The 72,089-nt window shown below is 36.9% G+C and overlaps 2 protein-coding genes across 4 annotated transcripts; one reads left to right on the forward strand and one right to left on the reverse strand.

The window, feature by feature from the left end:
• The first annotated feature begins 785 nt into the window (after nucleotides 1-785).
• lactbl1b (lactamase, beta-like 1b) lies at nucleotides 786-33,149 on the forward strand. 3 transcript variants are annotated; one of them, XM_088616959.1, is made up of 8 exons: nucleotides 786-933; nucleotides 8,856-8,935; nucleotides 15,694-15,841; nucleotides 17,136-17,242; nucleotides 19,368-19,525; nucleotides 23,743-23,990; nucleotides 26,456-26,561; nucleotides 27,947-33,149. In XM_088616959.1, exons 2-8 carry the CDS (start codon nucleotides 8,876-8,878, stop codon nucleotides 28,923-28,925), a joined length of 1,806 nt encoding a protein of 601 aa, XP_088473085.1. In that variant the 5' UTR covers nucleotides 786-933; nucleotides 8,856-8,875; the 3' UTR covers nucleotides 28,926-33,149. The 3 variants fall into 3 exon arrangements, with proteins under 3 accessions (XP_088473085.1, XP_088473084.1, XP_088473086.1); XM_088616958.1 differs by lacking the exons at nucleotides 786-933; nucleotides 8,856-8,935 and adding exons at nucleotides 12,079-12,555; nucleotides 14,603-14,852; XM_088616960.1 differs by lacking the exons at nucleotides 786-933; nucleotides 8,856-8,935 and adding an exon at nucleotides 12,083-12,555.
• Nucleotides 33,150-33,342: 193 nt separating this feature from the next.
• Nucleotides 33,343-51,384, reverse strand: nmur3 (neuromedin U receptor 3). The gene is made up of 3 exons (XM_088616961.1): nucleotides 50,896-51,384; nucleotides 36,639-37,727; nucleotides 33,343-35,994 (listed from the first exon to the last, which is right to left on the reverse strand). The coding sequence occupies exons 2-3, from the start codon at nucleotides 37,513-37,515 to the stop codon at nucleotides 35,603-35,605; spliced, it is 1,269 nt and encodes a 422-aa protein (XP_088473087.1). The 5' UTR covers nucleotides 37,516-37,727; nucleotides 50,896-51,384; the 3' UTR covers nucleotides 33,343-35,602.
• Nucleotides 51,385-72,089: the final 20,705 nt, after the last annotated feature.

The raw sequence follows: 72,089 nt of genomic DNA on the forward strand, positions 1-72,089 counted from the left end.
AGAGCACAAACTGAGCACATGCGTGGATACCACCAAGAGTTGGGAGTAGTTTTGTCATGTACACCTCTCATAGATATTAAATGGCGTAAAGGTGGAATCTTTTCTCTCGTAAAACAGTAGTAAATAATATGAAATTTGGGAAGTTACCCTTTGAGCCCCAGAAGGCTTAACCAGTAAACGTGCTTCAGTGAGTGCAAGATGAGCTCTATGATCCTGTACCATTAGTTATCTGTGTGAACGATTCTTTAAGCAGAAATGCACAATTGTTTAGGCTTATTCAGGCTTGAATCTTTCGGCATTCAATGAAACAGCAACCACTGCAACCTCCTGAGAAGCTGCAGGCTTATAGTGACATGATGAAGCACATACTGTACTGTACCTCTCCTCTAATTTGTATTGAACCCCCTGCACTATGGTACAAAGCTTCTTGAATGTCAAAATTTACAAGATTAATAGTCCAATTGGAAGAAAGAATGGTGGAGAAGAGCTACACATTCTCATTCTCCCTGTATGGGTACAAGGGTTGTTACTGTGACACAAAGACACAATTACCGATCCCAAATCCAGTAGGTACAGTATAATAAAAGTAATATTACTCAAAAAATCAAAGCTTTTAGTTAGCTTATGGTATTTCACCATTGTTTATCAAAATCACCTGAGTCAAATTTCAGCACCTCACAGCTTTCTTTATGGTTTTCTGCATTTAAAACTAAGCCCCGAGAGGTAGATCTAGCAGATTCGCCTGCATTTGTCATTATTTTTCTGCCTAGACAGATGTCACCGATGGTTCCAGAAGATAATCCTGTATTTTGGGCTTGGTACAAGTGGGATTGAACTGCTTGTACAATATTAACATCTGTCAGGCAACCACAGTCAAAACTGTACAGGGAAAGACAAAGCAGAGGATACTCCATAGCTCAGAAAGAACAGTTGGTAAGTAATGATGAGTCAAAGAAAACTTGAGTCTTTGTACTTAGCATTGTGGATAGTGGTACTGGGTGTTCTGATTTTAAGTGGTGTCACCTGGGGTTTTGAAAAATGTCCTTGATTTTGAGAAAGTGTATGTTCTGTGGCATCAGCTGGTAGATATCAGGAGTTTAGATTCAGGTTTGCTCCATTAACAGAGCCATAGAGATTCTTCCTTGCATTTTGTAGATTTTTTGATTGAGTGTTTTGCATTGCAAATGGTGTTAAAATAGGGGGAAAAATCACAATACTCACCTGATTTTATACTTCAAGAGTGTTTTAAATATCAAAACATTTTTCTCAAAGCTAATGTGGTAAATGTAAAATACTGCATGTATAAGTGAGAAGAATTCAAAATGTTTTCATGCTTTGATAATACCTGTATTAAGTGTATAGCATCAATCAATGATTCACTGTACATCACAGACTTTTAATTAATGTGAAATTAGGGACTGCATTATGCAGAGCTACAGTATTTGCACAAGAGGGACAAACAGTACTCCAGTCTACTGCAGGCAATAACATTTTGGGTATTTTATGCATTATACAACAATATTGCTTGAACATTTTAATTATTTTTTAGGATTTAATTTTAATGATTTGCAAATTCTCATAAATCCTTTTAACATGAAGATGAATCTTATAACCACAGGAAATCAAATGCCATTATTAGATGACATTACCTGAAATCATTACCGCAATCTACAGTACTGTATATAGCTTAAATATAGCATGTAATTCATATTGCAAAGGCTCATTATACTCTATATTTTAGAACAACTGCATATTAAGACATAGGTGCATTATTGTTTCTATATTAATAGAACAATTTGAAGAAAATATTGTTATATACAGTAAAACTGATGAGACACATGATGGTATAGTGTACTGTTTGATACGTTTTCGAGAAATGTAAATTACTAAAGCGAATAGTAAAACTAGTATTTTACATCTAACTCCAGACAAATGTTCCTCATTTTGATTTCCTCAATAGTGCATATTCAGGTAATACAGATAATACATGCTGAAATTGCACTATTACCTGTTTACAGGATTTGCTGATGTGGATGAGAGATGAGAAAACATTCAATATTATATTAAAATAATATGTATTCTGAAACCTAAAATATTATACCATGTACTGTATTATACTTTCCATGTTGCTTATTTATTTAATGTATTATCAATTTAACAGTGGATCAGATGAGATCCAAATCCAATCAAATTACAACACCAACCCTAACCCTAACCCTACAACCATTGGATAATCATTACACAATCTAAGTCTCTGATTTCACTGAGAAGACTAAATGAAAGATTATTGTCTAAAATCTGATCTGCAATAAATAAGGACATGCTAATGGACATGCAGGGCATTACCAGTGTTATTTAAACAATTTATGCACTACAATTTTACATCTTTATGTAATGTAGAGTAGAAATTTCCTCTTTGGTTGTACATGTTTTACATTTTGTTGTTGGTGCTGGTGGAGGTGTTGCTGTACAAGATGATTTTTATTATGTTTAGTATGCAAAACTGATATTACTATACGTTTGCCCCGCCCTTCCACAGAGGGGTGTGGTCATGCCCATCCTCGCTGTTCTCCAGTGGGGTGTGTCTCAATTTCAAACTTTGTAGAGGCTATGTATTCGCTCAGCCTTGATTGCCATGGAGATTGTGAAGCACGGCACCTGGCTTAAGTGAAAGATTTCACTAAAGCCAGGCACTCCGATTGCTGAGAGGGGACTAAAATGTGGATCCGACCCAAGCAGATGGTCCAGGGCTGCCTGGGAAATTGGCTCTGTCCTCTCAACCACTTCCCTGGAGGACTTCCTGCCAGGAGGCCTCACCAACAGTGTAGACCTTACTTGGTCTTTTGGAGGAAGCTGGAAAAGTGACACAGTGAGATGAACAAGTAATAGGTTTATTCCATGCTGAAAAAAGAATAAAGAAAACACAACATTTTGGCTGTGACTTTGTTTTCTTTCTTCTCTTTTCAGCATGAAATAAACCTATTACTCGTTCCTTTGCAGCCTACGCATTCTGACGCAGCTACCCACCTGAACTGCAACAGTGAGATGAAGTCGCCGGATTGCCAAGGAGAGGCTGAATAGGGTTTAAATGCCCTGCATCAACTGTCTCCACGGTGATCAAGGCAGAGCGAAGGTGATGCCACATGCCACCGAAACTGCGACACGCCCTGCTGGAGAACAATGGGAGTAGGCATGACCACACCCTTCTGTGGAGGGGCTGGGTAACAACTGTTACGCTCATGAATCTATTTTTCATGAAAGCAAAAAGCTGATGAAAAATGGTATCATGAAAAGTCTGCATCTCAGCACCCCATGCACCAAATAATGTTTGGGAGGAAAGGAAATCCTGGACCCACGTCCTCTACCCAATCCTGCTGGAGTGTTTAATGTTTCTTATCTACTGTACGTCTAGTATCCTAACATTGGGCTGAACTACTGAACTATTATTCAAGAGCCATATAGTATGAATGACAGGATGCATTGTTAACTATTATCAGTGTAGGGATTCTGGTGTGAACGTGCAATGACATTTTTGAAGAGTCGGAAATACATGATGCGCCAGTACTGTATCTTTCTGCATACTAGAATTCTTTAATACACTTTCTCCGATGTCCATGCTGTAAGTCTAGCTTTGTCGATTATTGTGAATACAGGTATTTGTTTATCTATAAGATTATTGGTAGAAAGACCTTTAAAGCTAACCCACACGCCACCCATTGACGATTCAAAACAACAAATTTAGCGAGCCATTTCTCCAGTTTCTTCTGATGTGCCATTACTTCAGAGAGTACACAGAGAACGCTGCAGATCCTCGAGTCAAAAAAAGAACAAAGCCACAGTATATTCAGCATTAACCACATCAAATGAGGCAAATACAACTTAACAGTATAAGACATAATTACCACTAATTATGGACTTACATACAGATTTCATAATATTGCTTTAAATTAAAATAATAAAATAAAATTCAATTGCTTCTAAAATAATAGGCCCTAGCTGATTTGCTCTCTAAATAATTACAGTAATCAGAAATAACTCATGCAGGTAAAGTGCTTACAAATGTAAATGGAAGGCATAACATGTCATTAACTTCACGAACATTAGTTCATGAACTATTTGTTTTTAATGAGATTCCCCCACTGAACACAGGGCTGTAGATCACCCTCCTTTGTTAATTCTTCTCAGGCCATGAGCAGACGGAGGACAGGGTCCTGGAGGGATTCACCTACTGTGTCTTGCAAGAGCATTCAGACCTTTGCACAGCTTTCACATGTTGTTGCCTTAAAAATTACAATCATGACACTCTGAGGGAGCAATTCACATTTATTACTGGCCCCTGTGAGGCCAATGGCAACTTCGAAAGAGTTCAATGCCTGTGATGGGAGAAAAAGTCTATGGGTTATCAATAAATAGTCCAGACTCTCTGCACTAAGGGCCTATATAGAAATGAAAAACCCATCCCCGACTCTACATGGGGTTTGCAACAACGTGATACTGCAAACATGTGGCATGACCCTCACAGCTGAGGGAAAATGGGGGGAGACAAGTACAGTCACATCTTAGAGAAAAAGCTGCTCCAGTCTGCTAAAGACAAAAAAAATCACCTTTCATCTCTTTTCAAATGACCAAAAGCCCAAGGCCAATGTTAGACAGGAGTGGCTTGAAAATAAGAATGTGAAAGTCCTTGACTGACCCAGTAAAGTGCTGACATTAATTAAGTCCATAAGTAATCGCCAAGCAAATTGTGACAACTTGAACATAGCCAAAAAGACTTGTCTGTAATTACCAAAGGTACTTCTATTAGCTATTGTTTTTACTGGTCTTAATACAACATACTGTTTTTCAGTTGTTCTCTTTAGTTTTTATCTGACATTAACTGTAATGTATGTTACTCATATATGTCTTCAAACTGTGCATTCAGGTTTTGAATGAAGTATTAAGTTTAAAATAATGTGTATACATTAATGGGGAACCATAAGAATGGTCTGAATACTTTTGCAAGGGTACTATGTAGCCAACATCACATTGATCTATATGTAAGAAGACAAATGTAATCACTATACGTTATTTTCATTGGCTTTTTACTCTTGTTTAAAAAATCTTAACACTCTCCATTCTTGCATAGCCTCAATACAAAGTGGTAGGCATCATTCAGAATCACGTAAACAGTCAGCTCTAATGATTATGCTATTGTGACCTTTTCCTGTAATTTCAGTTGTATTAGCCTTGCTTGTGTAAGGAACACACAATGAAGACAACAAATGCAAGAAATGCCAACAGTTTCTTTTGTTAGGTCTTTGGTATGTACTGTAGCTCTGAGGTGAAGAATATTTCTGCCAAGAGTCAAACACACAGCCTCCATTTCATTTACCTGAAAATTTCAACTGTAATAAAAAAAAACACTTGGCCCACTGGCCTTTGAATGAGTAATGAATATCCCCCACAGTTATGCAGTTTTAATTAATTCCTTGTTTCCGATAGAATATGGAAATGTCCAAATGTCAAACAGAAAGAAAAAGGCTCACAAAATTAATGCAGCAAAATATGCGTATTGACGTATTGAAGTATAAAATGGGAAAACACAATGTGGTGGAATCCTGATTCCATCTGCTCTGGTACTACAGTGTATAGTATCAACAATCTTAATACATAGATAATACATTAATACGTTTCATAATTGAAAAGGGCTTTTTAGGGTTACAAAAACACTGTAATAAAAGGAATTATAATCTTGTACAGTAAATATGCAGCCTTTAAAATAAGGTTTGTTTATGGTAATTCGGGAAACAATCTTTTCTGCAACTTGTTCTTTGTTTCCTAATTCTTCCAGCCAAGCAGGCAATACGTGAATAAAAATATGTAATGCGAAAGGAGCCCCCTGATGTTTTCCTTTAATATTTAAATAATTGTCTTGCTTGACTGTACATTTCTCCTGTCCTTATAGAGCACAAAATAATTGCTGATTCAAATCAGAATGGACTTCTCTGAACACATCTGGCCTTGGGTTGACTGATCACTCGTCTTCTTTTTTTTTTTTCATTTTCAGGTTTTGTTCATCTCCACTGCTCTTATGATTACCCTTTTATTTATTGAGCAGTGAGTGCACTCAGCTCAACAGGAACTCTTTAAAAGTAGATTGAACTGGGTAATCAGGCCCCTATTCCAGCAATCCATTCTGTTTATTGAGCGTTTCCAGCCAAGAAAGTCACCAGAAAAAATAAAATTCTAGTAGTATAACCTTGAAGACAATGGACAGGCTTTTCACGAATGTATTTTTTTCTTAGCAAGGAAAACCCAACACTCAATCAAAAGTAAGTCGTCTATCTGATTGTGGCACCGAAGATACTGAGTTGAATAGACTTTAGAAAGTAAACAACAGAGCCTGTCGATCGAATAATCAAGTCAAATATTTCAGATTGTTTAGACCAGTCTTTCACTGGTAAACAGTTCTAAAGGCTGACAGTCCCAAATGTCAAGCAGAAGTTACTCCTTTGAAACTGTTCACATCCAAGTAATTGGCACAAGTCTCTTGTATTATTTATTAGTCTCAGAACATTTTACATCAGTCCATTGACACAACCTGTATAAACAAAGAGAAAATGGCAAAGACAAAAAGCACAATTCGATATAAAACCTTTATGAAAATATTGCATAATGTAACAATTTGCCACTGCTACAAAATACAATGCATGATCTTTAAGATAATATTCCACAGGTTTTGTGTTACTTAATATCTCCTGTCATAGAAAATGGTAATACTGTACGTGCTGTTCTTGTATCTGTGAAGAAGTATATCATATTTTTCTATTACCTTATTTACAGTATATCAATTTATACATTATACAGTATATCCAAAAACTATCGACCTAAAATGAACATATTCTAATAGTGCATTGCAAGGTTTAAACTTTACATCTCTTGAGTAAGATTTCCCTTTGGATTTACCCTAGTTTATAATTTGTTATATTTAATTATTTTGTATCATTTTTTTGTTTAAAATTGTTAATAATTTATTTATTGCTTCCCTTGCATTATCACACAGTAGAACATACAGTAAAGATCCAAATCCCTCTTGTGCATAGATTCAGAGAACTCAAAATTACTTAATGCAATAAGTATATTGTTTACGCTGTGGATAACATTTTATGCAGAAAATATCAATTTCACGTGCCTGATGTCTGTCTAATCCATGATTTTTGAAAATTCTTTGGCACTGATTCTGTTTTCCATTCCCCTATTCCTACCATTCTAAGTGACGAAAGAAATAGCCTTGCGGCATTTTTATTAAGTAAAAACCTACAGTATTTGGAAAATGTTCATAGAGATGATGGGTTATTTTTAGATTTTAATAACTTGTGTTTTAGGGCTATTGGTTAAGGCAAGATAAAAGTTTAATTGAATGTGTCCTTGCAACTAGAAATATGTATTTTAGAAAAAAGATACAAGGGCTTAACTGACTAAGCACTCTGTATTTGGTTTTCAATTTGTTTATTTGTTTCACCCACCAAGGTGATTACCAAGTGACTCCATAGCTCGAGATAATAGGAATGAAAGGACAGACTGCATTAAAGGTTTATAACGGCATCAAGTTGGCATAGACTTATAAATGTCACAATATTGAATTAGATAAAGGAGACTGGGAAAACAAATCCTAAGCCACCACTGTGGTCTATATAACCCTTAGTATGAATGTGACTTGATTACTGAAAAGCAGCTTTTATCACTAAAGAAATTTAAGTTACATAATGAATGTACTGTACCTTCAAAATCTATGTATAGCTATCAATCATATGTTTTAAGAGTTCAGATAACACTGATTTATTCAACCCAACACTGAGAATAATCCCTTAGAGAGAGCCCAATACCTTTGTCTCCAATTTCAGCTTTTTTACATTCTGCTTACTGACTGATTACTGTTACGTTCTGAGTGGGCCTTTTGGAACCATCTCCTTCTGCATCTAGGCAATATTGCCATATATGGACAAAAAGAGGCTTTACAATGAAAATAACAGATTACTACATGACAAACAGGTAACGACTGATAGACCATAAATAAAACCGATAGTCGTCATTCTTTTATTGCTTAATTACACCGTCTGTTAAGTGTAACTAAACTCTGCTTAGGCAAAGCTTGGACAGTAAAGCCTTGTTCCTGGTTGTCTCTTGACATTTATTTTAGATACAAAAGACAAACAATAGTTAAAAAAGACAGCTGTGGGAAAAGCAACCTCTTCTGTTGATATAAACTACCACAAGACTCACAGTACCATACAAAGTACAGTAGGGTCTTGACTCTCGACATTTGTGCGTGTTTGTTGGCAGAGAACCGTTGCAAATAGCCAGAATAACATACAGTATAACTAAGTCCACCCCTATACAGATGTATATTGTGCAATGTGGTACAGTATATAGTATGCATGGTGAATAGAAAATAAATAGCCCCCCTTATACAATAATTTAATTACTAATGTAATTAAGTACCAAACCACCAACACAGAACTGGGAACGTTCGTTACAATACAAAAATGAGACCATGCTGAGCTGCGGATGCTGGGTAGTGGGAACTTGGGCAGGAGGCAGGGAGAGGCCCACTCACTAGCTGGGTTCGTCTCAAGCTGTTGCACACTAATTTGAACACTGATCTTAAAAACCTGCAGGTCCGTTTGGTTCCTCTCTGCTCTTGTTCCTTCCAAGACCCCAGTCAGCCAGACCGAACTGCGAATAAGCCAGTTTGAAATGTTAAATTCACCGAGCTCAATATTTCCTAATCTATGACAACAACTGTTGGCTTGGATTGGATTGATGACAACAAATGTCAAGTGTCACTAAAAACAAACATTTTGTCTTATTGTTAGGGGGCCTACCTACTGTTTTCATGGGGGCGTTTGGAAGCAAAGTGGTCAAACAGACATCACTCGATGGTGTACAACATCAGGTAAAAATGCAATGTTCCATCTGATCGCTGACAATTTCTTTTTTATTGGAAAATGCTTTTGATGGCTTGTGTACTGAACAGCAAACCGTTGCTCTTTCCTTACAGAACGATAAAAATACACCAGAAAGAGATAGTCACATCTGTTACATGCAGACACAATATTTACAGAGTATTTAACTGAAAACCAATAAAGCCATTTAGAAAATAAAGGCTAATGTCTTCAACAGTTTCCAGTTAGGTGTTTTTACTTAAGAGTTTATGGGGTTTTTGTCCCTAAAAAGGTTTTGTAATAACAACCATCAGAAGATTGCAAAATTCTGGAAGTGCATTGCTGCCATCAAGGGTAAAAAAAATCACGTGTTTCTCATAATTACTTACTATTAAGTAATTAACAAATTAATAGGTACATACTTGCATACTGTATGTGATAATCACATGATACACATTTGTCATACAATACTTCTCATACAATATACATACAACGGGTCTGTCTGCAGTACTAGACATCTTCACGAACACTTAGAACATTCCAGCTGAGCTCCTGGTGGCTTGTACAGGGAGGTGCTATCACTGCACAATGTGATAGACTGTTCATACACTCAGGTGATCATTTGTATGTTGTAATTTCACAATTATTTACCATTGCTTAATAACTCTCATAATAAAGACAATTTTCTAGGAATTAAGAGATTACCAAGCAATATGTTTTTTCCTCATGCCAGTAATGTGCTTCCATAGAAAATGGTAGGAAAAAAAAAACAGAGACAGAATAAAAGGACATGGAATAAAAGTTACATTCCATAAAGTTACTTTCAAAGGATATTTTAAATAAAAATGTGAATTGATGCTTTTTTAAATCAAACACTTTTCTAAATAACTACACAATGAATTAAACATTTATAAATTAAAAGTTCAATGGGTCATTGCCTCATTCACATGTCCTATTACAGTGCTACAGTATGTCATAGTGTTGATTATGTTGCAGAATTCCTGTTTATCTTTTAGATTTTTTTATTAAATTGACCACAAAATCAGAAGTAAAAAGCATGTGTCCAGCTGTTACATAATGAAGATTAAGACTCTGCTCAGTTTTGCTTTTAAGTTGCTTTATGACAGTAACCAGGAGCTTTTAAATGGGCTCCTGTTTAATATCATGTCCTTTAAGTGTAACCTTTAAGGTTATGATTTTGTTGCCCTGACTTTTTGTCATTTTTTTTAATATACCAAATGTTGACCCTACGTATGCTGTGTTTACAGAAAGCGGAAGTTAAGTTGATGATAATATCAGTCACAACATTGACCTTTTAGAAAGATGGTGGTTTCAATATGTATTCCTTTTATCTAATACGTATTTTATTGAAGTCACTGAGAGCTCAGGTGGAACAGAGGCTGGAGCCCCTTGATCTGTGATGGTTCAGGTTTAAGTGCTTTAAGGAATCATGATGCAGTCAAAGAGCTACTGTACATCTACGTAAATGAAATACTGTAGCACAGGCACATTTGCCGTGGATAAAATTGATTCATAGTACAAGGACAGACAATCAGATTTAGAAGAAAATCAAACAGAATATGTGAAATAAGTGTGAATAAGGGAAACCCGGGAAAGACTTTCCTGTTTAAAGACATAAAAGGTGTGCAGTTGTTACTGTACATTTTTTTTCTTTTTGACTTAATGCTTTCAAGCAAATTGTTGTTGGCCTCCAGAGTAATCGTATCACAGGTTATTTATAGAGGTAATACCACCACCCTCGGCCCGTTTGTATTGCCTTTAACTCTCAATTATAATCCCAGTCTAAGCCCCAGCTCTGCGGCACTGGTCTTTGTGGTGTCCAGCATGAGACACACACTGATAAAGAAAAGGCAGGGAACTGGCAGGAGTTGTCTTTCTGTGTCAACAACCATAGGAACATGCAAAAAATGACACCAGGCTCACACACCTATAACTAAATCTGTCAATGTGATCAAAGTTGCACGGTCAAATCTTAATTAAAATGGTGTTCTGTTTTCTAAACTGCTTTTATGTGCTGTGCATTGTCCTTGTGATCAAGCTCAGCACAATCTGACTGCTGTTCTGACAGTCTGTAGAAGACAGACCTAGACCGTGGTGTGAATGAGGTAGTGCGCAGGAAAGGCAATACTCTTAACTTCTTATAGGAAATGACTGGATGGTATCCTCAAATCCATTAGCTGCTAGCTACCTGATGAGATAGATTACCTGATTGGCCTCCTTTTTATAAACCTTATGCGTTTTTAAAAATAAATTTTAAATGATTTAATCCTCAGTAGGTACCTTGGCTACATACAACAATATTAGCATTAAAACGTCAAATATGCAACACAGTTTGTTTTGCTTGTGGGGTAGTGTGTGTGGGGGGGAGAGGTGATTTTATTGCAGTTTGTCTGATTACCTGATACGTTTTAAATAACTTGATAAGTTTTTAGTGCACATAACAAATTAGGGGAACAATTTACTCTGGAGATAATGCACAAAATAGTTAAATTTAAAAATGTTGTTAATGTGACCATGTGGGTACTGTACTTACAGTATATATTCCATTTACAAAATTTCGATCTTTCTACTATATAAAAATGATTGCTTGTTAGAGCAAATCTTTGATCACTGCTTTCTTGCAACAGGTGTTATGTGTGATATTTTAAAAGAGGTCTAAAGCTGGTGCTATTTATCAGCAGGCAAAAAGTCTGATAATCTCTGTTGTACTGTGGGATGACGATATGCCATGGTACGTGCTAAGCTATTTACTATGGTGTTAAACTATTCAACTAATGTTATTTTGGACTATGATACTGCACCCATTTAGCCACGTACTGTCTTTATGACAGTACTGAGAGAGACCTTTATTGTGGTATGTGTGCAGAAACTGTTTTTGTAGTCCTTGTACAGTAAAAATGCAGGGCTGTGCAAAAGGACTGATCATTCACACTTGATTATAACTGCCTTGAGTGTGCTCCTGTAAAAGTAAATGATTAAATGATTTACAGGTATTTGTTTATTGAAAATTACAATAATTGTAGAATTAAATGTGTGAAATTGCTTTACCAATTCAATTAGGCGGGGTGAATTTAACCAGGACATCTGGGTTAACTCCTTTAATGATCAAATAGTCAGCATCTGTTTAATGTTTCTTGTAAGGTAAGGTAACTCCAGCTGCCTGTTACTATGCTGGAATAACTGAGGTGAGATTTTCAAATGTCTCACAGAACTGCCATGTTTTCATTTTGGTAGAGTAGGTCCTGGTGGAAGAAATGGTCTAAAATGAATTCATTTAGAAGGATTAGAGATTAGTTTTCCCTGCTCTGTCGGGCTTTAGTGAAGTAAATCCTTAGATTATGACGTTGGGGGCAACAGTGAGGAGAGCGAGGAAATTGAACTGTTGGTAGAGGGGTTATCGGTAGGATTATACCACAATCAGTGAAGGAATGGAGACCGTAAACTATGTCCAAGCTGTGCTGAGCATACACCAGCACCTAGTGCTGTCAGACCCCCTCCCTTACAGCAAAAACTCAGTTTTTTGGATTTTGGGATTTTAATTTGGATGCATTACATTGGACCTAACTTGAGTTCATTTGGAAGTTTTTTTTTTTCAGAAAACTAGTATTTGGTAAGTGACCTTTATTAAAAGTAGAATTTTCTAGTTCTCTTTGAATTATGAAGCTTGGACTGAACTGAACCAGCAGAGAGGCATTTTTTTCCTCAACTTGAAAAAAAAGGGGTAATGACTCTTCCTCCAGTCTCCAGTTTGACAATTGAAGTGCCAATTTTTAAACATAAATAGAGTATGTGTCTAAACGTTTTATTTTATTAACAATATTTTGTACAGCTCATTATCTGCACTTAAAAAACTTCTCAGTTCACTTTTTTCTATTTTAGCTGAAAATTACTCATTCAAAGTATGGAATTTCACTGTGTCTTTGGAATCATTTCATTCAATGATGCTTTCTACATCTAGATTATATTTCCTTAATATAAAATGGACAATCAATGCTCTTTATCATCATTACAATATGTTCCTTCTTCACTGTGTAGCCAACAAAGTCTATGATGATTTCCATTTCTTAAATAATTAAGCAAGATTATTTTTCATAGTCAGTATAATTCTGAGGTTGCTGGTTCATAATATCTGTTTTAAATTATTTTTGAGTTATTTTAGACTGATAATACACTATCACACTATAATTGCTTGTAAAGTCTACATTAGTAGAAATTAGTGTGTTAATGTAATATTCTTTACAGTAGAATTCTTTGGAGCGGTTAACAGAATTTTTTAACATTATTCTGACATGCACTAAACTAAATATTTTACAATAATCTCTCCACATATAAAACTAGACATATAAATATAACTTAAATGTAAACTTCAATTATGAATGTCAAAAAGGTTAAAAAAGTCACACAATCCTTAAAAGAAATAAGCTAGTCACTTCTGACTAATTGTTTTGAATAATATATTTACATTGTATAAAGCATTTCAATATTCAATGATATAAGGATAAGGCTTCAACTCTTTTCTTTCCCATTATTCCACTGTAGATTACTTCTCCAATAGCTGATGTCACAGCTGCTATCTCTGAAAAGGGAAACATTTCTACGAGTGTCTGAACTTAGAATTGTCTGCCTGACAGCTTACAAGGAGTAAAATGTGCTTTGCGGATACATTTTGTCCATATTTCGACTTCTAAAAGAACTGTGTTGATTGTTCAGAGAAAGGCAAAAGAAAATAAGATAGGAAGAACAGACTCATACAGTATCGGTTTTTATTTCTGAATGTTTGCTAGAGCGATATCTCACCCAGATTGAAAGTCTAACATAAAGTCTAACATAACCTTAAAAAGTTGACACAGTTCTTTAAGACTCTATCCAAAAACACCAGGAAGATATCCAGAATATTGTTGGTATAACTATATACTGTTGGTATATACAATGCTACTGTATATCAGTGCCTTTTTTGCTGTGTTTTTCCTGTGTAATTATATTTAAATTGTATGTTCCTACCAGAAGGAAGTTTAATGTTATGCAACAACACCTTAGATACACTGACTATTAATGCAGACAATCCAACATCTTAAAACATTTAAAAAAGCCTCTCATACAGTGCATTGTAATATGATTTAATGAGATATAATGTGCAGTGTACTACACACTAACTATACTGCACGTCACTTTGATGGCCCTATTAATCTTCAAAATGAACAGTTGCAGGATATTGGGTATTGCAAGAGCACAAAAAAATCATTATTCCAGTTCATCTTTATAAAAACAAACAAAAAGGTGGAACTCACTATAATCACCTGGTTCCCGGTCACATGACTTTTTACCTGTGTTACTTAACTTGTGCTACTCAAAATCTCAACCATTTGAGATTGTCCACTGGCTGAAGTGGTGAAGATTCTTTGGCCAAACAAAGGTCGAGCTTTATCATCCTGGGTTCAACCTGGGTCATATTTCTAACTGACTGTGACAGAGGCTAAAAGTCTGGCACACAACCTGACACTGTTAATCAAGTAACTTCAAAATAATTTTTCAGCATTTCAAAGAACAGTTATTCTTCGACATGTAGTGTGCATCTGACAACTACACTTGACATATACTCTGTATATATATTACATTTTTTGTTTTCATATATCTATGTCTTGCATTTTGTTGCAAAGGAACAAGTAAAGGTTTATTCCATGCTGAAAAGAGAAGAAAAGTGTTACGATGCATAGTTCAGGACCCTATGCAGACGGTATTATCCGGAAGTGGAAAAGGACAACGGGGAGGAGATGACGAGGATCAGGGCAGGTTGACGAACAGGGGGGCGTGACGACAGTGAACTGGTGCTTGGAGGGCGTGGCCATGGCAAACAAGTCCAAGGGAGTCCAAGGGGAAATCCGGGGCGAAGTCCAAGGTCCAAATCCGGTAGATACATCCACAACATAAACTAGACACAGTTCAAAAACCGGATCCGGTACAGGGACAGGGAAATAAAAACAGGATGACGAGGCCAGGCGCTCTGAGCCCCAGACTCAGCAGGGTCAGGATGCCAATAGGAGGCCTATGACCTCAAGCCGCGGGAGTAGGGCGACTTGGTGGTAGGCGGGCCTCCAGGCATCCGTCTTCCAATGCAGAGCCGGGAGTAGCGAGAGTGCCCGGCTTAAATACTGGGGCAGGTTTGAGGGCGGGTGATTCCAGAAAGAACAAACCACAAATGAGATTCTGAAGAAATGAGAAAGCTGAAAATTTTGACCATTGTTACAACATAGTTCTGACAAAACAAGTTACAAAGGCCCAAAAACAGAAACTTTGAATCAGTTTATATGCTGATTTGGTTATTGGAGTTTCTGTTATTTACCCTTTTGTTCTATTTCTTCCTTTTGCCCCAAAGTGTGTTCCTGGTAGCTATTTTGCTACCTAAAATTTCAATTTTTCCTGTCTGCAAAACATGCAAATGTTGAAGTTTCCTGAACAAACCCGTGCTTGATTTTCTGCTGGACAGACCTAAATAATAAGAAAAATAAACAAGTGTATTTTGCGTAGTGATACAGAATCACCCTGTCATTCAGTAAGTCACACAAAGAGCTCTTTTGGGAAGGATTAGCTTATAATTTCAATTCATCACTAAGTTTTGAATTGCAAGCAATTTATGCAAAAAAATGGTATGCATTAAGGCCAATGAAATGATTCCCCATGTGAGTACAGAACATTCTGAAGTTGTTCAGACTCTCCTGCTCATGGACAACATTTTTTGTTGGTTTCCTAGCATGCTGGTGAGGGGGTTCAAGGATACACCAAAGGCATCAGGATGGAAGTGAAATGGACTCAGCTGGGAATGGTCTTTTTTCTGCTGCTATCTATAGTCATGACAGGTTGCTTCTTGTGGCAATACCAGCTGCCGAAGGTAGAACCAGGTAAGTTATTCCTTCTGTGAGCTGCATTTTGAACCTGCATTTACACTCTTCCTAGGGCCATTTCTAGTTGATATTTTTTAATGGATTTAACAATTTCGGGCTTCTTTGAAGTCCTCAGTTGTCAAAAGCTCAGGACTGAAATCAGTGAGGATGAACCAGTACTAAAAGGAGACTATTTTCTTATTCCTCCTTGTGATGGTCTTGATGGCAGACAGTTTAGCTCATTTTTCTTTGTACCTAGGAGTTTTAAAATACTTTGGGCTTCTATCTAAACAGGTGTACAGTTATGAAGCAATAAAATACATTTTCATCTAGTGCAACAAACAAATTGGGCATGCTTGCTCTAGATTTCTCTATCGGCAGCAGTTGACATTTTTGGGGAGCCGACATTAGCTTAAAGTGACTTATTTCTATTATCGGCTCTGCAGAGGTCTTTTCATGCCATTAAAACCAGGAGCTACCTTCCACATTTAGCACTGTGAGCTTCTTATCTGTTCTTAATTACTCATTTACATGTGATCTCTGGAGATTACGTGAAGCTTGAAGTAGTGGGAGAAGGTTTTTAAGTCTGAACAGATGATGGAGTTGGGGGGGAACTCTTGAGTCATGGAAGCAAAGAGTGAAAAAGATAAAAATTTGCATCTTCGTGCCAGAACATTGTTATAGCAATCAGGCACGGAGAGGTGTTTGAAAGTACAAACACTATATTTAATTATAGGGTCTGTAAAAATAGTATACAGTTGCACTGAGCACTGAATCACACTAATAGTAATGGGACATGGGAATTTAATAAAAAATGTTCTTATTGAATAGGAATTATTACCTGGAATGCAAGACTTATTTCTTATTCACCTTCTTTCCATGCATATTGACTTAGATAATATTTTTGTTAAATTGTAGTGTGTAGATTCTTAGTGGCTCACTGCTGTTGGTCTATTTATTCACCACATATAGCAACAAAAAAAAAAAGCCTTTTGCTCAAGGGGAAACAATCAGAGCTGAGGCAGTGTAATGATTGGGTACACATTAAGTGAATTTGTTTTGCTGGTCGAATTGAGAGAAGAGGCCTTTAAATAGAAAAACCTGTAAAAGTACATACTGTGCCAGTGGATTTGCCGCATTGTCTTTAATGATTTTCATAGTTAAATCAAAGCTTCATTCATGCCCAACAGGAAACTTGTTAAGTCCCTGCATCTATCGGACTGTTTACCTTGGCACAGACCACATCTTGTGAATTCTGTTTGATGCACTGCGTCATCAAGGAACTTCTGTCTTCTTCCCCTGCCTTGTGTAGATGCTGTAATGGATGGCAATGAAAAATCGGAACATATGTGTCCCCGGTTTCCAGAACCTATTCCTCTTGAGCACCCCATCCCCTCTCTGAAGGAGGCATTAGAGAAGGTAAGCTCACTAAGCAAAGGTTTTTGGACTTTCCAATGTAACCACAAGGTTTTAAGATGATTGCACCATGTTCACGAAATTCTATCACTTAGGTTGTCTTCATCGGCTTTCTAACAAGAGCTCTTTTTGATGACATTTTGTTTATGAGCTCCATTGTGGCTGTGGCAGAACCTATCCTGGAGTTGCACAAATAAGCCAAATAGTACCACAAGAGCTCGAATTTCCTTCTTCTCTTAATCAATCCATACAATCAATACAATCTTGCCATGACCCTTGCCAAGAAAAAAAAAACTTTCTGATAGAAGTAATAAAGTGGTTTGGGTATAACTATAAAGATGATTAAAAAAGTAGTTTGAAACATTTTGTGAAGTGGATTCCAGAGCTCTTCATCTTGTGATAAATATATTGTTCCTCCTAAGAGTAAGAGATACTGTACACTACTGGTCATTATGGTCAAATGCCCAGCCATCTGTGGAAATGTTCGGGATTCTGTTTCTCAAACCAATGCCTATATTAAATCTATGCCATCTGTTTCTAGTGAGTAAGAGTGAGTAAAAGTGAAATCCTACAGGGAATTCACTGGTAGTTGTGTCTAATACTGTTTGTGAAACCAATAAAAAATCATGCTACAAGTGCAGGCTGAGCTCTGTGATTCAGATATCACGAGCTCGAGGCTGGGTCATGTCACTAGCTGACTGTGACTGGAAGCTCCAACAGTGGCACACAACTGGTTAAGTGCTGCTGGAATAAGTCAGCCATAGCCAATGAAACAGTGAAACCCTATGACTTCTCCTCCAATGGGAGCTAAGCCTCCTCTACATGATGGCAGACCTTTAACAAACCAAAAAATGAATGGTTCAATGGGTTCGGTGGTTGAATTGGTTTAATGGTTCAATGAGTAGGTACAGTAGGCTGGAGTCTGCATTTCCTTTGTGGCTGCAGGGATTGGTGCTGTGAGCAGAGACAAAGGCACAATTAGCGGTTCCAAATTAGGTATGATAATAATACTAAATGATGTCCAAAATTATTTAAAAAACCTGACTGAGAAACCTCTTTCTCCACCTCAATATCAAAACAATATTGCTAAGCACGGGCATTATTTCAAAGGTATTAAACTGGATCATTTAGCCCCACAGAAGCTGCTTAACCAAAAAGTGAGTATTCCAAGATTGATTCAGCTCCACAGAATCCCAGCAATGTTGAGTTTTATACCACTAAAAGGTGGTGCCCACTGTAAAAGGTACTCTCTGTCCAAGCAATTGAGAAACATGGTGTTACAATCGTGGAATATAAACAGAGATATTGGATCCTAAAAATACAGAGGGCAAAACAGTAAGGCCAGGAGCCGAATTCCAATAAGCCAGGTATCCAAAAAGAGCCAAGTGTACGGTATAAGTCAAAGACAATATCCATAAACCGAAGTCAAAAGCCAGGCAGAGTTCGAGAGACCAGGTATCCAATCCAATTTAATTCAATTAGATGTGAATTTGCTCGACTTTATTGTGGTTGGAACCAGTATATCCACAAACCGTAGTCAAAAGGCCAGACAGAGTCCAAGGAACCAGGTATCCGATAAAGAGAGCCAAGTGTATGGAGTCCGAGACGAAATCCACAAACCATAGTCAAAAAGAGCTCAAGAAGCCAGGTATCAAAAAGCCAAGAGTAACAAAACCAGAGATGAAATCAGTAAGCTGAGGTCGAAGGGAAGAGAGTCCAAAAAAGCCAGAAAGAGTAATAGTGATGAAGCGCAGGGAGAAAGCAGCTCAACAGGAGAAAATGTCCAATACTGAGCAGTTTGTGTTCTGACAGGGTGTCCTAAAGCAGGGAAGTGCTGGGGGTTGTGACAGAACAGGTAAGCTGGTTGGTTAGGTGCTTCAGCGGGGGGCCTACGCCTTGTTAAAGGGACAGAGTGAGATACATGGGTTGTTACGCATGGCCAGCCACTTCCAGGCTGTGACCTCCCCTGATAGAGATTTTCAGCCCATGAGACATTGATGGAGATGCATTTATTTTTCTTGTACATTACATGTCAAAAGCTGGATAAATCAAAGGGAAATGCTGTGTTTGCAGTCCAATACTGTGAAAACCTGCCTCACGATATTCACAGCAAGCTTTCTCCTAACAGGTGGACATGCTTCTTCGGCACAGTATTCACTCCACCAGTCTTCCGTCTCTATCTGCCATAGTCATTTTCAATGACACTGTACTGTGGACTGGAAACTTTGGCAAGAAGAACGGCTCTGACCCCTTCTCTCCCCCACCAAATGAATATACCATCTACAGGTATGAAGTCGTCTTACTGACAAATGCAAAGATTTTCTGTCCTCACTATGATCACTTCACTTTTCACTGTGCACTGTTCCCTTACAAGACAGACTTATTTAGACTTCATCATAGATAGCACAGTGGGTAAGGAAAGGATAAATCAATTTCCTACCTAAAAACAGAATCAATGATGGATTTCAGGTCCATTTATTCTATTAAAGTATTTTTCAGCAAATGCAAACTGATGATTTTACCAAAATTATGTAAAACAACATGTGTTTAAAGAGTCGACCCCACGTTTTGTTGCTCACATTTCTGCAATGCCTTTTATTGTCAGAACAAAGGAAAAGTTACAAAGCAGACGGGATTCTTAGGCAGACATCTTTTGACATCTGACAAAATAGACGATATTCAAGTATCTGTCAAACCAAGTGACATGGTATATGATATGCATGATGAGCTAGGTTCACTCACTTGCATGTCAGTATAATTAGTACAGGGAGAGAAGGATTAATTCTGTAGTCTGCATATGTATCTGATATTTATAAATCCAATTAGTGATGCATATTCATTCAAGAAACAATCGCAAATTATCTTATTTTATTCAAAGTGTTAAAGGAGGAATTGATGTACTGAATTCATTTTAATTATCCTGAGCAGCTAGAAGAGAATGAGACAATTTTAAGACAATAGTAATGAAATGCAGCAGGTGATCTTAACACTTCTCAATAACACACACTAAGACTTTTTCCTGTTGATTAGATACTAGCTTAGGCAATCTCAGACAATTACTGTAGATGTGATTTTGCTTGACTTTATTGTGGTTTGAACCAGTATGAATGAAGTTAGTAAAAGGAACTAACAGTTAAGATCTCTGTAGGGGACAGCAATTTTTAAAAAGTAACGCTGATGTAAAATCACAAGCTACTTGTATGAGAAAAAGTACTTGAGTGAAAATTGTAAAAAAAAACAATCAGTTACCGTGTTCTGTTTAGTGTATGTATAAGTCTTGCATAATGTAATACATTGCTTCCTTAAAAGAATCTTTCCTCAACATCTTAACTTAAATATTCCCTTACATAATAATTTGTAACTATTTTCCCAACACAGGATAAGTGTGACATTGCAGAACTGATTAAGGATGTGTGATTTGCCGATTTAAATTGTGTTCAATTGGCAATTGAGTTCTGTTTCTTCTTGAGAAAAAAGAATTATCTGAAGCTTTTGAAATAACAATTCCACTTTATAACCCACAGCTTCACTTGTATTGATGTGATCTAAATTTTCAGCTTTTCTCTATATTTTTTTCCTTTTGAACATAGAAAAACTGAACATCACACAGTAAAATCACATTTACAGCATCCAATTTAATAGCATAATAATGATAACAGTTCAAATTGTGTTAAAAGGATGTATGCTTTGGAACCAAAAAAGATATATACATGAAATACACTTTACATTTCTGGTACACATAATGTATTTTTATTTTATTGAAAGAGGATGACCATAGCACATACAGTAGGAGCACTGGTTTCATTATTTTAAGAGAGCTAAGAAAAGTGCTTTCCTTAGATGTAGAGCTATACTGTATATATATTTAATTTTAGTAAAATGGCATGCTAGCCACAGTCTCAGACTGGAAACCTTTTGTGAAAAGTTATATCCAGGTTACAGTTAGACTTCTTTAATCTTTAATCTTTAATGCTGAATCTGATAATGAGATTCTGAGCTGCAGAAAAAACAACAACTGTTCCTTTCTGAATTTTATTATTATTGTGCCGGTGGGGCATATCTGATTTTTTTATTATTCAGAAATGTTAATATTTTAAAATCCCCAATTTTTATGTTCTTTAAACAGGGCTTTTGTCTCTGGAAAATGAATCTCCCTGTTGATTATTCTTAAAAGAATGTTGCTTTAAATGGTAATAAACTCCAACCTTCAGTGTAATTTTAACCTTCTTTAACCTTAATGAGTTCTCAGTAGCTGGTTTAACTTGGAAGAGATTACAACTGCCTAATAAATTAAACAATCATTCATTTATGAATTTATTTCTATTCTGAAGTTCCATATAAGTCTGTTCAAGCTATGTTATGCATAACATTAGATGTTTCCATTTAGCATTTTAAATTTAATTTATTTAAGTCCTTCCCATGCTAATGTAGATGCACTGTGGCTGTTGCCAAAACAAGTAGGAATAAATTTTGGTGTCCTTTTACATAAACTGTAATATAAATCACAGTCATGTATCACTGAGTTTATATAATTGGATTTGTTCCAGTTATAGACCAGGAACTATGCTTTAAGTCTTTTAATGAGATGGGCAATCTGAATACATTTAAAAATTTCCAATGACCACATAAAGATGCAGATTAATGTGCAGGCATATTTGCAACTGTGCATGGAGGTTTTTTAATTAACAATTCCTTCATAATGCCAAAGCAGATTTACTGTTTTTTGTTAGACAATGACTAAGGATCTTCAAATTAGCAAACCAAATGTTGTAAATTATTGGAAGTTGCCAAGATGCGAACCTCCTTTGTAAACTTGCTTCAGTTTTCATACTCAGTCCTCGAGCTCATACTGATACTCAGGAAGAAGGTTAGGTTCTTATCTTGCCTACTTGCGCTCTCCAACATATGTAAACAACTTGCCTTCTGGACTTTCCTTTGTGGATTTCTCTTGCATGCCTCCCGTCACACAATTGTCACCCTTGCCGCAGCTCCCTGGCTCATTCCTCGAGAAAGTGAGGGAAGGTTCCTTCTGTCTCATTATTATGGTCAGGCTGCCTCAGCTAGGCGAGTTATGCCATATAAACTCGAACACATTCGTCCCACAATCACATTTATTAGGATCTAAAATAACTAAGAACTTGTACTTTTCACATTCATGCTTTTGATAATTGTTCAATGTATAAGAAGGTGTATGGGGGGAAGCTTCGTCAGTCTGGAGGACAAGGAGTTTCCCTCTTGACTGAGTACAACATGAGTGATGTCATCTGATTATAACAAACTAAAAGCCGTTGGTACCACACCAGTGCTCAAGGTCTCGTTTATTATGTTAAGGACAAGGCAGAAAGTAGAGAAAAATAATTGAAATCAAGCAGAGGGAATGGGATCTAATAGACAAGTAATGGATTTCATACATGATATCCATTTGGGAATCGTTTTAAGGGGAACAATCTCTTAAGAACATTCTTAACAAGGGACCACTTCTCTTTGTAAATGGGGAATACTGTTGTACCATGGGAAATGATTCGATTAACAATGGGAATGATATTCCCCCTCAGCTCAAGTACTTTTGATTATGAGAAATAGCATTTTGCTATCTGTAGTCAAAGTTTCTTGTTCAAAAATGTTTGTCAGGATATTGTTATTATAGATAAAACTGAAGATTTACAGATATTGCTATAACTGGGGCTACTAATCTTTACTTGCAGGCTGCAAAGTATCTATGGATGTATTTTTTCTGTTACTATATTTTTCAGGTATACCAGACAGGGACATGTCATTGAATGTCAATATTTACACAACTGTTATTTTTGGCAGCTGAATTTTCAACATGCCATTTCACTTTCTCACAATTAGAGTAAACAGCATCACTCATTGCCAGATATAATTTTTAATGAAGGCGTAGTAGCCTTTTTCCAGGGACACCACGAGGTAAAGGAGTTTGAAGAAATGGAGCAGATCAGGCGCCATTAGCTTAACACATAAGCATGTTGTGTGTCAGCCACCTTACATGTAAGCCACTGATTAGTCAACCTCTGACTCATACACAACACTTAATAACCTTTAATGGAAGACCTGGAAATTCACTGATTTGCTGAAACATCTGCTCTTTTGCCTTCAGGCACGCTATTTTTCTAATTAAATGTGGGGGAACTTATGAATAAGCCAGTCATGATTTATTTTTAAGCCTATTATTGTGTTCATTTTATGGCACTGGGAGTGAGCTGTATGTATGAAATATCACATAACTGAGACTTGTCCTTGTCAAAAAGGCAAAAGTGTGAAGTCCTTGTTGACAGACTATTTAAGTGGTAAATGTTCCCTTCAGGGGAAGTACAGTTCATTAGGAATAGCAGCACACAGGAATTAAGCATATTGAAAGTTTTGGAATTGTTTTGTGGGTAAAGAGACTTCTTCACAAAGGAATTCTGCAGATGAGTGGAGGTCTCTTTCATGTTAATGAATTTGTCTCTGTGACTCACATATCTGTGTTGTGTGTGCTACAGGGTCGCCAGTCTCTCAAAGATTTTCCCTACGCTGATGCTCTACCGTCTCTGGGAGGAAGGCAAAGTGGGCTCCCTGGATGACCCTCTGGAAAAATACGTGGAGAATTTTACTATTAAGAACCCCCTGGGGAAATCCCGAGACTCAGAGCTTAAGTATATCACTGATGGGCTGATTTTTCTGGACAGTGGTGAAGTGCAGATCAGAACCTCCTCAGTTACGCTACGCAGGATGGCAAGCCAGCTCTCCGGTAATTACCAGGGAATGTTCCCTCAAGTGGGCAGTACAGTGGTACTGTGGTTAGCATTGCTGCCTCATGCTGTTGGGGCCATGGGTTCGATTTCGGACCTGGGGTGCTATCTGCGTGAAGTTTAAAGTATATGTTCTCCTTCACATTCGCATGGTGTCACGAAGCGTTCTTTCCGGACCCTAAACACTGGGAAAAAAAGCATGCAGGATACGGGAATAAAAACAGGGGGGCGTGTCCAAGGAGTGCTGGTGGTCGGGGGAGATGTGACCGAGGCAAACAATCCAGGGATGAGTCCAAATCCAAAGAGAATTCCATAAACAGGGCAAAAGTCCAAGGCCAGACAATCCATCCGAGACAGACGATTAAAAACCAGAACCGAGTCGGGACTGGCAGAGGGCACGGGAACGGGAACAAGAAACAGAAACTAAAACCATAACGGAGCCAGGCACATCCAGGTCCCGGGCTCGCATGATGCGGGAACCAATGCAGAGCCCGGATTGGCGTCAGCATCTGGCTTTTAAGGGGGAACAGAAAAGGGGCTGGAACAGGGAGCAGGTGCGGGTAATGAATAACAAACAAGGAAGGGCTGGAGCGCCCTTAAGAGAAGGGGTTTGCAATGGTGACACATGGGTTTTCTCCCACATTCAAAAGACATACAGTACTGGTACAGTAGGTTAAAATGGACAAATTCAAGCGATGACTTAGTTTTTGATTCTAACTCATATTAGTTATTTCAAAACTCAAAAGGTAAGAAAGAGGACATTGAAAAATCTGACTTTAGGCATGACAGTGCATGATGAAGAAGGTTTCATAAAAACTACATCCTCATACTCAATCACAACTATGAATAAATTATACAGTTTGAATGCTGGCCTTTGTCGTTCTACTTTACTATGTGTTCTGTTGCAATATGTGCACAATTACAAAAAACTTAATATAATTTTAAGTCCTGTAGTTCTGAACATTATTTTTGTTGAATTCAGTAGTTTCCTAAGGTATTTTAAACAGCATCTAGACTTCAAGAAATAAAATCATTAATTGTAACAAATTTGAGCAACTCCAGTTAAATTCTAGCTCTGTTAAAATATTACAGTTTATAAAAAGGAAGCCTTTTTATAAAAAAAGCATATTGAGGTAATTTCCTTATTTCTGGACTTTTCCATTAATCACATCTGTTTCTTAATTAATCACAGCATTACTTTGACACATTATTTACGCAGTTAACAAGGTAACACGTAATACAGGAATAGAATTTATCTCTGCAGATGGGAACTATAAAGAAACATCCTAAAAGTCTCTCTAAATACAGTATACAAAAAACAAATCGTAAATAAAATAGTTTCTAAAATGTTTTCACTTCACTGTATCTGACACAAATATTGACATAAATATTGCTCTTAAAACCAAAATTCTAAAGTTTATTTCAATATATAATTGCTGTATATGCTTTATAAGTACAGTACATATATCTTTTTTGTTTGGCTTCAATGTAATCGATTGGAAAAAAATGCGAATATTTTGCTAACAAAGGTTCAAGTATCTACAGTACTAATTTAAGGCTTTCTTTCTGTATTTAAGCACATTAATTTCTACATTTGTATATTTTATGTATATGTTGTATATTTTCCTTATTTATGTATATATATATTTCCTTGAAGAAAGTCCCATATCTGGTAAAGCAGCCTAATAAAACAGAGAAGGACAGGTACTATTAAGTCACAATTTAATGGGTTATATACAGTACCATATGTCATAAATTGGACTGTTTGTTTTCCATCTTCAGCTCACTTCTTCTGAATTAACAGCATTCTTTTATTTTTTACATTTGTTTAAATCAATGTTTGAGTCCTTTTTTGGGGTCCAACTGAATCCCCAGCAATTAATGACAGTGCAAAATCACAGACCTGTAGGGAAAGGAGAGACATACCATATCCCAGTGACAAATCTCAATGCAAACTCTTTACCGTGACAAATGGGGAGTCTTGACAGCAACTAGCACTTAGTCCATTATCTGTATCCGTCCTGAGGTCAGATCCAGCACAAGGATTAAAGCGAGTTAGTGGGAAGACTGCAATCTGCAGCATTTACAGTAAGATATGTGCATTCAGAGCTTGAGAGAGACAGGCAGTGGTTGTTACTGAAGGTTTTGGTTGATCCATAGGCCCAGGCTCAGCACAGGATTAATTGCTTGGCAAATATGAGGTGGTGACACAAGCAAGCACAGAACTGATGCCTTGTCAACGATAACATACAGGAAAGATCAGTGAGGTCCCATTAAGCACAGAGAACAAGTAACAGCTGACATTTGGAAAAAAGGAAATCTGAGACAGCCTCAAGGTCTTCCTTTTCCTCTGCATTTTTTGTTATATCTGTGGATATGAAGAATAGTCACACAGTGCTATAGTTGCGTAAAGAGGGTGTAACCGGGATTAAGTGTCCTTGGGTGTGTGTACTTTAACCCACAGGGTTGCCCAGACGGTTGAGGGCGACAAACCTGCTGTGGAAAGGAAAGACACAGGCTGCTATCAATCTCTTGCAAGATGACGTGTTAGTCGCTGACCCAGGTACCAGGTAAGGCTAAAAGGGAAAAGCCTACGGAATCAGTTGATTTCCAATAAAGCTTCCAAGCATGCTGTAACCAGAAATCTAGATTCTGGATCCAAGAAAATGCAGCTGACCCTCGGATCCTGTGAGATCCCATTGACATGGCATGTGTCTTGATTGCTGCATATCAACCATTTCAACCTTTTAAACCCAGAGGTTTAAAAGGAGATTTGTTAATCATGCATTAACTGTAAAATAATATTCACGACATTCTCCTATAAACAGGCTGATTTCAGAATAGACTAACCATATAGGCCTGTCTCATAAAGACCTTCTCTATACATTTTACATTTACCCATTATGTGAAGGGACATAAAAAAAATAGCTTTCAATAAAAGCTAAAAGCTCTTTTCAATAAATTGAAATTCAGTGTATTTTTTGCAGCACAATAAACCACCTGTTTTGTTGGTAACTGTCACCTGATTCTGAATCTGTTGACTTCACAACTCAATAGCATAACATTTTTCTGTAATATTTGGACTATAAATACAAAGTTCATGCAATTTTAGTACATATGGTCATGGTCCACCTCTGGATTTATCACCTTTTTCACATAGATTTAAACATATTCCCTCTTGAGGAATTAACTACTTAACTGTAACTGCAAATTCCAGTTCTACACCCGTATATACTTTTTGTTTATTTACTTATATAACTTTCTTTTTAACATGATAACTAATTACTGTATAATTCATATATTTTATCTGGCTTTGATACAAAAAACTGAGATTTGTATTTGTAAAACTTCCCACTGAGGTCTCATGTCTGACCAGATTGGGAAGAACTGTGTTTGGCATTAAAGTTTTGCTAGGTTTTGCCAGGACCAGCCCTAATATAGCTGGAAGTGCAGTTATGTTATCTAGCCTCCAAAATGCTGAATGCACAAAAGTGCTGTTCACTTGACAAATAAGGCATACTTATTATTTTTTTATTTTTCGACGAGCTTGACATTCAACAGGTTAAATCACTTCACTACCTGTGCGCAATCAAATCTTTCACTACAGAGCTGATTAAGTGCTTATATATGAGTCAGAGTCACTCAAGTTTGTCAAAGTCAATCATGATCATTTAATCACAATGGACATGTAAAACATGTAACCAATATCCATATACTTCATTTTTCTACAACCACATATGTTTGAATAGAGTGATATGTTTCTTTTGGTGCTCAACGTATTCAATAATTTTAATTGATTTATCTTGAATCCAATTCCGATAAAATTTTCATCCTTTGATAGATATAGAAGGACTTCATACTCACGCAAAAAACTCTGCTGATTTGACAGAATCCCAAGTCATGTAACATTTCCTAATTGATCTTTCTTCTCTCTTTCTTCTCTCTTCTCCCCAAGATGCCATTACAGTAACCTCGCCTTCTCCCTTCTGGCTCATGTCTTGGCGGATAAGGTGGTGGGCACAGACTACCAACGCTGGATCTCTGACAGCATCCTGGACCGGCTGGGGATGGAGGACACAGGGTTTGATATCACTCCCGCCATTCAAAACCAGATGGCTGTGGGCTTCTACAGTAATGGACAGCCAGCACCTCTCTATGACCTGGGCTGGTACCGTCCCTCTGGGCAGATGTATTCCACGGCAGCTGACCTAGCCAAGTTGGCCATGGTGTTTCTGGGGGCCTATCACCGCAAGATCCTGGAGCCTGACACTCTGAAGGTTATGATGACGCCCCTCTTTCGCTGTGACAAGGACTACTTCGCCAACTGGACAGGTACTCCCTGGGAGGTGAATGAGCAGCTTGGCTACGAGGTATTACGGAAGGATGGAGATCTGGATGGTTACTCAGCTACCTTCTCCTTGGTGCCACGGCTAAAGATGGGCTTGGTTTTGCTCATGGCTGGAAGCAGGCCACAAGAGGAAGACTTGGTAGCTAAGACTTACAGCTATATAATCCCAGCCATGGAGACAGCTTTCCGAGAAGCCAGACGCATTCTGGCACCTCCACCCAATCCTGCCCCTTATGTTGGTTTCTATACCTACAGCAACATCACCTTCTATGAGATTAAAACTGGATCAGATGGGGTCCTAATCATGCAGCAGTTTGGTCCACATATAGAGGATCTGATCCCTGAACGGTATAGGACAATTAAGCTCAACTACCTGGAGGACAGGGTCTTCCAGGTTATCTTTGAGAAAGAATACCCCTGTGTCTTACGAGTCAGCACTGCCTCTGTTTCACTGGAAGCTCAAGATGGGCAGCTCTTTAACTTTTATCCTTTCGACAAGAAGGGTCAGTCTCCGGGCTTCGATGCACCAGGACTCAACACATACAATGTGGTCCGGATTCCTCGAAGACCTACATTCACATCCTAAATTCTTCTGAATAAAATTTTGAAAAAGTACCTACTTAGTAGCCAAGGATCGTCATGAGATATGAATAACAAGAAGTGGTATATATTTCCATTGGCTCTAAAAGATTATGCCGTCTTGAAAGGAAAACTATATTTACAGTGACAAAATAATAAACTTGTGGAAGACCACAAAAGTGCAATGTTTAAAATTCTCAGTTTCATATTTTGACATTTGATTCCAGTTGCTCACCTAACAAGACATCTTTGTTTAATACAGTGCTAAAGACTGGGAATAAGAAGTTTGAACAAAGGCATGATCTTCAGGGGATACAAATACTTTTTTACATATAAACACCTGGCTATGGCAGTATAGTTAGACATCATGAGCTATATTGTTTTCTACTGGCTCACCTACAGTTTTTGAAAGTATTGTGTTACTGCTCATGAAGGTGGAAAAACAGCTTACCTTGCATGTAGGTTTTGTGTCTTTCATCTGGGCAGCAGTTACTGGACACAAATCTCCAACAGTACCAAAATGTAGGAATGTTTGCTTCCTAACACCTTCTAGCTAATGTGCCACATTCTTACCTCTGAGAGTACATTAATATTGAATTGAGAGAATTGTGAGGTACTGTATGTTTAATGTCAATGTGTGACTGCGTCAAGACAACCAACTCATTTTACATCCAACCAAAACTATAAACCCTACAGGCCACTTAGTTTTATTGCATTTATACAAGCAAGTCCTCAGATTTTATTTATAGATGTTCTCTTCACCTTCAAAGAGCAGAATGAATTCAAAATAAATACCACTGTTTATACAGAGCTCCATTTGTTATAAATATTATTTTTTTCAAGGTGGCTCAATGTACATTGAAAGACGCAGGGCTGAGAGCCTCAAAATTTCTGTTTTCAGAATTAAAAACTAACACGAAAGGCACCAGAGCATGATCTCATTCTCATCTAGATTGATGTGAAATGTATGTAATACCATATTGAGAAAATTCGTTGGAACACCGTTGCCAAAGATGTTAAAAAACATCTTCTGAGTTCTGAGGTTTTGTAAAATTCAAAGGTAGTGTCCATAGGGATATAACTTACCCGCATCCCACACATACAGTAGTGTACTTGCATGCAAACAACATACAGACAAAATATATGGGCTTTCAGCAATAGCATAAGGTTTTAGCATTCTTGTTGAGTGCCTAGACTTGATAAGAAGCGTTATTTATAGTGCTGTGAAAGCAAACTTTTTTCTCTTCTGACTGTTTTCACACAGTACATATCCCAACCCTCATTAAAAGTGAGTTGTGCGTCATGAACACTCTTTAAGATTCAGTCTTGTGAATAAGGGGCTGCAAAGTAGGCTTCTGTTTCCACCTCGCATCAGCTGAGATAAAAGAAATGCAGTGCTATTTTTACACATGGCGATTAGGTAGAAAGTTATCAAAATATTAACCTGACATAAACAAAAAATGAGAAGGAAATTAAATCTCTTGGGGGAAAGGGAGCTGAGAGTGGACATTAAATATTTAGGCAATTGCTACAGTTTTTTAAGTCCTCCACAATTTAATATTCGGCTAAGCTTTTCCCTTTGGCCTTGATCGCTACACAGGGCTCTTCCTAATGCCAGTGACACATAATACGACTTTTCCTAGGATTTTCAGTAGTAGTCGTCCTTTACATAATTGTAAGAAAATCACAGCGAGTTGTAGAGAGTCGCAGTGCGCGCCCGTTACCGTCAGTTGTGTAGTGTGACACCCCCAGCGACTCAGTCATAGTGCTCTTTACGGCCCCTACCACTCTCTGGGACTCGCTATGAGAAACTCAAACTGGTCGTAGGGGTGGGCTCTTGTGTCTGCGACAGTAAACATCCAATGAGCGCTCAACCAGAAGTACAATGCATACAATGCAGCTGCAAAGAAAGAAAGAAAGTGAGTGTTTTGGACTGTGCAAATGGAGGAGAGGCTCATCGAACTTTGGAGCCAGCACAGATGTCTGTTAGATGTTTCGTGTTTGTCATTTCATATTTGTTGTACTTTCGTGCGGTGCTCCTCCTCTTATTCCGGTGAGCTCCACATTGACTGGCTGCCAAAATGAGGTGACCTCACGGTACTTTCGCGGCGTAACACGAGATTTGGAACCGTGATGAAAAGTCGTGAAGGAATTGTGTAATTAGTCACCCCCTGCGGTTCCTAGTTGTATAATTTGACACCCTCTAGAACAGAAAAGGCAGCAAGATTCAGCAATTGCAGTTGTTAAATTTGATAAGCTCTCTGACTAGAAGTCGAGTCCTGTAGTGTGACAAAGGCTTAACCTAAAAGCACCTGTCTGTAGTCTACAAGGGACACTCTCCATTTCTGATGCAAGAAAGGATTTGCATTCAAATCACCTACACGCCTATGTAAATAAGCTTCTTGTCTGAGTGCCAACATCTTTCCTCCTATCTGCCTGGTAATTTAGATAAGATGGCACTGGAATTATTCATTCATTTAACAAACTGTCCACATTTTATATCAAACAGCATGATTAGCATTAGCTGTTGAAGTAACCCTTCAGCCATGGTGATCTAGTAGTAGATGCACAAAACTGAGGAAGGTCAGCAAGCTTTATGCTATCACATCCCTGGGAAGTAAAAAAAAAAATCAGTGTGCATGTAAATACTTCCTCTGTGTTAGCATTACCCTTGGAAACATTCGACCTTTTATGGCAAGCATTTCCATTTATTTGAAAGTGGAGTGATCAGCACATCATTTTCCATTCTGCAAATTTCCATTTATGCTTTTATACCACATTTGACAATTGAGTTGTGAAATAAATTTTAATGGGGCACTTCTGTTCTGTTTCCTGTACATTTCCCTTCATTATTGAAATATGCTATAGGAAGGTTTTCTGGCCATAAGTAAAATGAGATTCAATTGTAGGTACAGGTCTGTCTAGAACAGAGACTTCAGTCCTACGTACGATCGACACTATTTGGGGAGGAACATTGAAGTTTGGACCATTTTTTATTTTAATCCTGCTTAACATTAAAGATACCGTACTATCCATATGTACCATTTTGATAACTGGTTAATGCTTTCCTGTTGATGTTGCAAATGACCTGTTTACATTTGCCCTGAAATTCCGATTTGGAAATATATGGAAGGTGCTGAATGAACTGGAGAAGTTAGGAGACATTCAGATTCAGAAACAAAGCACTGGTGGATTCGGAAGCCAGGAATTGAACATGCACAGCATGAAGGAGGCTATGGAACTGCACACAAATGAAGAATTGTTTCAGGACCACAGTTCCATTAGGGGAAACCTCCAGCCTGAAGGAAATGTCTTTTTAAAGCTCAGACCTTAAAACTCCCTGGAAAATCATACTAATCATGCACCATGCTGTTTCTGTAAATTATTTCTGTCAGCCATGGGGGTTTTTACTGGAACTGCCTCAGTGGGTTGTGGCAAGATTATAGGAGAGTCATGGTTGTAACACAGACTATTTTGTTTCTTATTAAAAATACAAATTGCGGTGAATTGTAAATGCATAAACAGATCCTTTTTACTGGTGACTTGTGGATTTAGGAAGATAGTAATCTTACATTCTGTTTTTATAAACTATTATTAATTTAACCTTGATCCCAGATGAAAAAAAAACATGAAAAATAATGTAAATGTTTATTCCATTTTTTTCTCAAGTAATATTTCTGTTTTTTATTGTCTAGGGTAAATGTGAATCAAAGTTCTAAAATAAAAATCTAAAAAAAGTTTTCTAACCTGATTAAAGGATATTACACAACCTACTGGATAAACATATGTGGTCTAAAATTACTTCAGATCCATAGAAATACTTTATTTTTTTGGTTTAAGTGTTACCTTTGCAGTTCAATTGGTATAGTATAATATTATTACAAGAAGCAATGCAATATATACAATATGTGTTGTCTGATGTCCGTTACATGGTATCCATCTAAAGAAATTATAGTTTTTCAAAGTTCAATATGAAAAATAAAACTCATTTACAGATATGATGAAAATCCAAGGATACATAGTGATTTACTTGAAAACCTGTACAATATTCCAGAAAACTAAAGCTGTATGAATAAGCGATAAACATATTTCTTCTAAATGTATTCATTTCTTTAATTCATGAAAGTATAAAACACTTGTTTTTTTTTACAATTTTCAGAAAACAAAAATAATGTAATAAGTTAATGAGAATAACAACTACTGTATATATTAAAAAGATTTCTAAAATATAGTGAGCCTGTCTTCTAATTTCAAGTATATTTGTTATTGTTATGCTTCTAGTAACAGTTGTATGATAAATTCCACTAAAACCTGTAACCTGTAAGGCTTTGCTGAGTGGTTTGCATTACATAGTTTGCACTGTGCAAAGATATCCAAATCAAGAATGTGTACTGCATTTGCATTTTCCTGTTCAATCATCAGACTTTGTAAAGAATGTAATTTATTTATAACTTCTTACAGATGTGTACATATAGTACAATCACAACACTTGATAACACCAATAAATGAGCTGTCATCAATAAAGGGTACATTCAGATTCTGAGAACTATGGTCAGATATATATTAACTGCACTCCTTCTAAATAACTTTGGACTCGTTTAAAAGTTCATTGTGCATTCAGTTCTAACCAGACCATTGGACTGAGTTACAATGATCACAAAAGTAATAGCCCCACATACAGTAGCTATGTTTCTAACGGACTATTTAGCAGACATACAGTATATTCCAGAAACAGGTTTGAAAAATATAGAACTACTGTATATCACAATGGCACTCAGCCACCATGTAATAAACATCTACACTGTAATACTGCAAAACTAAAGTCACAGTAATGTTTATCTGTAAACAAATAAGGCTGAGTTTGAAATCAACATCTGGACTCACCCACAATTCATAAAATTGTAAAAGCAGCAACTTTTGTTTGTATTAAAGGCTTCCATCAGGCATTAGATTTAATATTTATCACTGTCTGGTGGGCTGAAGTTGTAGTTTAATATGGGCCTCAGTTTAGGTGAACCTTTCCAGTTCTAGGGAACCAGAAGAAGGCAGTGAGAGTGTTTTCAACATACAGATTTCAACTCGATAAATAAAGCAGCAATTGTGTCTGTTCTCCATGTAGGAGGTCTGGTGGTTATGCAGAATATTTTACAAGAAGTTATCCTAAAATGCATAAATTCTCAACATTATAACAGCAATAAGCAGATATGCACTGTGTGTTTTTTGTTTGTTCATATCAGTGGACATAAGATTAGCATTCCCAAGGTGTTTTGTAAAAAGAAAGCAAATTACAAATACTCCAGATAAAGAATAAAATATAAACTACTGGCAAGTGAAAGCTAAAAAGCTATCTCAGAAACTCATCATCACAGTGGCATACATTGATTCAGCAAAAATCATTAGATTTTCAAATAAAACATTTCTAAACACACAAATAAAAAACATGTACCCAAATATACAGTAACATGTAAGTACACATTTGCACACATAAGAAAAAACAATACAGTATATAGCATTTCATTTTGATATTGTCACTGCTGTCCAGTGTTTTCTGGTGGTTTAAAGGACTTACACCCTAATTTCACTGTCAACAAAGCAAATTTTCCTAAGAGCTTGTATTTGTATCCTGTGTTGGAACTAGCAGCCCATCAGAAAAATTGCGATAGTATTGAAACTAACAGAAACGAAAAAATAAAGGGTCAGACCTCAGAACATTTAAAAACAAACTACAGTAGAATGCTTTTAGTACTTTCGCCAATGACATAGTGACGACTCCAGAGGGACAGTGACAGGACAGTCTTTAAGAGTGAAAAGCCATGTGCCACAAATGCTTTAATAATCAGGTTTTGCAAAAGAGTAGTGTTTGATTCCATCTCTGAGATGACTGATAAGCATCATACAGAAACAAATATAAATTGGCTGGATCTAGCAGGCAGTAGGCATTATAGTAAGAGTCCAGTGCCGCATTTGAGTCTTGTGAGATGAAACTATTTAAAGAATGGTTAAGTAGTCTAAATAATGTGCAAGGATTTTTTTATATTTCGTATGTATATCCTTTTCTTCTAGTTTTTTCCTCGCTTTTATAACACTCGTGTTGTTTTCTTCTGAATGCAGCAGTCTAGAACAGATTGTAACTAGTGCTCAGAAGATAATTGACATAGCAGTGTCACTAATAATCAAAAACATATATTTTGACAGGCATTTCCCATGGGGAATATTCCAGTGGAATTCATTTTCAAAAATACCTTGAGCTAAAGGTTCACATGCCATAGTTACAAGGACTAAGGAAAGACTTTTTTGGCGCATGAAGATTTCTTATGTTGACCTAACTTGATCCAATACTGGAACACAGGAAAAACCTTTGCTGTGGTTTTGGAGAGCAAAAATATATTTTTTTACCTTACTAAATGGTCCACGTGCACCATGCAAGTCTTCTTTTGAAGAATCACAAGACTGTCTGTCCTTCTTGAAACATAGCATGACAAATATTATGATATAATCTTAGTGGGGAGGGTCCCTGAAATTTCTCTTTTGGCCCAGAGATCTATACTTTTTGGGAGATTCCACTCGAGTCCTCAGGTCCATTTTTGGATCCTCTGGAAAGAAACAGTAAGCAGTTTTATTTTTCTTTACCCAGCGGTGGGCTTGAAACATAAAAAAAAACACAGAGAGCATTTTTCTGCAGCTTTACATATATGTGGTTTCATCCTCATGTTCCCAGCTCAGGTGGGAAATCATGGAAGGCTGCAGGTACTTGGGCACCTCTTGCTTCACTGGGACATGGTAAATAAGAGACGTGCTCTTGAGGATCTTGGAAAAGGCCGGGGAGCTGTTGTGAGAGGCTGTGCTGCCTTGGTTGCTGCACACTAGTTCCCTGAAGCGTTCCCTGAAGCGGGTGGAGAGCAGGTTGTAGATGATAGGGTTGACAGCGGCACTCAAGTAGAAGAAGACCCCTGAAATGACATGCACATACTGGAAGACAGTGTGCATGACATCTGTCCACTGCGTGATGAAACTCCAGAGCAGACGGTCCGTGTGAAAGGGAGCCCAGCAGATAGCAAACACCACTACCACTACAGCTGTGCAAGAAAGACACACACAATAATAAATTACCAGGAGGTCAACCATTACCTCGTAAATCCCTGGCTTATCTTAAATGGTTATTCCAGATATGAAAGATAGTTGCTCAAAATATCTAGAATAGAATAAGCCTGCCTGAATGAGCTCATTTGATAGAATGTATTTGATCAGCCAAAAAGTCAAACATGATATTAATTTCTAGCCATTAAAGTAGAACCTAAAGTGAGATTTTCCGACATACTGTAAACAGAAATCCTGGACAATAAATACAATATTGTGCATGGATCATGTGCCATTGTGAAATAAAATTGAATCTTATAATAATTCGATTATACAGTAATGAAGATCACCTTTATTTGCAAGGTATACTACTAGTCTCTTTAATTGATTACAACAGGTTTTCATAACTTGGTTTCAGACACCATGACACAACACTAGATAATATGTGCCGAAGATATACTATAATTACACCTAAGGAAGGAGGTTATGGAGCATGTTTAGTAATGAACACGCGTATGTGAAAGCTGTTTTTTAAAGGATCAGAACAACTGAACAGGTTAATACTGTCAAGAATACATTTCAGCAAAAGGCATTTGATGCATTCAGTGGCAAGATATACAGTAGTAGCGCAAAACCTACTTACCCAACATTTTGGTGATCTGCCTGCGTCTCCCACTCTCTAAGTGAATCTTCCAGCTGGTTTTAGTGCTACAATTCTTCCCCAACTTGCCAATTGGGAACTTTTTCTCACGGTTAAGATGGCAGCCTATGATCAAGTAGAGAACACTAATTATGGTCATGGGGATGAAGTAGAAGAAAACAGTGGTGATCTGAATCACAAGATTGTAGATCCATGTGGGTTTCAGCAGGCTGCACATGGCTGACTCTGGTATCTTCTCCTTGTTAGGGAGGTAGAGGTAGTAAATCCCATGGAGAGAGGTATTGGGGATAGCACAGATTAAGGAAACCACCCAAACAGTAGTGATGACTCTCCTGGCATGGGTGTTTGTCATGACGTACTTGGTCTTGAGTGGGTGAACGACTGCAATATATCTCTCCACACTGAGAGCGGTCACATTGAGCACTGAGGCAAAGCAGACCGTCTCAAAAAGGAAAGTTTTGAAGTAACACCCTCCTTCACCTAAAGGGAAAGGATAATTCTGCCACATGTCGTATATCTCCAGAGGCATTCCAAAGAGCAGAACCAGGAGATCAGATATAGCCAAGCTGAACAGATAGAGATTGGTGGGAGTTCTCATTTTCTGGTGCTTGGCTATCACTGTGCAGGTAAGAAGGTTGCCTGCCACTCCTGTTATGAAGATTAGGAGGTAGGTGAGGGAAACAGGGAGGAAGAAGGAAGATCTTTTAGGACCAAGAACATTCAGGAGAATTTCTTCAATTGCAAAGTGCTGGTGAGGCCCAGTGTCATTCAGAGTTGAATTGAGAATGGTGGTGTTACCGGAAATACCACTGAGTTCTGAGTAGTTCTGGAACAAGTCCTCTAATCTATAGTGTGACATTGTGACAAGTGCAAGGTGCTGTTATTGGAGAACAGAAGTTTCTTTTATTTCAGGAAGGGGCGGCTTTATTTTTTCACCAGTTGATGCAATTTATTAAGTTATGTTTTCAAAGCTATATTGATGCATCAGTAGCATCTGATCCAAAGTGAGCTTCAACAATATCATTCTTGTAAAAATTTGCAGCCTTCAAAAATAATCACCTTCAACGTAATCTGTAAAAAGGAGAAATAAAATTATTATTTTTGAAAAAGAAATAACCAACTCTCAAATTTTGCCTTCTACATTTCGAACCCTCATTTGGAAATTATTCTTTCTGACAATGATTCCCAATATTTTACACTGTGGCAATTCAGGAACAGTCTTGCTTTTTAAAGCTTGGCTCTCCACAATAATGCAAACAATTACAAATCCAAGAATGTATAACCTGAAAGACGACAAGCGCAAAAACAGTAAACACTGTGACCACACACTTTGCTGTTAACATCCATTTGCTAAGAACCTGGAAAGATTCCAAAAACAAAGAGCTACAGTAGCACCAACATATTCCATACATTTATTCTCCTTAGAGAAGAAGAATCTCATACTCTAAATTTGTTGACCATTAAATACTACAACGATTCAGTCTATATGACATCTTGATTGGTTTCTTCCTTCAAATTGGAAATATTCTAATCAGATTTCTTATTGTAATATTTTCATATAAAAAATTTCTTCAGACCTTTGTTGTAAATCACTGTTTCAACATACAGTGGGTAGCACTGCCAACGGTGCTTCTGAATAAATGAAGACCTGATCATTTCATAATATTCTTCTCCTGTTTCTGCAGGGAAAAAAAACCTTTATTATGCTAAACACTTTTAATTGAAAAGAGTTTCCATTTTTGCACATTTACCAGACAGACATTTTCAAAATTTGCAAATGAATTGTTGAATGGACGAACTCTTCAATAGCTGTAATTACTTTTCAGATGCCCTAGAAAGTCATTTCATATAAAAACATAGAATTAGCCAGATGTGGTTCCTGATGTAAAAAGTAGGTCAGTTCTACAGTTTCTGTCAGCTTATGATGATATGCTCACATCGTGTACAGTATGTCATACCCAAACTCCCAAAACAGATGTTTTGATAAAATTAGACACTTAAGAAAGATGGTAGTTGTAGGTTGACTTTTACAAGGTGGCAAATGACATACTTTTTGACAGAAACATCAACAATTTGTGGCAGATATTTAGAGCAATCTGTGATGGAGACTCAATCCCCCTCAAAGAAAATACATGGATTAGCTGCCAATAGGAAGTTAAGTTTAAGGATATTAATTACTTGATCTTCCTCAAATGATTTTCATCTGTCAAATTAAATGTCAGTACAGTTTTGTATGCTAACTTTTTATGCTTACGTTTCCACAAAACTCTTACTTTACAGCTACAGTAGCAGTCACCATCGAGATGACTCTTAATGGAAACAAGTGCTGCAAGATGCTGTATTGCACATGAGCAGTTTTGTTATCTGTCTTGCAGAAAAGTGGTGGGGCGTGTTGCACTTGTAGTGGCCATGAGCCATGCCTCCATCTTCCTACCAGCTTGCACCAAATGCCAGGGAGACAGCAGGATATGAGCAGCACCTAAACGCAAGGAGAAGTCACATTGCATCAGGTGGTCTGTGTTATTTAAGTCCTGATTAGCTTCTTCTGGGTATTCCAGCATTGTGTCACTAATGAACCACCAGTCAACCATTCGCAGTGGAGTCCTCCCTGCTTTCTTCCTGTTTCCTGTCTGCCTGAGTCCTTCCTGTAGCCCGTCTGATTCTGCTCCCCTGTCTGCCTGGATTTTCCCTGGCACTTGCCTTGCTCGTAATCCTTTTTGGGTTCAGTGAGGTGGCTGCCTGTCATTTGTGCGCACACTTCTGATCCACTGGTGTCCATGTCATACTGCATTTTCCCAGCATGGGCGTGGCACTTCTGTTCCCTTGGTCTTCTAACATTCTTGACCCTTTGAAAATACCCTGCCCCCCCCCTTGGAATTGATTACATCTCGATAGCACTGTGAACATCTTCAATAAATAATTTTATCAAGGCTGTTCTTTCAGTTCTTAAATATACAAATATCATCACAATAGGAAACCTATAACTCTACGTATAACCCTTTTTCAAGTTAGTTTGAGTCACTGATGGTACTGGTATATGGCCATGGAAAAAAAGGAATGAAACAAACATGTCCCACAAAACTACAGTTGGATTTTACATTTGGTAATCAAGTAACAGAAGTATTCTGAGTGTCCCAAATTAATTAAAATAAGATGATGACAGCACTTTACGGTTCATTATATTCTCTCCGCAATCTAAAAATAACAGACAGATGAAGCCCTACTTTTGTGTTTGTGAATACCATGTTTATAGCATGAACTTGAAGATGTAGTTTTGTTCTAATCAGCTGTTATTCTTCAGAGGAATGCAAATGACAAAGTTCCCTTTTTTGTGAGGCACAGAATGAACTTAAGCCTGGGCAGAAAAATACTTATTGATTCAGAACACGTTTTCCTGGAGACGATGATGAAAGTAAACGAAATACCAGAGCATTAAAAAAACCACAAATGATGATGATTACACACCAAGGCCCGAAGAGCCTATCGTCAAAATGAACTTATCTTTGCACTTGGCAAAAATGACAGGGGACTAAAGGTCACAGTATGACAACCCGGAATGAAAAATACGCACTTCAAATACAACTACAAAAGAAAACTGCCCTAATCTACGCGTGGCACCAACAGCCCTTCTGAACCAGAAATGTTGCTAAGTTGTCCTTTGGTTCACATGCTGATTTTACAAGGAGGGAATTACAATTGCAGTTTAGGAGGAATGCTTGTTAAATTATAAGGTGTCCTGAAATGTACACTATTTACAAAGTTTATTTGGACAGAATTACAAAATTTACTAAATATTAAAATCGATCCACAAAGATGTAAAGAAAAAGGCATCTTGAATCCGGTGATTAGTTATCAAAAACCAAGCTCATTTTAATTTTTTTTAAATTCATTTACATCATGTGTCCAAACAATTATCTTAACAATTTTATGTTTTAGAGCAAGTTTTGGATACCGATATTGGTGAAGCACATTTATTTTTTTCAATTGCCAGCTTTTTCTGAAAATTGGAATCATCTATAATTATCCTTTTTCATGTCCCCAACCCTACCAATCTGGAAACACCAATTCTTACTACTGGCTTTTATTTCACTGTTGTGCAGTATAGCGGTATAAGTCTTTAACCAGCATGGATGAATACTTTTTGCGAACATGGATGACAATTATGCTTTCCTCAGAAATGAAGAGCAAATTATAAGGAACAAATTAAAACAAATCTTAGCAGTCAAATCACAAGGGCTGCTGTTGCTCAGTGAGGCTGGAATAAATCTAGATAAAGCCTGTTATAGCACTTTGAATTAACAGTTTTTTCACATGTATTCCCAATTACAGACAGGGCACACAACTGAGCTGTTAAGTGCATATACTGAACACTTCCTAGTCCGCCGTCTTTCTGCTGCATTGTTCAGATGTGTCCATGAACAGAAAGAAGAGGAGGTGACATTGTTCTACACCAAGGACAAGGCCTCAAATGTGTGTGGGATCTTGCACATCAATGTGGGGTCTGTGTCTGACATTCGCACACATTTTGGCATGTGTGACTAAAGTTACCTACTGGAAGTTCTAGAAGAAAACAGCAAGATAACAGCCAAGCCGATTTCTCCCCTGCTGAACTACATGCAAACAATGGCTCTCAAATAATAAATTGCTCTCACATAATGCTCCAGACAAGCCACTGAGAGTTGCATATGTTGCATACCTGACTGAAAGAATGGCAGCAAGCCCCATGAGGATAAGGCTAACAGGACCCCAAAAGAGGTTAAAGGAACTCCCTAAAACAGAGACAGAATTCTTCAATGATGGAGCTTGTGAAGCACAAGGTTTGGATATACAGTGTGCAAGTCCTCAAAGGAACACAGATCTAGGGTTTGATGGAAAAGACTGTAATAGTATGAAGAGACTGTGGAAGAGACTGCACAGACCAGGAAGGATTTGGAACGCTGAGGTCAGCCTGGTAATGTGACGAGGACATGGTACATCACCTGGTAGAGAGTAACCATTACTGATGGTTGAGTGGCTGATGGAGAAAAGCGAAGTAAGCAATACAAATAAAAGTCTTGTAGGATTATTCCCATAATGTGGCTTTAAATCCATAAAAGTCTGAATGTAAACACCCTGTCCCATGTGCTCCATTTGCGACAACTGAATGAATGAGTACAAATTCCAGGTGGAACCTCCAAAAAACTAACGGCCCAAGCCATGATCCTTAAAGGAGCTCACAGTAGAAGTCTGGTTTTTGCCTCAACTGAATGGTCTGATTTAAAAAGCACTGTAGAGTAAACCTAACATCCATTAATGATGTGTTCAGGGTGTACTATATGTTTTCAATTCACAGACCCGAGAATAGGTATCTTCCAATTTTATGATTCTGTAGATTTCCATAAAAGATGGTAATCCTGTATATAGTGAGACAAAGCTCATTGAATATTTTTATCTAGATATTGTCACTGAATATTCCCTATAATTAATAGGTATGGGTCTGTCTAGCAAGACAATTCAAATACTTTTGTGAGGAACATTACTTTTCTTGGGGATCAAAGGCTCAAACTAACATGCTCACACACGATCCATTCATATTTGAACATAAACCTGAATAGAAAAGAGGCTCCTGAATTCAAACGTGAAAACAAGACCTCATTTCTCATGTTGATTTTCTGAGTGATATATTTTTCCATTGCAAAAACATTTATTGTGTTTCCATTTATTCGATATAAACCACTTCCGAATATACAGCTCTTCCATTCAACTTTCATGTTCTACTCAGAAAATGCAAAACAAAGAAGCTGTAATAAAGGTGCTTCTAGTTTAGTATTAATAGATTTCTATTTGGAGTTAGTGTGCCAGGAGCACTTCACTATGCGATGTTCTTGTTAAACATCTTTCAGGGCACTTGTTTAAAGGACCCACTCAACAGATTTTATTTAAAAACCAACATGGATTCAGCTACTCCTATTGATCATGTCCTAGAGCCCCTGTCCTTGGCTGTTCAGACATACAGTACATGTTGAACTTCTTTACACAGAAAGGTCACTTCGCCAGCAGAGTGAATTAATGATCAAGGATTTTCAAACATGGATGTATAGTGTACACCATAAAGCTTAAGTTTAATATTCTTTTCTAAGATGTATTATGAGGTGATTTTGTTCATGTCCTGCATCATATACTGCACTGTGCTGATAAGACTAAAGTAATGCTGATTGGTTCTCCATATCAGCTAAACAAATTTGACAATTTGGGCCTTTTTTATTAATGGAAATAAGATCCAGTCTAGCATGAATGTAAATAATGTTTGGTGTTACCACTGACAACATTCTGTCTTTTGAGAGTTTATTTGCAAGATTACTAAGGTGTACTGTGATTTCTTCACCTCCAAAACCACCTTTCATCAACTCATTTGGCTTTCCAAAATGAATGCAGAGGTAATGCATGCTTTTGTATTATATTCTCTGCTATAAACATGTAATCAATAAATATTTCAACAATAAACAAGTTGTAATATATTGATATACTGTACAGTACAGTATGTTCATAATTACTGAAAATGATCAAATCCTGTGACCTTATTACACCAGTTTTAACACCTGGTTTAAATTCTGGTTTAAGGCCCTGTCGCCTAATGACATTGTGCTCTCCTTTCACCACACATTTAATGAAACAGTTTTCGATCCCCAGACACTAGCCTGTTATGTCCAGTGAAAACCAAAATGTGGTATTTTGGTGACCTGGGTGCAGTCTCCAGTTTTGCAGCCAGGCTAGGGAATGTTAAAGGCTAGTCATGTTAAATCTCCTTTGAAAGCTCACTTTTGTACTTTGTCTTTTACTGTTCGATTTCTTTTTACTGTTTCTTATTGCATAGAGGTTATGTATTGTTGACAATCCACAGTAACATTATAATATAAGATATGATTATTTAATTATTTAATGTGTGTTAAATTATCAGTTTTATTCTTGTGGGGTGCTTTTGAGGTGTAGGATACCATATACAATAAATATGATGATAATGCCATCTTTAGTCATGAATACAGGGCACCTTCTAAACTGTATATACAGTAGCAGTATCTCTACATGTATTAATGTATAAATTTTGTAATCAAGTTAGATTAAATAATTAAATTCTGATGGTGCTTCAATTTCATATTCTGATCTAGTAATTTAAACTTCAAAATGATTACAACATTTTCATATGGCTTCTTCAATAATTTCCAAATCTCTTGAGGGAATGCAGGTAATTCAATTACCTGTACAGAGTATCTTAATGTAATCCTCTGGAACCATAATGTACACCTGTATGTATTGAAAACTCTAATTCCAATCTTTCAGTTCATGTTTAAAATGTTACATTAGTATAGAATAATATACTGTATACTGTATATACAGTACTGTAGTTTATCATCTTATTCAGGTTCAGTTGTAAGTATCTGTATAACACTTACTTTCGTAGATCCTGTTATTCAAGTGTATACTCCATGTTTTAAAATACAGATGCAGCCATTCAGCACCTGCTATATAATTGTATTTATATTTTTTAACTTTTCTGTAGAGATATGCTGTGTAAGATAAGAAAATAAAGTGTTCTAGAGCTTTATAAAATTGGAACAACATTACCCTCACTTATCAACCATTTACATTTTTGATTGTTGTTATAAGATTATATTTATGTTTTGGAAGTCTGACTTTGAAAGAAATATGAAATTTTATATTATATAAATTTAATCATATTTATTTTAAATTGTAAATTCTTTTCATGGATGAAGGGGAAATGTAAATGAAACTCCTTAAGATTGTAATTTACGTTTGAAATAAATAAAGAATTACAGTATGTCCTTGTAAAGAAATACAAGCTAAAAAAACAATACCTTCAACTGTGTGTACACACACTTTCTTTCTTTTTTAACCTTTTTGGCTCCTAGACACTCTCAAAGGTCAAATGTACCTCCTTTCAACAAAGGTGCATTGACAGACGTCATAAAGAATACAGCTCTGAGATATTTTTGTTGAAAATTTTCATAAAGGCTTTCATCACTATCATTAAGCAAACAGCCATATATGCAAACAGCACAGCTTAACACTTGTAAGACCAATCCAGTGTTATGTTTCATAGCCGTTCAGGGACGCCAAATATGTAATCATAGCCATAGCAAAATTAAATGTAGTGGCTCTCTGAAGGCACCAGTTCTGTAGGGTTTGGGCATTTACTGAGACAATTATTAATTGTAGCAGTAAATCACAAAGTTGATTCTTTTGATGGCTTTAGAGTCCAACCATGCGACATAACTCAAACAACGCACACACACAGGTGCTAATACACGAGGATACATTTATTAATACATAGAATATGCATATAAACCTAACAGATCTTATCGAGAGGGTTATCAGAATACAAAAGGTATATATTCAGTCAGTTACAAAGAGTTACATATATCAAGAGGACATACGTTCAGTATATCATTCATTAAGACCGTTTCATAAATGAACTTGGTTATAACTTCTACATTCGATACTCAAAACAAGTACATAACTCTTAGGAATTAAATTGATATCAACTGGTTGGGATAACAATTGAATTCTCGAGCTGTAATGCATTGAAGTTGAATACTCATCCAATCTCTGGGGATTCAGATCTCCTGCGGGGACAAAGAAACAGTTGCAGGCTTGTTGCTGTCCAATCCGCGCTCTCTGGCTCGGTGCCAGGCTGTGCTGTGCGGCTTGCGACGGTGCGCTGCTGATGCTCACTGACCGGCTAGTTAGCAAAGTTTGTGCACAGGAGAAAAGATGACTGTGGGTCCCAGCAAGTCAGGAAGAGGACCGGTTCGTTCCTGATGAAGAGCTATTCTGAATAGTGATTCAGCTGTCCACAGTTCCGACCTGTTCACGAGGCTTGCTGCTGGTGCTAACCTCGGGTGGATCCTCTAGTTACTCTCTGGCAACCTCCGCTCTAGACTCTTAGAACAAAGGAAAGTTCTGGCACTCGGACACACTGGCCGTTCCGTGGTTGTCCGGGCTGAGTCTCAGGATGGTCAGGAGGCGCGCTGCGAGAATGTCCTGCCCTTGGGAGCCTTCTGCTCCTGGGCCGTCCTGCCCTGGAATTCTCCTTTGAATTCCCTTTTGAATTGTCCACTGAATCTCACTGAATCTTCCCTTCTGAATCTCTCAGGCTCTCTGTGTTGCCTGTTTTTACCTGGAGGAACTTCAGCTCGTTGATTGGCTGAAAGTTCCATGGGCATCAGAGTCCCACGTGGGTTACTCGGCCCTACCAGTCCCTGATTGGTTGATCAAGGTGAGATATGAGTCACTTACTCCTGACACTTAGGAATGCAGTCCAGATGTCCATCTGGCACTCCCTAGACAGATAGGCGCCAATGGATGACCATTGATCATGATAGCCAGGCTTAGCTAAGTGCATCCCCCTTTGGGAGCTGTCCTTATCAAAGGAACCCTAAATCAGCCTGCATGAATAGTTTCTCTGTGGCTGCACCACAGAGATGAACAGAGAAATGAGGGCTAATTTGGGAAAGCTCAGAAACACTTAATTCTGCCTTATTATTAAGCCTCGCCGCTACACCAGTTTTCCAAATACTCTTCATTTTTAGGTTTCCTTGCACATGATCAATTTATTGTTTAACATACAGAACTATATTTGAAATAAGATTGTAGATTTTTGGGCTGGACACACATAAAATAATCTATGTGTAACAATTCTGGTTCCTTGATGTATGAATGGTCTAAATTCACTATAATTCAAAAGTAAACTCTTCCTGTCAGTAAAAGAGCTGAAAGGAACAATATGTTACTCCTGAATGGTTTAATTCCATGTTAATAGTGGATATTACTTACTTTTTATCCTTTCATTTCCTCAGTCTCAATTTGGAATTTTATGATAAACCTGTCAAATTGTCCTCTCCCTATCCTTTGCCTCACCCTTTTGAATAAACAGATCTGTTTTCCTGCAAAGATAGCATCAATGAGTGCCCTAAACCTCTCCCAGCTCTATCACCAAACTGCTGAACACCAGGAATATTGTATTTTCTTAAGATTCAACAATCTTCAGCTCAGTGGTGGTCAGTGCCTAATAATGTGACCTTATTAAAACCACAGGAGCACTCTTAGTTGTGTTTATGGTAAATGTGCAGGTGAAAAAAGTAGCATGCAATAGACTTAAAATGTGGAAATGTGGAAAATATGATACAGAATACCACATTTCTTTGTTTACTTCAAGTGTGTTCAGTTCATTCACATAATATAAATATTTTCATAAGACATTTTGTTCTCAAATATGTGACTTTGAACTTTTAATGAAATCTGTGTGACAGTTTCTCAGTTTGTCATCTACATTAATTTTCCAATATTACCTTTCCTGTAAATCATTTTCCAAAATTTTACCTTTATGGACCTTGTTGTTTGAACAACCTATACAAAAACATCTACCAGAGAAATTGTTTCCTTTTCACTCACTTTTACAATTAAGATTGCATGTTTTAACTGTGTGTACCTTGTACAGTAAGTGACAAACAGTACAGTACAATCCAACAGTAAACAGTTTAAGTTTTCTGTTAGTAGGCACTAGTTAAGTACTTCTTTTATTGTATTATTTTATTAAATTATTTTTCTTCAATTCAAAAATGACTTTGCTAAGACGATTTTGGAGGTGGAGGGGACATTGTTTTGTTATTCTCTAAGAAATTATTAACTAATAAAACTTGAGCTCCTTAGAATTTCATTGAAAATTTGAATTATAATTTATTTATGGGAATCCCAAGGTAAAACAGTTAAAATATCCTTCTGTAAATTACTGTAAATGTAATTTCATATAGGAATCACATGGAAAAGGATGGAAATCTCTAAAAATATTTGGGCTCCTGTCTTATATAAATTACACAAACAGTAAGCAGTGTTACAGATTTTGTTTTAATCAAAACTGAAATGCAGTTTCCACAGTCTCTAAAGGTCATCCTTTATGTAGGGTTGTTTAGAGAAATTAGGTCTGTCTATGCAGATCTGCCAGGTGTCTGTAATTGTAAGCAACAAGTCCTCCTTAAAACCTTTAAATAATGATTCAGTCCCATTAAACTGCTCTCTTGGGTTCAAAGAAACTGAGGAACGTTCCCAGCTGGTGGTCTTTGTTTAACTTGCTTCTGCCCCTTTTAGCTGTGACACATTAGTTTTGAAACAGATTATGCATCAGATCACTCACTTTGTACTTCTACTGAATACAAAGTGTAATAACTAAAAGACAGCTTCTCTTCAGCTGACATTAGACAGAGCTGCATAAAACAACTTTGCTCTTCCAGAAATTCCTCATTTCAATCTATCATCCAATCTTCTTCTTACCCACAATCCTCCTCATCTCTGCGTTGTCCCTTCTCAACTCTCCTTTCCCGCCTCTCTCTTCGTCTGGCTCATTTAAAACAACTTTGTGTCTTTGACACCCACAGGTCTGCTACCTTCTCGTACTACCCCCCTACTTCCCCACTGTTTGTTATTGTGTCCTACAGTATGTACGTACTGTACCAGTCACTAATTCACTTTAAAATAAATCCCTTTTGCACCACAACTTGTTGTCATGCTTCCTTAGTCCCTCACCAGAAACCCACCTGCATCCAAAACCATCCTAAATGTTACACCCCTTTACCCCTAGACACTTAGGGTTGTAACAGTGGTGATGACAGTTTGTGAATTGACAGACATGAATTGCAGCTCTCTCACAGATCTAACTGGAGGAAATGGATGGCTTGAAAGGTGTAACTGTGTTAAAGCATCTGAGTCACCTGGAAGTAGCATAAAGGAACTTAAGAACAGTATGTGATATTGAAATCAAATGCAAATAATCACCTTACATTATTACGCGTAATACACTTACACAAGGCAATCAAATAAAAACTGTGACATCTGCCCATTAATTATTGTTTTGCACAGCCTTGATGATAATTACATTGAAATTATCATGCAGTCATTATTCCCTCTGGCAAGCAACAGTGCCCCTCTGAGACTGGGAAAACTTTGACTACAATTTGGCACCTTTTTTGCTGTTCCTCATCAAGGAAATCCAATTGTCTTAAAGGAATAGTTCATCTAATGTGCTCCCAACTATGCCGTATGTCTTAGATTCCACATTGCGTGCTTAATATACTAAAGATCGTGTGGGTGGATAAGACATACAATCTGCGTTTTATATTTAGGGTCATAGAAAGTGGCGATCTGTGCTAAGAATAGTCAGCATCTGCAATTAAAGTAAATGAATTGTCTGTCAGGATTAATTGCAAATTCAAGATACTTCTTAACTGAGAAAAGAAGCCAATCTGAAGAATTTTCCATTTAGTCTTCATTGATCTAACTCAAACTGGGATAGATATTTAATAAGGTTTGTAATACAGACTGTATTCAATAACTCAATGTTGCAGTCTTTAAACATTCTCTCTGCAACTTTGCATTTCAAGTAATTTTACTGTGCTTAAGAATTTCAGTTGCGTTTTTCAATTGGCAAATATTGCTAGCAGTAGTGCTAACAGCTTGTGAATACCCAGCTTAAGGTGATCATTAATGTAGCGTGGCAAAGGAAATGTGGTGATTTTGGAAGCACCCAGTCTAGTAGGTCTCTGCCTCCTGCAAAAAGACACCTAGTGAAGTTGATACAGAAAAGCCAAGCTCTGTGACACTGTGTGTGGCAAGCTGGTAATAATCTCCAGCAAAGTCTTGCTGAGGCTCAAGAGGTGTATAGCTGTAGTTTCTTGTCCTATCTAATTAGAGCAGTAGGGTTTCTGTTGCTGTGCATAATGCAAATAACCATGGAAAGAAAACTGCAGAAAAGCCCAAAACACATGTATTCTTAAGCTTGAGATGGAGACAGGAAGGCGATTCACTGTGAAGTGTTGAAAAGTGTGATTAATTTAGGCACTCAATTCACAGCATGTCCAATAGCACACAGCTATGCTAATTGGAGCAGTGAGCATTTGTAAATTAACATGTTATTTTAATTAGAGCTGTCTGGTGAAAATGAAATGTTATTTTTAAATGACCTGCACAAAAAAAATTAACATTCAGAGACTGCATCATTTTAGTCTATTATCAATGCTGTTACACCATTTTTAAATAGTATTTTTTAAAATGCCTTTATTGAGGTTTGTTTTTGAAGGTTAGTGCCTGACGACAGATCAGTGGATAAACTGTAATCTGTGTGTGAACTCCACTAATTTACAGGATTACATTTACAGGGATTTTTCTAGAAAGCTAAAAAAAGTCTACAACAGTTTTATTTTATTTCTGTTTGAAATACATTAGCTGAAAACAAAGCATTTGTTTTCGTGAGGCAAACTAAATTTGTCATACAGTATATTGACAAATGTTGTTTAATGTACTGTACAGAGTAACAGCCATACTTCATTAAATGGATTGACAAGAAAAATGTAAGATTCTGTTGATGTGCTCTTAAGATTTCATACAAACCTTTTATCTTAATCATTTTAGCCATAGTTAACTCTCATAACTTTCCACAAATCTAAATTTGAGAGTGTTTCAAACAGTACCATGATACAATCTTTTTGATTTATCTTACAGTGAATCAAACTGTAAAGCACAGGGATCATTTTTTACATTAAATGCAATTAAAATACTTTTAGTTTGTTGCTGTTCAACTCTCGGATCTACCACATAGTCTTTTCATGTGTAAACGTACTCATACCCTCTTGCACAAGAGTGAAATACTACAGGTACCCATGCACTGAAGTTAAAGAGCAATTCAGTAATAAAATAAATGTCACTCAGTGGCAACTTTTGAGAGTTAAGAGTTACAGAAAAATCCTTGAGTTTTCTTTTTGATTTTCCAGATTGACTTTTAAAATGAGAGAACAAAGCAGCCAAAAGCATATTTAGTATTTTTATAGTATAATATCCCTTTTTTCTCCATTTACTCTGCAAATACCAAGTATCATACAGCTTATAAAAATTAATAAAATGTAATTAGAGTATATTTTCCATAATAATACAAGCAAAGCAAGAGAGATTAAGATTAAAGATTTCTAAATTATGGATAAAACAAAATTATTCAAAAGAACTTTAGAATTCACTAAAGTCCACCATCACTCATTATAGTACCTCTTTGTCCACATACAATACAGTATCTACTGTCCACATTATCCATTTATCTATATTTAGTTGTATAGGTCTTACTGCAGTTTTCTGCATTTCTACAATTTAGTAAAAATGTATAAAATAAAGAAAAAAACAAAGAAAACATTTCTGCTCTTACTTGTGTCCCCCACACTAGATGGATTCCGGGTCAGGTATTCTCCAAAAACAGGTCTGTGGGACCTTCGAGTCCCATTCTTGTGGAAATGCCATCGCAACATTAGCTCATCCCATCCAGCCAGCAAACAGCTTCCACATTCACAGCAAACAGCATGACTGACAGAGCAGGCAGCTTTCTTTGTGAAGGCAGAGAAGAGTGGGAAAAAAAAAACACTTACAAGCATACAGAGCGCACTGTTACTCTAGTAATTTCCCTCAGAAAGCTCCAACTCAAGTGAAGTTAGAGAGGGCAGGCAAGATGCTAAAACGCCAAACAATACCTTTGTTTGAGCTCAGTTTCACTCCTTTGAATACATCCCCAGCAGTGTCAGAAGAGGACACTCTTTCCCTCTCTTGCTCTGAACTCAGAACGGGGTTCTGCTCACAAAGGGATGTGTAATGTGTGTCACTTCACGACATCTGTGATTGCGGGAGATTGCTCTTCCTTAGTTCCAGCCTTCACAAAACAGGGTGAGAAAGCAAATGAGAAAAGCAAAGTACGAACTCTGGAATTATTCCATAGATAAATATGAAAATGCTTTCAAAACATGCCACTCAGGCATGGCAAGTGCTGTTTCATTTTTAGTTTTTTATTACTCCAGGGTATTTTGTGCAAACACAGTTCTTATTCAGCGATAGAACAACATCCCTTATGCAAGTTAACCATGGCGACACAATATATTCTTAATTTCAGTTCAAAATAAAGATGAACATACTAAAGAATGTTTTGACTGAGAATGAGATTGAATTATTGCTCTTATTCACTGGTAAACAATTGATACTTCCCATCAGGATGCCTTTCTTACTGCTTAGTATCTTCACTGTACTGTTTTAAATCTTACTATTTTATTTTGCCTAATTTAGCACTTGGATAGCACTTCCAACTTGTGCTAGACACATTGTCATTTTATTAACTATTTATGTACACAATAGGTACTATGCAGTACTTCTCTAACATGAATTTCATATGTATTGTACAGTTAGTTATCCTAGATGTGAGAATCTGCAAACAGATGGGAATATGCAGATGTGAGATTATGAAAACAAATTAAAATAGAACAAAATTGTCATTTACAATAGGTGTTTCTAATGAAACTTAACTTTGTAATGAAAGAGCACACCATGCTACACAACAGTTTGAGTATTTTATTTGTTTTTAATATGTTCGCAGTAGTTCTGTTCATAAAGTAGCTTTGCCAAAATCTTTAAGTACTTAATTGGTTCTGAAAGAGGCTAAAGCTGTCAGAATGAAGGCAAAAGAAAGTCAGATGCTCTTTTTACACTCAAAGACAAACAGAGTTAGATATGGATAAAGCAGAAATATCAACAAAATAAAAGCCCATATAGTGTGATATGTATCAGATGTGAAATTAAATAACAGACTAATGAAGATTATAGATATTATGCCATTGAGAATGAAGTGAGAAGGCCTACCACCTGTTTCAGGTATTTACCTAGGATTGGTGTGGTTTTAGAAACATGGTCCAGAGGGCACTATAAAGCAAATAATTGAAATTATTAAAATTGCCCTTCATTGAAATTAAATTTGCCTTCAAGAGCATTCAGGTTCACAATATGTGCAAGAATAATCCCACAATGCACACAAAGATTAGGTCCCAAATCTAAGAGCATTACACACACATTAAAAAAAGATAGTTATCTTTTGGTTTACCCTTAATGTATTTTTTCGGTGCATACAGTATATGCAATTAAGCATTTCTTTGCACTTATGCATATGACAAATAAACAGAAGTGAACTAATCCTTGGTACCTGCTGTACAGTATAAGAGGGCAAGTAGATCTGAAGTATCAGTTAAGGGGTTAAGCCACCAGACCGTGTTGGTGAGACACCCCAGATACACGCAGGAATAAGTTAAGATCGCATACGAGAGAAAGTCTTTATTATCCCTGGGGGGGGGCGGCAAGTTGTTTAATTTACATAAGTTGTTTAGAGGTTCATAGAGAACTAGCTTCACTAATGTGAAGCCAGACTCCCTATATAAGGTTAAATGTGGCAGCAAGTAATAGAATCTCAGGGGGAGGCTCTTGAAGTCGGCTTACAGGGAGCTAGACCTCACTGTCACGGGGACAATCAGAGACAGAGTCTCACGGTCAGAAGCTGGATGACTCAGGGAAGACACGGGAAGACTCTGTGGGAAGCTAGACCTGCACTGTCATGGGGACAATGAGAGACTGAGTCTAGCAGTGAGATGCACAATGAGTGGGTCCTCACTAGCAGGTATGTCAGTGAGGGCTGAACAGATTAGATCCTCACAGCCAGAGGGACAGTGAGAAGGAGATGAGGCATGAGAAACATCGTAACACCAGAAGGGGGAGGAAAGAGCAAAGTCCTGGATGGATTGATCAATGTAACAGGGATGTCTGAGTGAAAGAAAGGCGGCTTGAGGTGAGGTGATGTCCACTCCAGTTGAGCAAGACATGTCAGGAACTTGAGGGGAAGCTCAGTCTCCTGGTAAGACACTCATAGTAGTGGAAGGTTAACTGCTCCCAATATAGAAAATAGCTGGAAGGAGGGGGCTCCTAGATATAGACGTTTAAGGTTACTTGGAGAGGGGGAGGCTCACACAGTAATTGCAGTCTTGGTCGCTGTCATGTCTGCTTGCCAGTAAGTACAAAAATGGGTAAGGTACAAGTCCAGGCAAACGGAATTGACCAGGTTGAGGTTATTTCCACTGCTACTCTATATGAAAGTATAGTTAAGTAGGCATGCAGTTGAAGACTGAGGTAAGGTCAAAACATGGTTTAAAAACAACAAATACAGTCCGGATGCTACCTAAATTAGGTTAAAATGGAGGAGAATCTGTCAGATTTCCTCCATGCTTGGCTACCATCCAGGGGGATCTGATACAGTACTACATATTACATCCACTTCAAGAAGCAACCATACTTGATCAACTTCAACAATTTACAGTTTACCTATTTTATCTTCTTTAATGCTGCTACTCTCAATTAAAAAGAAGGAATCCAAGCAGCCAAATGTTATTCATTGGCAATAGGTATTTTACAATGTCCTCAGTCACATCATTATACTGTTATGTAGTTATGTTAATACCTACAGCATTTCACTAGCCACTCTTATTAGCTCTCTTGTGTTTCAGGTGCTTTAGTAAAATTAGAATTTGGACGTATGGTAAAACCATCAGGCAGAACCCATCCTTCAGTAAGTTACACGTAGTTCAGTTGCATTTTGTTTTTGTTACAATTGTTACAGTAGGTTCTTTCTTGATATTTTTGCTTAGAATGACAACAAAGCTTGGCAGATTTTCCTCACATTTAAACATCAGGAATTGGCCATTGCTAATCACTGGGTTGCTGCTACAAACCTTTTGTAGTGCACACAGATCATTTGGAGGTCTGCAGTCCTCTGACATACCCACATCCACTAGATATTTGTCCTTTGACACACTTACATATTGATCTTATAGGAGAGTAAGCATTATCTAGTGATCTCTCACTCGTGTGTCACTGAAATCTTACAGACACCTGGCAGATCTCAAGAGCACCAACAAGCCAGGATAATCCTGATCAATCCAAAGAGAAATTGGTAGAGCTCAGACAATTGTACACTGCCACTTGGGGATTTCTGGCTGCAGATGAGCTGATTAATATTAAGTCCAGGATCAATCTAGGCACATCTGTATTATGGAAATCAACCTAGTTAAATCATTCCAGAGTCCCATAAAATGTATAGCATCTACAGTAAATGTTACAGCTTGTCCTGAATGTTCGCTATATGTGCGCTCTTACTTTTCATAGGTAAGCAGTGTTTCTGTATGAATGCTAGTTATTATTGTTTCTTTTGTCTTTTATTCATGAAAAGGGTAAAAGTAGGGGTTACATTTTTGAAGTCTAGAATGGATTATAATTTTTCCCCATAAGAAATAATGGAAATAGGTTTTTCTTTTTACTATTTTTTGATATACAAAACGGTTTCTAGGAATGAATTTAGTCTGTAAAAGGATGTACTGGTCTATACTGTATCTAGGAAATATACTGTAGAATAATATAAACAGTAAATACATACATAGGAGACGTTCCACATCATGAAATGTAAGAACAAGCACCTGTAAGACTCTATTCACTACAATAAGGGGGAAAAGGATGGAATGTCAATGCAAGCAACAATAGGAGTCAAGGTTCAATAAAGTCTTTTTATTGAGGTATATGTGTTCACCAGTGCTACCTGCATCCTAATAAGACATTCTAAAAGAATCCTTTCTTTACTTTGTTTAGCTTGATTGCACTGAACATCAGACATGACCAAAGAGTAATTCCTTATATTTTTGACAGCACCATGGCCCTGGATAATAATTAGAAATGCCCAAACAGCCAATTCTTATCCCTACACTCTCTATAAAGACTCATTAATGAACATTTCATTCTTCATCTGTATCAACTCCGCTCAGCAATATAGTCTTGCAATTGAATGAGTACAGATCAATTTATTGAGCAGGGATCTGGCAGTAAGATATTGAGTAGGAGTGACCTATGTGCATATAGAATTGAGTGTGTATGTACAAACACCACTTGACACGAAAGCTGGAACATTTCATTATTAAGAAATATCCTGTCCAAACAGAAAGTGTACCAGTGTCTGTCCTTGGGTTCATCATAGATATATACAGATATATACAATATGTGTTATCACTGTGACTGTAAACAGATCTATTCTAAGAATCTACAAGACCATTTATTAACTGCAACAACTACTACAGTATATAAATGTCATGTGCTTTACCAGTTTCAAAACACAGCCACACTGTCTACTATATAGCATTGTGGCCTTGCTTGAAAAGCTTTAAACTAGAAGGCATTGACCAACTTTCATCTCCTTTTGGGGTTAATGTAAACCAGTTTTGAATACACATAAAGTGTGAAAAAGCCTTTGTTGAATGGGCCCCTATGGGGCTAAAATGACGTGGCCAAAAACCTTAGGATTTCTTTCAAACATTGGCCAAACAGAGTTTGTGGAATAAAAATAAAGGCATTCTGTTTGAATTTCTGCCACACATTTTCAGGGAATAAGTGAGATTAAACAAAGACTGCTGCCCTTGTCTAAAACTCATTTATTAACTAAGATTTATAAGGAGGTCTATTTAAGAAATAAGTGGAAGTTAAGTTCATGCTGAAAAGCAGAAGAAGGCTGCTGAACCTTCTTCTAGTTCCAAAAACCTATTTAAAGGACACCCATTAAAATCCACCTTGTTACTATTAAATATTAACTGCAAAATGAGAAGATACTGTATATCGGCAAATGTCATCTTTTAATGTTTTGAAGGGCATGGCAGCAAAGAACTGATCTCAATTGTTAGTTGTAAGAAGCCATTAATGCTCCTGTTACATTAATTAGTAACATGACAAGTTTTAATTATACTGCTGTTAAAAATGTTAGAATTATTAGCCACAGACCCCTAAATTAAGGCCTCATTTTTAAATGGCTCACTCCTTTTTGAGTTATTTGCTACCATCTATTTTAGTCTTCACCTATATCCAGTTTTGAGGTCTGTTTATGATGTCCTGTCCTGGATGACTGTCATCAGCCAAAGACTGTCCAAGGTACAATCATTTATGTGGCATTAACATACCACATAAATATCTCATCTGTTGAAACCTACTGTATATTACTCTCTTTAGTTTAGACATATGTCATAAAAACTTAACTACAAAGCTCCATCTGCCCATTATTAAAAAGCTACTTATTCCTGTTTAGGGGTCTTGGCAACCCAGATCCTACCCCAGAATCACAGAGGGTGAGTCTGTCCTCACCAATTTTCAGAAACTTCTGACTGTTTCTTATATACAGCAATATCACACACAAAGCCATAAGATAATGGCATTGAGAAAACTTGGCAGGTTTCTTGTTGTAATAATGGGAAAATCAATCACTGCACTATCATCAGACTTGTTCAGCTGTATCTAATTACTCAAGGTACTGTAATTGAAAATGAGTTGATGTACAGTATAATTACAGACTTTATATCTAGTTCTGAGTACCCTTGTCATAGGCTGGCAGTATAACCATACTGTATATTGCTTAAATTTCACATCTGATTTGTTTATCAGATACTTTTCCGAAAACTCTTTTAAAAACAGGATCCGGTGTGCAACAAAAGATTTATTGTAGGATTCAGGGTACGACAACAGTTTTAATGTATCTAATGAAGCATAATAACCCATTAAGTGTGCACACATCCATAGTAAATATACTGAAACAATAGGTATTTTATGTAATGCCAATGAAAACACATAGCTAGTATTAAAGCTGTTAAACAAACATTGTATTTTATGCTGTCTCAGCCACTATTACTTGTGATAATCGAAGGGATAGGATTGCAGGACTAGTTTCTTTAACGGAATTTACTGAAGAAGGACAAATACATTTTAAGTGCAGTTTTTTCTAATGTAGCACACATCGTAGTTTGGTGCCAAGTGCTTTTTACAGTAAACACAATTTATATATGAACGGCAAAATGTAAACAGGTATTCAGGTTAGATTTAATATACAGTTCCAGACTATTTCTGACACCATTTGGATTCAATTCCAAAATATGGGAAGTAACATATGTAAACGTTTATTTGGAACAATCAAATTGAACTAAAATAATATCCTTTTATTTTGGATTTCTCACACATAGCTATACTTTATTTTTATCATTGTTGTGGGAAATTCTTCATCAGAGAATCACACAGTCTTGTGCAGATTTAGTTTAATTGAGCTCAATAAGGACAGCAATGTGCAAAGTCAGCTAGATATGCTGCAAAATCTTAACATGCACTTTGAATTTAAGTGCAATTTGCATTTCAATACTGGATTTCATGAGAAAAGGTTTGTGATTTTTTAATGTTGACAAAAAGAATGAAATATTTGTGAACTTGCAGTATATACTGTACTGTATATGCCATGAGAATTGAGGTTCTTTAGACCTTGTTTTTTTTTTAATAAAACTCAGTGGACATGAAGAGATTATTAACTATGTGGAGTAACCATAGAAACAGTACATTAAAATTAGAATGCTCCTGTCACAACATTATGGACAGTTACCAAGTCAGGTTACAAGCACAACTAATTAGAAATGTGATTGTACTGTACTCTTCAATTACCAATCAGCCCAAATAACTTCTTCAAGAACAGATTATTCTACGAAATGATTTGAGTTTATTTTTGTATAATGCCCTCCATAGTCAAGCAATTTAGAGCACTGCACAAACTTAAATACACATGCAACAGTTCTAAAAAAATTAAATTGAATAAAAGCTTTAACAGTAGAAAATGTTTTTTGTGTTAGCTAAAAAAAAGTTTATGGTAATAACTCCATAGTTAGATGGGCATAACCATGTACAGTATGCCACAAGTTGATGTCTGGTGTTTTTCCTTCAGCCAAAGGGGCAGTATTTGCACATCTCACAACTGGCAACCCACTGAAGCTCAGCAGGTGTGAGCCTGGTCAGTACCTGGATGGGAGACCTCCTGGGAAAAACTAAGGTTGCTGCTGGAAGAGGTGTTAGTGGGGCCAGCAGGGGGTGCTCACCCTGCAGTCCATGTGGGTCCTAATGCCCCAGTATAGTGATGGGGACACTATACTGTAAACAGGCGCCGTCCTTCGGATGAGACGTAAAACCGAGGTCCTGACTCTCTGTGGTCATTAAAAATCCCAGGGCGCTTCTCGAAAAGAGTAGGGGTGTAACCCCGGTGTCCTGGCCAAATTTCCAATTGGCCCTTACTAATCATGGCCTCCTAATAATCCCCCTCTATGAATTGGCTACATTACTCTGCTCTCCTCCCCACTGATAGCTGATGTGTGGGGAGCGTTCTGGCGCACTATGGCTGCCATCGCATCATCCAGGTGGGGCTGCACACTGGTGGTGGTGGAGGGGATCCCCATTACCTGTAAAGCGCTTTGAGTGGAGTGTCCAGAAAAGCGCTATATAAGTGTAAGCAATTATTATTATTATTATTATCTCAGATACAGTAAGTTGTGAGAACACATGAAGCTAAATATGAAGCTTTTGTAAAGTGAATGCACTGAGAATAATGGAAAATCAAGAGAGACCCTTAAAATTGGTCAATCTCATTCATGGTCATAGGTTCTATAGGTTATAGGTTCTATAATAACCTATTTGAGATATAATTTGAGATATATTAATAGATCTTTATTCATCCCATACATTCCACAAAAAATTTAAATTAAAAAGTGTGGTGATACTTTAAAAAATTTTGAGCTACATTTACAGAATACAATGAAGCAAAACAGAATCACCTGACAGAATATTACAATTTAAAATAACTAAAACATACTGAATAACAGGTGACATACTGTAAAAGATAAACAGGGCATCCCTCATGAGACAATCTAATATTAGGTCTGACATAAATCAGCTCTACTAAAATGCTTCACACATCATACTGGCACTGAACCAAAGATCTACAGTATTATTTTTTTTTTCGTAAAAGTAAGACATCATATAAAAGCTTTCAGCTCAATATAAACCTTAATTTCCTGGAAGCTGCTTACACAAGACATCCACCACAAATCATATATTGTTGTAAACTCCTTCTGCTCTGTTCAGTGTAGTAGAAGAGAGGTCGGTAAGACACAGTAACCTTAAATAAATACAGAGTTTAAATATAGAGAAAAATATTTCTGAATGTAAATATACTGTAGCTTTATTCCTTGTATAGTTTGCCTAATTTCTAAAATAAATAATACACTGTAGCTCTACTGATGGGAACCATTTGGATATAACCCAAAGTGTTTTTTACGCATATTTTTTGCAAATAACAGACCTGCAGTTCTTAGACTCAGATTACACAAGGAAGGTAAGAAAGACAAACACATACAACTATCTTCTTCACTGCAAGAAAACCCCTTCTTATTTTTTTCCAGACTTGAAGAAAGTTGTTGTTTTTTTTTCTAATATAGACTTAACAATTTAGTTTATTTTTTTTTTCGCCTTTGACATTATAGATTGTGTTTTGGACAGACAGTATACTGTAACTGCATTTTTGACATCAGTACAACTTGCCAATTAATAGAAAGAGTAACAATGACTCAAAACACATTGGAATTCTAATTCTCCTGTTCCCCATTATCATAAAGGTCTTAAATAAAATACATTTTAAAAGAGAAAAGGGAATCACATTCCAGTAGTATTTTTTAAAGAGGCTGACCTTCATTCATTCCTGAACTTGCAATCTCTGTATGAGCTCTGTAGGTACTTTATGTTTATTCCTTCAGTAAACTTCCTGCTGTGTTCATGAGTATCTAAGCTATCATTGTAAGAATTTGTTCTCGAATACCTTGCCTGGTAAAATAAATAACCTGGTTGAAACTGGTTGCTACTAATGATTAATTACATAATGTTACCAAATTTAGATTATTTCCACATATCGATGCTTAATACAGTATGCATGATCACCTTGTAGGTAGGTGTAGGGGTTATATTGATTTTATTCACCTCTTCATGTCAGTATAAATGACCATGAAATCTTGAATCTTGAATCATGGATTTTTTAAATGAGGAGAAAATTCTGTGTACAGGGTGCTTCTTGAGTTATTTGGTCTACATTAATCAGAAAACTGTATTGTGAACATTGTGTATTGTGAACCTTCAGAATTTTATATGCATACAAATGGAACCATAGGGTTAAGTAAAAACATTGGAACAAGAAAATAATATCCAGTGGATGTAGTGCCCTCTGGTGTGAACAGTCACTAAGCATAAAAATATAGTTCAAAATGCACTGAATGTTATTGCTTCACAGTGCACAGTTTTGACCATTTTGGAATGATAATAGATATATACTTTTATAGATATTTGTATGTATTGGTGAACATGAATGTGAAATGAACTGTAAAGCTGAGATGAAACCCATCACTCTCGGGTCTTATCCTATCACAAGTAGGAGGTGTCTCTCAATTTCATACTGACGTAGGTCTAGTTTTCTTAAGTCCGAGCATTATGGGGAATAGCATGAATAGCATGATCACATACTGTAGGTGAAAAGTAATTTGGGGTTAGTAAAAAGGAATGTCCTTCCTGAAAAACAAATGACCTACGTTAATGGAATTTTGAGAAAAGTTCAGGAGAGATGGCAGCAACCAGGTCAACCCTCCATGATGTCACCCCCTCCCAATAAATGTGAATACCATTGTAAGCCTTTCTTTCTTGCTCGCATTAGTCTCTCTGTATCCCTCCCTTACCCCATCACCAACGTTGCAGCTGCCTCTTGGTAAGTATTTCTGTGTGTATTGGGGTCATAAACATTCTCCTTCTATGGCCAGGTATTTGGTCCTCAACGAAGTGGGTAAAGCCAAAGTGCCTTATGCCTGACTCCTCAATAAACATTCCTAAATGCATTTTCTTATTGGGTGCTGTTATTCTTTGTGACCTGGTATGATTGCTGTAGTGCTTCATGTGTTTAAATAAGCATGTTGCTTCCTGCTGTGGTTCACTTGGAAACCCAATCAATATAATTTATATAAGCTTGTTGCTTTACTTCTGTGGTTCTCTTGGTAACCCAATCAATGAGCAATTATTTCAATAGATGGCTAACATAAAGTCATAAGGACAATCAATACAGTTAAATCCTCATACAGAATGCTAGTGACTAATAACATAATTTAAATCTCGGTTTAATATGAAGTGGCATTATTCATATTAAACCGAGATTTAAGTGACACACAAACCTGGCTCCTACTACTATTTAAACTGTGTTCTGGTTTATTTCTGGATCTTCCCGGCAATCACAAAGATTACTGTTGCAGTGCAAGGTGGAAATCTTTCCTGAAATACATTACTTCCTATTTAATGTGATTAAGCTATCATTTAACAGTTTAGTACCACAATTTAGTACTATTAGCAATACTAAAAATCTGTCAAATATTTCTCAGAAATACAATTAGATTGTAGAATTTCTAAAAATATTGCTAGTGGGTCTTCTTTTCTGAACTGAGAATACAATATAATCTGTTGACCCAGTGTACTAGATTATACTATTAAAATAATACCAGCCCTTCCTGTGATTACAGTATATCTGAAAATAAACTGCAGGATTGATTCACTGTTTGTAACAGTCCATGGAGATACGGGGCTCAATCAGCACCACCTGACAGAGCTCTGCGTGAGATGAGGTACTGTAGCTACTCCTGTTGGTTAGTTGTCAATGTCTGTAAGCCCTGGAGACTGTATGAACCAACACACAAACCAGATCTGATGTTACTGTTAGCCATTAGTATCAAGGATACATGTACCAACACTCACATTTCTGGTTAATTAATTTACAAAAGCTTACTTTGACAGATTGGAAACACTGATGAATAGGTCTGATACTAATTTACAGTCTTCAGGAATTATGATGGCCAGTCCTGCTTTTGTAGGTGGGAGGGGTCACTCCTGTAAAGAATACCATTCTCTAATATTTTGGTAGGGCGTTGCATTATTTTAAGGTTCAGATGAACAGGAGTGTAATATTGTAAGGTGTCATCTTCGCAAAGGGAAGGTTACATTGTATAGTCACAGTGACTGCTTCCTCTCTGAATGTGCTAAGAACAGATATTGTAGAATGACACGGCCTTGATTCATATCTGCAACCTTTGTGTTACAAGGCGCACAGTGTGCTTCAAAGATTGGGTATTCAATGGAGAAACTAGTTTTGCAGTGTTGACTATTTGAAATCCCTAATTTTTCAATAAAATTATGACATGCTTTTTTTTAGGTGTGACTCTCACTAGGACAGATTGAAAATGGATTGATGAAAGTGTGCTTTTTTTGCAAAGAAAACAGTTCAGCTCTCACTGGAAATGACACAGATGGTTTTAAAATTCCATTTTCTAGATACCAGGCCAGCGGTGACCAGGATTATGAATGTCCTGTGTTCATAATGCTAAAGAGTATAAAAAATATCGTTTAGCACTAAACAAAAACTGTAAGAGTCAATTATATGTGAATGTGCATGCATAACAGTACAAGCAAGACACATTTCTGTTTCAAACAAATGGATTTGAGTATTTTTTATTTTTTAGACGTTTTTTAGATGAGAATGATAACATGTTTCAAGTGTGGGTACAACATAACACATACTGTACAGTAATGTCAAACTGTGAGATTGTCTGGGTCTGTGTGGGTTTGCACTTTACCTCCTGACATGTGTTATTTCAATAGGAATGCTTCACAGAATGTTTTCTTATGAAGTGTTATCATTCCTTGATCTCCTATGACAGTATTACTGATAAAATGTGTAGATGAATGAAATATTAATAGGTACACACTGTTCGAGAGAGACAGAAGAGGCAGATTAGGGTGAAAGGTACAGTAGCACTATAATGTCAAAAAGAGTATTCAGGCTTAGGGACTAAAGCTAGAGAAATCAAGACACTCTGAATCTATATGGGTCAGATTCTTTAAAAGCATTTCAAAGGTATAGAGTTAGAATAACTCTATATACCTTCAAATTTAGTTGCTTATTCTAATCCAACACTGTATAATAAAATTAAATTTATCTGCAAGAGAAGTATTCGTTTTTTAATGGTAAGCTTCAACGTTTACTGACCCTACTATTGTTTCCTTACTTCTTATGTATCATCGATCTTGTTATTAAAACAGCTTGATTGTTACTGTACATCCTGATGGTTTAAATTGTCAAGAAATATACTGTATTATGAAACATGCTCTCCATGAAATATTCACGTCTTTGCATAACTATCACAATATTTTCTTGTAAGCTTTAAATGAGCTGATGGACTGTGTTGCATTGAAGCAGGGAGGACTTTCTTTCATTATCTAGAAGAATCAGGGACAAATAAATTATGCATTTTACATCTCATTGATATTTGCCCGGAAATCTTTCTTCCAGCAAGAAAGGCCAAAGGTGTAGACTAAGCATTCAGCTGTGCTTTTTGTTTAAAGTAAATGCTGAAAAAAATGAAAAGCTCACTTATGATATATTCAAGTTGCAAATATTTATAAAATGGGGATTTTTTTTTAATTTTACAATATTTACCTTACCTACTGTATGCTAAAGAGTAAGAATCTAATGTTTCACTTCACAAGATTGAAGTCTTGGACTTAATCATAATCAGTGCTTGGGAGCTCAAAACAAGTTATCTACTGTACTGTATAGATCATAGAAAACATCAATTGTCATCTTTTAATTTACAGCTGTCTTACCTCTTCTGCAATATCTATCTGCTATTAATGGGACAGTAGTCATTCCTAATGAGTCCTGTTTTACAATAAAAAATCATGGAGTCGTCTTTGGCCCTAGTCTTACTTTTGAATATCAGATTTGTAATATCATTCAGATGTCCTTTTTCCATCATAAGAATATTGTCCCACTACATACAGTACAGCCTCGTACAAATTGGCTAGTTCATGTCTTTCTCTCTTCAAAAGCGGATTATTGAAATGTTCCATGTTGCTGGGAGTTCCAAAATGACACCGAAACAATTGCAGTACTGTCTGTCCCAAACTCAGCATCTGGGATCATTTAGTGCTGGCACTCGGGTCACTCCAGTTCTTGAAACCTTGAAGAAAGTGGTGCCAGAGTCAAGAACGTACTATCGTATCCTGCTTATGACTTTCAAGGCTTGGTCAAGGGTTGACATCACTGACATTCTCCGCTGTTATGTGCTGTGATCCCCTATAGACCATATTAAATGGACAGTAAAAAAACTATATAATTATAAATAAAGTATATTCTTCTGTATATATTCTCATGTTGTCACTCCATTAAACGGATTGTAGGAGGCTTTGGAGAAGCTCTATTTCCCAGAACAGCCACAATGACAATCAAGAAAAGCAGGAGACCTAGAGAGTTGGAGGTCATCCTACAACATAGACACATTTTTTCTTTCTTTTCTAAAGAAAATTTGTCTTTGATTGCTTTTATTTTACCTTTCCATCTCAGACTGTCCAAAGAGAGACCAAACTAAAAGCAATACTCCCTGCCAATTATAGGTGAAATGAACCCAAGATTCCACCTTAATTGGTCACTCGGGTCAAACACTGGCTAAAGTTTTCGTAGAGAAAAGGTACAATATTTAACACGGAAACCATGCTAATTGAGAGCACCACTCAATATCAAAAAATAAAATTGTGCCATTGTTGATAAATGTTCTTGTTTTGGCACGGTTGCTTAGTCTTTTCAACCTAATACTTTGATGTACTGAATTATATTTTCCGCACAAATGAGTGGAAGGTTGTATTAGTTCCTTGGTGAAAAACTGAACCCTAACCCCACCCTACTCAAACCCCCAGCTAGGGTTAGGGTTAGGATGCCTAGAAAACGTAGACAATATTTGATGGCATGGCTGTGTTTTAGGACAGAAATTAGATTTAGGACAAGTGGTATTTCAATGGTCTCTTCACATTTTTTTTCTTGCACATACAGTATGGCTCTACAGTATACACTGCACTGCCCTAAATGGGAATGTTGTCTAAAAGTACAAGTTTAAAAGAAAGTGATGAAACTTTTGAAAATCCTGCATTTGGCAGTAGATCTACTTGCATTTTAACAGATACAGCTAAAATATATTTGGTATTCCTGACTTTATAATATTGGTATTCCAGAAGGTGTAATATTATATGTAATATTATACCAGAAGGTATAATATTTGGTATTCCAGAAGGTGTCTCAGTGCCTGCACTTAGTTAATACAGCTGTTCTCGAAATATATTGCTGCTATCCGAAAGGGTCCTGGATGATACTTCAAAGATCAATCAAGATAGTTGTTTTGGTACAGCTTGGAATTCTGTTAACATTTGTGGGAGACTTAGAAGATTATGTAATGTGTTTCCACAATGCATGATTGGAGGTTCTTTAAAAGGGGGCAGAGGGCATTCTGTATTCTTTAAAAAAAATGTCCAAGGTATCCTTTGCATGTAAGTCTCCTTTGGTGAGTATTTAAAAAATATAAATATTTTTCTTCACCTGAAGCCCATGCTGATCAGCTGAGCTGATGTAGTAGAGCTAGCCTGAGTGAAGAATGCTTAGACAATAGATACAGTACATCTCACACCTCATGATGAACTAACATCTGCGGTGGAAGAAATACAACCACTGAGATAATCTTGCCGAGTCTCAACAATTAAGACGACAATCTACTGTATAAAACAGCACAGTGACCATGTGGAAATTCTCCACTAGAGGGCTCCTGCACTTAAGTGCAATTATCTTAACTTTCACAGTGCTGTTTTATGAAACAAAATAGACTGTGTAAACACCAGCTCACTGTTGAGGAAAACTTCACCTTTTACAGTACGTAGAGTAGCAAAACTGTTAAATTGTCACTGAAACTAGTTTATGAACAGGATACGTGAGAAAGTCAACTCATGCTATCTTTATGATTGAAAGGCTTAGTATAAATCTGGCAGAAGTGGAATAAAACATAGCAACAGTTCCACAGCTGTCAGGTGACCAGTTTCTTGACATAAACTGAAAGCACAATGAACAAAAAGAGATTCTGTTTTATATAAAGCTGTCCTTGAAAAATCCGCAGTAAAAATACATTGTGTTTTTTTACTTTCCTTCTGCTTTAACTGCTTATCCTACATTCTGACTGGTAGCATCAGCTGTAGGAAAACAAGGAAAACAAAAAAGTCTAAACTCTTTGTTCTGCACAGCCAGAATTCCTATTGTGCTTAGTCCCTTGCTGAATAGTGGCACAGCAGTACCAGGAATTCTGGTGGTTATGTTTTCTTCTACAGGGCAAATGGCCAATGACCTTCTATAAATTGAAGCTCTCAATGAGCTACAGTAACTGTTACATTCAAATATCTCTTCAGATGAGTAAAGAGATTAATGAAAACTTCCAAATAACCTCAGAGCATACCTTTGCCAGTACCAGAGTAATAGGTGGAAAATAACCACAGCAGTTTAGGGGTTTAGGGGTATATTTCTGGAAGTGGGTCAAGGAGGGTCAGACAGTGTTAGACTACTGCCCAAATTGATGCTGAGGAGTAAGAACCAAACTATGGAAGAAGCAAGAAGTTATATCAGTCTTTGCCCCTCATCATGTCAACATGAATAAACAGAAGTGCCTAGCAAATTTAAAATTAGCCTTCTGCAGAAAAAAGCACAGGCTGGTCTCAGGCTCACTGAGACAAATTTGCAATAGATATATACCCTGTATATATAGGGGTTCAAATAGATTTAAGGCAGTAAACATTGGACCATCTATATTATTGTCACTAAAATTAAAATTCTTCCTCTTTGAGGCAGTTCCAGTTTTGTTTAAAAGGTTACTCATGACACTCCTTAGAGCTTATTGGAATGGTTATGTACTGTATTGTATATTGAGTATCGCATAAAACCTATCATTCTATTTACTGTTTGTACTGTATCTACCATAGGATACACTGTCCACTGTCACACACCATCCTAAGTATTCACAACTAGCAGGCTCTAACCTGAAAAATGGTTTCAGCCAGATGCAGTCTGTCAGTGATAATCTGTGATTTGGAGAACTGTGTCATCACCAAGACTGATAGGAATGTCCAAGTGTGATCTTGTCAGCAGGAGTGTCTAGTCACTGCAAGTCTCCACTCCACTGATCAAGACACGGGACCTCACTTGCTACTCAGCCTGCAGGCTCATCCTGATGTGACAACATCCTAGCAGGGTAACACATGTCCCCCTGCTGGTTATATGAAAATTACTTTCTTGTGAGATGAGAATGTGACATACACAGTAGTAGGTGCACTACTTGGCAGACTTGAGCATATTTGCTCAACATTTGGAACATGTAGTATATGAAGAGAAGAGAAGAGATTTGTTTCTTTATAGTTATAAATTTAGAACAATAAAGGTTTTACATAGTCTTGTCATATACATGCTGCACAACTCCTCAAGTGGAGAAAGCATGTAAATTAAATTTAAAAACCTCCTTAAATGTTTGGTTTGAATATAAAGACCTGGAGGTTAAGTTGCTGTTGTGTAAAAGCAAAGGAATATCAGTTAACGACATATAATCTCAATTGATTTGCCTTACAGCTGTTCCTGAAACACAACAACAATGGTGCTTAAAACCACACTTAAAGAGCCCCATCCCTGAAGATTATTTCTCTAGACAATAGACCCCTGGCACTGACAGTTCTGTTTTGTGTCACATCACTGGAAAATTTCATCATCATCAGAGAACAATCTAGTAATCTTCACGACACTATCATCAGATAATGAATTACTGCATGGGCTATAAACACAGTCATAATTCTCTGGTGCTAGGCTGGTAGTTTGTACAGTCTCTTTAATTTCTCTGATAAAGATAACGAGAGATTAGATTACAGGGAGAAGTGGAGGTGGCATCATAAAATAGAAAATAAGCTTAAATGTCTCATGAAACAGCAGCTTTAGTTTCCTGTCACATGATCAGCAGTACAGAAGACAAGAAGGGCCACTGTCTTTTCACAAATCTCTTTCCATTTTATCTACATGCTGCAGCTTGATAAGGGAGGCTAACTGAGGAAAGTCCTTTAGCAAGTTATCATATGAGCTCCTACAGTACTGTACATCACCTGAAGTCTTCTCAGATTATTATTTATTTCTCTGATTTTGTCTCCCAGTTTTTTCAGTGGCATGAATTCATCCCCGTCTTATAAAATAAAGACAAAAAATATACCAGTATTAGAATAATAAATACAGTTAAGTAGGAAAAATAATAACAATCTGGTAAAGTAATATAGTTTCTCATTATAAATGCTTTTAAAATGTTAAATATACTGTTTTGTGCTCATGTGTATCTTTACATTGCAAAAATAATCAACATCTTGAACATTTAAAAAAAAAATAAGAACATTGATGCTTGAAACATGACACATATCGCATTTGGAAACACCAGCAATGGACTCATTAATAAAAACGAACACTTTCTTGACAATACATTATTTTGTCAAAAACCTTTGGACTACACTACTGCAATAACGTGCATCACAGTCATAAAAGATATAGATTTGTAACAGTAATTATGGGAAATGTTAGGTGTTTTAACATAGTAATAATGATGTCTGGCACAGTTAAACATTGCACAATACCCCCACTGCATTAGGGATAGCCCTAATTGTTGCAACAGTTTATACTGAAACAATACACGCTGTATATAGATTTAGGGGAATGATGCCTTTTTAATTTTCATCCAACTTCTTGCTAATTTACTGTAAAAAGTCAAACCCATAACAAGTTAATTTAACTGTGATAAATTTTAAAAGAAGCATTCCCTAACTCTGCATAAAGCATACTATGTTGAAATTTCTACTGTAGCCAACAGTTACTTATTAACACCTTGTATATAACTTTATGATATTTCTTAGTTTACGAAATGCTGTAACCCTAGTTTCAAGGTTTTTATCCACCTATATTACAACAGTTATTATATAATCTCATAGACCTTTTTGTTGTATTTTAAGACCTTACAGTAAAGATAAATTCAAACCTAAAGTAATACACCATAATTAAGCTTCTTTTTAATTCAGGCAACCATACTTTTGTCTTTTCAGCAAACATTTGATATGCAAAATTGTAGCAGGCCAGCAATAGAGATATATTAGTTTCATCTGACCTGCTACTAGAAGTAATTCAGTCTTCTATTACATGTAAATAGACTCATGTGTGGCGAATTAAATAATTAATTGGTTAATTGGTAAACCGTGAGAATTACTGTACATTCTCACATGGATGTTAGTTAGCCTAGGCATGGCATCGTATATAAAGGGATTCACTGGTATTAAGATCTCAGGGGTTAGTTCAAGTGTGAGGGTAAACTGAAAGATGAGACCAAAGGCTAAGAAATTTGATATAGTATAAGGAGAAATAATCAAATGAAATGCTGCTTACAAAGAATGCATTTTCCCAACAGGACAATTTCAGAGACATGTATCCTGCTTTTCATTTGGTGGATTAAAGTCTTCTTTTTAAAGATGAATGCTGCTTTATCCTACAAAATGATCAAACAGCTCTGTAGTGCTTTTATCATATCACTGTCCCACTAGAATAACACGGAGTGGAAGGACTCTCTTAACTGGTAGCAGGGTGCAGAAAGATCTACAGTGCTATATGGATCTATCACCCATTTGCCCTACTAGGAAATCTCATTCTTCTGTTACAATGATGTAGATGTTAAGAAAGCAAAGTATTTCATGAAACTAAAGTAGCATAAAACTGCCATTGTACAGGTATACTACATGAACCAGGGAATTCACATTTTAAGTTTTTTTTCCCCAACACCAAGTATAGATAGTTCTTGTGACAGGCCAATCTCTCTTCAATTAGCTCACAAGGCCTGAGCCCATGGACAAATCACAATGGAAGGTAAAATAGTGTTAAAAGGGTTTTGTTAGAAAAGTACAAACAGAAGACACTTAAAAGCTTAACTTGCCTGACCAGGAGCAAGTCTCTGGACAAGGAGACAGAACAATTGCCATTTCGTCTGTCAGACAAAGCTAAATAAAGAGGTACAAGGTGGATAGGAAAAGCAAGTTCAAACATGCCAAGTGTGGCAATTTGAGGCAACTTTTAAAAGCCTTTCTGTGATGATCTTTGGCTGTTATTTATTATTGAATGGTGCTAGGTATGGTTCTAATGATGTGATGGTGCAGGTCAAATAAGTCATGAATTTCCTTCATAGTATTTCAATTGCATACTTAAGAACCAAATAAACATCCTACCTTAAACATTACCTTATTTGGGTTTGATAAATTTAATCTTTTAATAATTTGATTTCCTTAGGTTGCATCCTAAATTTGTTTTTAAACCTAACAATGTACAGTACATGTTTGACTGAGTGGCAGCATAGGTTCAAATTCAGACTGGATTTGGATCAGAATTCAGATGCGGAAAAACGAGTTGGATTATGAAGCATCTTTTAAGAAAAGACTTCCCTACCAGTTTTGTGTATTGTGTCTTATAAGTGCATAAACGTGTAATGTAGTAAAAAAACATGGAATTAGTGATATTTTTTTCAATCACATAAAACAGATGTCTGCATTCCATGGAATGGCTCTAAGAAATGGTTTGCTATTAACAGGAAGAAACCTAAGCTTTTAGAGTGTATTAATGCAGATGTTACACCATGTGTAAGCCTAACAACTACTGCTGTAACTATTTACCTACAGTGTTCCTTCACTGGTCACACCTTGTGCTGTCTCTCATGACGTCATAGAGAATGTCATTTGTTTAATGCAGCCTCTAAAAGTGTCTGTAAAGCGGATACATAAAATGTCTGGTTTAGACTTTAACTGCTGTTAAAAGTTTAACAGCCCTGTGAAATTTGTCATGTTCGTATTGCTCAGTACAGACAAAGGAAGCTGATCCTGTTTTCTATTGCCTACATTCCTCCTGGGATCACGTTACCCTTTCCTGACGTCATAGGACATGACAGCTCTGGAAACAAACCATCACTGCAGCCTGAACTGTTTTGGAGAGCTTCTCAAAACAACAGGACGATGTGAATATTCAGGCACTGTTGAATGAATGTTTTACAGAGATTTTCCCACGAAGGGCTCAAGCTGTCATGGGAAATGTACCTGGAGGTGCAGAACTTATACTGTAGATGACCAAAGAGAATCTTAGAAAGAGTGAATATACTCTCTAAGGTGTAGTGGAGGTGTTTTATGTGGTATTGCTTGAAACGCAAATGAAACTGGAAATGAAGTAATAACGAACTCCCTCTCCCCCACATTCCCTCTTTCACTGTCAACTCTGCTTCATCCATCAAACTATTTGTATCTTATTGTAGCTGCATGATTATCCCATGTGCTTGAACATAATGTACATGTTTGTTGTCCTGGATAAAGGTGCAGAATGAATAAATATGATGAAAATGATCCACCCATAGCCCTTGATAAAACTAGGTTCACCAGACCTCCAGCTTTTACCTTGGACATAAACATCACTATGATGAACAAGGTTCATCAGCTGTAATATTCAAAGGTTACAATAAGTTAACTTAAAACCTGTGCAAAAAGTATTGGTACTGCATGGTGTTTGCAGCAAAGCAGCGGTTGGAAACACCTCAGGGGCAGCATCATCTCATTTAGGGGAATCATATTCTTTGGATTCTCATGGGAAATCACTAAATTGGCTGCACCTGGTGACTTTAGCTCCCTACAAAAGCTGTTCCTAGGACAGTCAGAGACTGTCTTTTC

The sequence above is a fragment of the Lepisosteus platostomus genome, chromosome 23, assembly GCF_059453375.1.
Source record: "Lepisosteus platostomus isolate fLepPlt1 chromosome 23, fLepPlt1.hap1, whole genome shotgun sequence".
NCBI lineage: Eukaryota > Metazoa > Chordata > Actinopteri > Semionotiformes > Lepisosteidae > Lepisosteus > Lepisosteus platostomus.

Bases quoted from the DNA above. Each gene is read 5' to 3' on its own strand.
- nmur3 (XM_088616961.1), bottom strand. From the start codon at position 37,515: ATGTCACACTATAGATTAGAGGACTTGTTCCAGAACTACTCAGAACTC. The intron at 35,995-36,638 runs GTAAGTAGGTTT...TTTCTTGCACAG, and splicing joins GCAGATCACCAAAATGTTGG to CTGTAGTGGTAGTGGTGTTT.
- lactbl1b (XM_088616958.1), top strand. From the start codon at position 14,790: ATGGCAAACAAGTCCAAGGGAGTCCAAGGGGAAATCCGGGGCGAAGTC. The intron at 19,526-23,742 runs GTATGAAGTCGT...TGTGTGCTACAG, and splicing joins AATGAATATACCATCTACAG to GGTCGCCAGTCTCTCAAAGA. The intron at 26,562-27,946 runs GTAAGGCTAAAA...CTTCTCCCCAAG, and splicing joins GTCGCTGACCCAGGTACCAG to ATGCCATTACAGTAACCTCG.